Consider the following 72,089-nt stretch of genomic DNA (forward strand, 5'->3'; position numbering starts at 1 on the left):
TGTCCAAAGAGTTTATTCTATTAATTTTAATTTTAATATTTGCAAAAGCACTCGATAGAGCGTTTTGATGAGTGAGCTTAAACCTAACAATGTTTCAGACTGAAATCTTGTAATCTAAGTTTCAATTAGCAAGTCTTTAAACTCCCCTGGCCCATTCATTCAGTGCTGGGAGCTAAATCTTTCCATTTTGAAACTATACATTTTCCTATCGGCCTTCTTCCGATTCAAAACTCAAAACCCCAAAATGAGAATATCATTTGCTTATATATCCAATATCTAAACATTGAATCATTTTTTCACATCTTGCCGTAAACTTAGCAACTTCACGATCAGCTTTTCTCTTTAAATTGCCAAATTCTCGCTCGGTCTTTCTTCGCATTTTTTCTTCATCTGATATTATTAAATGCCCCATTATTATTAAAAAAAAGCAAGATTAACACGCATTCAGACGATCGCTAGTCGTGTGACTAAGAGAGGAAGAGCTTAAAATTCAAAAAAAAAAAAAAATCCCTCTTAGGGAATTTTTTTGAATTTTAAGATAACGTAACACAGAAATATTTTTATTAATTAATAGTTTTAAAAAGTACGAATAACTCTTTCCATAAACAAGTCATCATCAATGATCCAAGTGACGGCGTTTAAACCTATCTTCCCACTCGATCGAACTACTTCATCTTCTTTTTATCATCTTGACAATTTGTTTTAGATTCTTTCTTGTAATTGAATGGAGTGTTTGATAAAAGATAACTAAACCCAGAAATTATAATTATATTTTGCAGTTCCATTAATCATTTAAGTTAAATGTTGAATTAAGTGCAGCTGTAAAAGCTTTCAATGAAGTGGTCAGTCTGAAACTTTTGGTAAGGCTCTTTGTTTACAATGTTTAAGGCGGCTTGTTTATATTGTAATAACCATTCTACAAACTGTAATAAGAGCGATTTCTGAGTCACGTAGGTGAGTGCTTTATACATAGACTTGTTATGAATTGTGTCGATAAAAGAAATCGAGAGAATTTCATTCTGACGTCAACCATTGTATGCAAAGAGGTAATGTAAATTGTATATGAGTTTACATCAGTAAACCACCTCAGCTATTTAACGAATGCATTTTGCTGAGCATTTAAATTCAACGATTCAAAAACAAAAAAAAATAATTGAATGAGCGAGAAATTCGTAGTCTCTTGGTTATACATTAAAATTCGTAACAAAAAAGTATATAATTTCTTTGCACCACTTGACATAACATATTGTGTGCTTTCAAATGAATTTTTAAGGAGTTCATGTAAACAATTTTGTTCAGCGGGAAATTTGAGATTTGTCAACAATAACAAAGGAAAAAGAAAGCCAGGAAAGGCACATGGTGATAAAGTTTGCTATTGAAGAAAAAAAGACGTATCACGAACAGATAAATTCGTATATGTAGAATCAGACCTTATATTGAAAAATAGAAATATAATAAAAATGAGATAATGATAAGATAATCAATTCATATTAAATCCATTCAGTCACTTGAGATATCCACCATAAAATGTATACTGATCGCGCATATTCCCGTCATTTTTTAGAACGAGACAGTGTTTCGATATTTATTGATCTATCAATAAACAATAAACGCAAATTGCATTTCAATAGTTGTGATGTTCTGTATCTAAACAGGAAACATAAATGAAAGGCAAAATGCTTGAAAATATGCTAGAAGATACTTGCTGTTTGGCAAATATATCCGCATTAACTTTTAAAAGCACATGGTAGGCTGAAATGTGTTGATTTGAAGTTTATTATCCTTATAACTTTTACCTCAAAGGTTTACTTTCACATTGAAGAGTCAGCTCTCGAAGCGAAGACTTCTTGTGACCTCATTTTATTCATCAATTCTTTACCCTACAATCTTCTTTATTTCTTTCTTTAGTGGAAATTCGGCTTAAGATCGCGCCTAATCGGCTTACGCGAATGGCGATGAGCACTGTCAAGGGCGAATTAACGGTGGAAAAAAAACCGTTTGATGACAATAATCGAAAGCTGCAAGTAGGTCAAATACCAGCAGAGTTCATCGAAAGTGAAATCAATTAGGAACACGGCTTGTATCCCGATTAGTTGCTTCTTAATTTCTCCAGCCTTGGCAAATGATTTTATTTTCACCAAAATATTTATTCAATAGAGATGACATACGAATTCATTCAATTAACAAATTTTCTGAAGAAAGGAAAGAATAAAAAATAAGAAATTTCTTCTTTTAATTTTCTTGAATTTAATTTTTACATAGTTACTTAATTTTCCATATGAAAGATCTTTTGTAATTACTGGTACAAAGTGATGCCGCCAGTTCGTTATGCACGAAGTAAATAAAATGATCATAAACTTTCTCCGAAACCTAATAAATAATTTCACAATGATCTTTTTCAGTATCAATACTGCTATGATTTCACCATTTTGTCCAGATCGATGTGTTCAAACGATTTGTTATTAAAATTAACGAAACTAAACAAAAATATACTCCCTAGTATCCGGTTCACGGCTATCCGGGTTCCGTACTATCTGACCTAGTTTTCTTTATCATAATTAATTGATGAAGGCAAGGCATTGCATTGGTCAAGGCATTGGAAACGGGCATCTGCTACGATTCTCCTACGTGTCGTGTGCAAAATACAAGTTGTGACAGGAAAAATAGCAGTGTTCTCATTATTCATTGTTTTGTTGATGTGAAACGAATCTCAATTGTTGTCACTGTTCCTGATTGTAACTCCACTATACTCACATGATTCGTAAATTGTTCTTGGGGGAATGTTTAATGTTTCCTTAAGTATACTACAATGGAGTGTAAAGAATTCATGTTAGTATATGAACAGTTTATATCCTTTCACTTACAACAGTTTCTATGATTCACCGTTCAGCGGCCGCGTTCACATTCTACGTGGCTAGAGATAAATAAAGTGAAAAACTACGCATTGTAGCAGTGAGTTCTGATATAAAATCTTTGTCTTCTGACATTGATGAACAAGATATGCATTCATAGAACTCCGGCTAATCCGACGATTTATTTTATTTGCCTGTCCTTCGGCCACATTAAGCCAGATACTCGGGAGAATACTATATTTTTGTTTCATCTTAATCTTTGTCTTCTGACATTGATGAACAAGATATGCATTCATAGAACTCCGGCTAATCCGACGATTTATTTTATTTGCCTGTCCTACTGCCACGTTAAGCCAGATACTCGGAAGAATACTATATTTTTGTTTCATCTTAATCTGAATACGAAATATAATTAACTATTACTAGTTTAATTAGTTACCTTTTTCTTAACAGATTTACATTTAAATTTTACTTTTCATTGCAGACCGCTTCAATTTGAAGAAAAAAACATTTTGCTGGAATTTTCGCAAAATGGAGTAACATTATTTTTCTTTTTATTAAACGAGTATGAGCAATCTCTTTGTATCTCTTACTTATTTTCAGCAACATAGCACTAAAAATCGCATATGTTTCTATTAGTGTCGGGGGAATGGCAATGCACGCGTTATGTATGCGTTTATTTAATTGAGCCTTTTGAAATTTTATAAAACAGTTAAAAAAAGATATTTGGTTTATAAAAGCAATTTTCCTCGTTGAAAGAAGTGATAATACAGATCTGATTCGAAATATTACAGCTCTGAAAAATTAAATAAATATTAATTATTATTATTATTAATAATAATACTAATAATAAATATAAATTTGAAATTCAAAACAGAAAATTACAATGAAGCGGTTTTAAAATTTCAATATATTTTTTTCTGCCTTATCAAATTACGAATCAGTTTTGCTGGTATTAAACCTTTTTTTATAGATCATGTAAGCAATTTTGAATTTCACTGATTAACCTTGTGTTTTTTTTTATTTCATACACTATGAAAAAAAAATAAGAATAAAATCTTGATCAAATTCTGTGAAGAAAAGTAAGAAGTTAACAATTTTTTTTAAAAAAACAGAGCAACTAACTTATGTTTATGTTTACCTTTTATTATATTATGTAACCTTTTATTAATAAATGATTGAATAAGGATGATGCCAAAATATTATGATAAAATATCAAACTGGATATGAAATTTTTTAAATAAATATCTATCCATAACTCTTTTGGTTCTTTTTTGTGTCATCTTTCACCGTAATTAGATCTTAGTGCTAAAGCAAAAAATATTTTTTAGTGTTAGAGATTCTTTTGGCAGCCGAGATAAACTTTTATAAACTCATCATGAAAATTTTCATTTCCATAGTAGGATTAATAGTTATTTTTAGGATAAAACATTCTTACGATTCGCTGCTCCTCACTTTCCATTTAACCACAGCTGTAATTACGCCAATTCCATCATTTTGTCTACTAATTTGATAACTTCCTGCTTCTGTTTCCACCCCTGTCAATCAACATCAACCACCTGTTAATCGGTTGCTGAACTATTTCAGGCGAACTACTAAGAACTGTTCCGCTCACTTTCCTTCTCCCCCTCAGGTTACTTTCAACAAGGGAAAGGTCTAATCGGATTTTGAAACCACTTCTACTGAAAAACTTAAGATGAAAAATAACATTTATTAATTGCTGTAATCACGAAGAATGGATTATAACTTTTCAAAAGGAAAAGTGAAAAAAAGAAAAGGAGAGTTGAAGAACTATGATTTCGTGTCTTCCTCCTGCCAGAATTGTTGACGGCAGATTCATAATATCAAAATTCTGTCGAAAACGAATTGGTAAGGAGAGGAAAGAAACATTTAATTTTTCCTTATGGATATTGCAAATGTGTATCAGCGGATTCATCCACCTTATAGATGAACTGGTAGAAATGTCCTGCTAAGTGATTTGAGTCACTCTCCCTCTAGCTAAATCAGAAGGCAGTTATCAGTTCACTCTCCTGTCTATTGTGTCGTCACAAATTTGTTATCTGGACTGATGCAAGATGGCAGGTCTGTAGCATATAGGCTCATTCCAGACTTGATGTTCAATTTTTCAGAAGAGGTGGGAAAAACACAATTACAAATCAAAATCATATGTACTTATTAGATACTTCCGAAAAGGCACAAATCGAAGTAGTTGTGTCGTATTGGTAAGAACTTAAGCTAATTAAGGTATGAAACTGCTAATTAAGATATGAGCACGAATTAAATTTTTGAAGATCTTCAGATAAAGAGACATCACCTAACATTCGCTTCTCATTTCTGTATCTTCATGTACATTCAAAGAAACAAGAGTGATATTTTCACTTATGTATTTTCTTATGGCTTTAATTATTTTATTGCTTATTGCTTTTAATCTCTCCTAAGCAGTGGCGGATTTCAGCACAGGCGTTGGAAGCGGTTGCCACGTGATTTGAGACCTGGGGGGGAGGACTCAAAATCTGTATTGTAGTACTGAATCGGAGGTATTTTTTTCATTACAGACTTGTACACACATTTTTTCCCTCCTTTACTCAGAAAAGAAAAGAAAACTACAGAAAAAAGAAACTAAATGAAAATGAAGTCAAACGAAAACATAGATAAAAATTTGGAAATTAAATTAGATTTTAAAATATCATTACATACATATATTACATTAATAAAATAAGCATAAATATGAATTTAAAAACGCAAATAAGTTTAGTTCAAGTTACTTTCTAATCATCAATACAATTTATCTAGGCTGGGAACTCAGAATAATTTAGCGCCTGTAGCCTAAGTTATCAAAATCCGCCACTGCTCCTAAGACATTTTTATTTAAATTTTAAATCATATTGTTCAGCGTGCGTAGCGCAATATCTCATCCACACTATTACAGCTTTTAGTGAATGATGAAATTTTATGAAGTTGAAAAATATAGTCTTAAAGATCCCCCCCCCCTTTTTTTTTTACACAGCAACACTATCACTGACGATGTAATCTTTTTCAATTAATATACATACAGTTTGAAAATTTCATAAACCAACAATCGAAACCTCTCATGTAAATGCTTCCACTGATTTTTTTTCTTCAATTGATTTTTCCTTCGTTTATCTTTGAATTCTTTTAAATACAAGGGATTGATACATTTGACAATATAATCACCCTCTTTAATTGCAAACAAGTAATTATTTCAAATATTGTCTATCAACATATTTTTAATAGGATTTAATTAAGAGTCGGAAGTTGTTTTTCCTTCTAGGGACTTTGCTTTTGTTATTAGGATCTTCATATCATTTCCCTTGGAAGTGAAGGCCTTCAATTTCGCACAGCATGAATGCGAACAAAGCAAGCGGTAAACAGTACTGAATGTTGCGGAAATGCTTTCACTGGTTTTTTGGAATCATTCTGATGTTGACAACTAAATTGACCGTGATAGATTCTCGTGTTACACATCTTACACAACAGGGGTCGTTTTAATCCTCTTGTTCCCAGCATAACTTTAATTCAAGCATCTCAGCCTACTGGACTGAATTATCCGTGTTTCTCATTCAAAAGTCAGAAAAATTCCTCAACTTACTCAAAAGCCGCAGTGACAGCCGAGTTCTTAAGGATTTATGTACAAAAGATATCTCCATTCAATTGGTAGAAATTAGGCAATTGTATGCTCTACCATTCTTTGAGTGTTCTCAGAAATCCACCCTGGTCTTCAAATCCATCTGAGAGAGCATATCTAACAAACAAAGCATGCGCCTCAAGTATCAATCAGTTTCGTTTATCGGATCGCGGGCGGATTTCGGCACTATCCAAACGAGTCGGGTGGTGTGCAAAACTTTGCTGATTTTTTTTTTTAATTTTTGTGTTAGATTTATAGCAGTGTGTACTTTTATTTCATTATATCTATCAATTTTTTTCACCGTCAATAGTAGTACATTCGTGTTAGTTTATGTATCACTTGTATGTGGCGCGTACCACAATGTGGCTTAGCGAAAGTTCGCCACAATGTGGCGGCTGTCAGATGTTGGCGTTCGCCAAGTGCTGGATGAATAGCTGTTAGTTTCTGTATCATTCCTTATGTTTACTAGTGCTTGTATCAAGTCGTGAAGCGTTCCTAGGAATTATGTTTATAAGTAGTCAGTTGAAATAAAAATGCATTAGGAGTGAGACAGAAACTAGCAGCTATTCATCCAGCAATTGGCGATCGCCAACACGTGGCAGCCACCACATTGTGGCGAACTTTCGCTCAGTCACATTGTGGCAAGCGCCACATACAAGTGATACAGAAACTAACATAAATGTATTACTATCAATTCAAACAATTTTCACGATAGAGAAAAATTTCTATTATTGAAAAATTTCTATTATTGAAAAGATAATTTGTTGAATTTTAAGACAATGTAAAAATGAGTCATATGTTATTATATATTTGGAAATTATCGCTGAAAAATAAACAAATTTCGCTTACATTTTTATTATTTAAAATTCTTATTAAAATTTAAAGAAAATCACTTCAATGTGTACATTTTCATCTTCTACCACCTTGTACCAAATTTGGTAGTTCTTGATTTGACTGTCTATATGTAGAATGCCAACACAAAGACAGACATGTAACACACACACACACACACACACACACACACACACACACACACACACACACACACACACACACACACTTATCTTTATTATAAGTAAGTCAAATTTTTATACATTTTATTAAAAACTTTTATTTAGGTGATATTGTATTTGCTACTGAACACTGCATAAAGTGTTTAAGAGCAATTTGAAAGCAATCTTCGTATTATCTCTATGATCATAAAATGATGATTATTTAATTTTAATCTACAAATGAATGAAATCTGGAAAATATGATATCGCAAGAGAACACTTAAGTGGCAAAATTTGTCAAAATTCCTCTAAATTTATTTCAGGTAGATTGTTGATCGTTTTCTGTGTGAGAAGAACGTGGTTTGATCTCTTCAGCCGAAGGTTGCTTCTCAAAAGACTTCTTTTTTTCTCTCAGGCTATCGATGAAAAGTTTCGTCGTTCTGTCAGCTCCCGTCGCGTAGATCTGGAACAGCCCGTCGGTCTTGGCGACGACGGCCTTCCAGTGGCCTATCATGAACCGGTGCACTTCTTTCTCAATATCCAGTCTGAAGAAAGAAACATCAATCATAAGATTTGTTGGATTAACGCGAATTGATCTTAGTTCTATTTGCAATATTGAACCATGGTTAAAAAACGAGTTTGGTACCAAACAAATGTGAAGTATGTGGCTTTATGAAAATCACTTTATTTTCAAACATAATTCAATTAAACTGACATTTTAAAACGAAAAGTTTCACTTTTTTAAATATCAGTTTTAATCATATTGTTTTCAATATTTATTTATTTTTTATTATTTTCTTCATTTCTTTCTAGTGAACTTGGAATTTTATATATTTAATATTTATGCATTTTTTTTATTATTATTTTCATTACTGTCCTTTTCCTGAATAACTATTAATTACTTTCTACCCTACGAAACAATAGAAACTAAAGTATTACAATTGTCCATCCTAAAATCGCCTTTATTATTCGCTTTTTAAACACCGTTATTGAAAGAGCATTGACTTAGAGCAATGAAATTTGATATAAATTCTAAACTCATCAAATTCATACATTTATATGAAATTCTATTAATATCTGCAGAAGGAAAGTCTGTCTGAACGTGTATTCATGATAATTTAAAAATGCTAAATTATAAATTTAAATTTTTTTGTATGCGGATTTTTGAGAACAATTTTATTCTTAAATTTCGGATCAAATATGTCGTAAATGAGTGAAATTTGTTGATTTGAGTATTCGTGTGTATGTGAATTTGATAAATTAAAAATAAAACGATTCACAATAAAAAAAAATTTAAAGCACCCTTGCTGCCAAAGTTATAAATCTACGTCACGTTTTCGATAGGATTATTTGAAAGGAAAATATTCAAAACGCACACTCAATATTTTTCAGTACATTACGAAGCACGAAACTGCTAGACTACATCGTATCACAAAAATTGGAAGGAAGAAATTCAGGCTTACGGATTGCAAAGATCTTTGACTGTTATCCGCCTCCCTACCTGCAACACCTCCACAACACCGTTAAGTTCGGAGGCTGCAGAGGAGGATCGGATGAGAACCGAAAAAAAAGACATATTGTTTATGTATATGGGAAAGTCTGTTGATCTCATCTCCAGCAGATCTTTGTACTGTCATTATGTATTTTTATTTTCTAATATTGACTTAGTTATTATATTTCCATTGTTTGTGCATGATTTATTCATTCTTTATAATCATGCTAACTATAAAAAACATCGTCTGTTAACAGAATATATTATTTACTCTACATCGAAGGTATTTCCAATAGAAGAAAAAGAATCGAAGAAAAAGAATAAGAGTTTCAATTTTTGAGAAAGTTAACATTTTAATTTTTTCTTCTTTTTTTCGACATTGATTTTTAGTCTATAAATGGTTCTCGCCCCCGAACATAGAATAAAAGTGGAAAAAGAATTCTTTATTATGGATAAATAAACAAAATCATTTTTAAAAGTTATTTGTTATTCGTTGTTTAATGTTTTCAATTAATTTTTTGAAAAACAGGGAAAACACTCGATGGCATATCAACGTTTTCCGTTGATTTAGAGTTGTTCTACAACTAGGCTAAACTTAGATAAAGATATATTAAATGCACCTTACTTGATCAAAAGTTCATCCAAAGTGCTTGAAGAATCTTCTTTGCCAGCCTCGAGTTTTGCACCTTTGGAAGCTGCCAGACCTTCTAGGGTTTTGATGGATTCTTGCAGGTCACGAATCTCAGCTTTCTTCTGCGCAGACGTCGCCTTCGATTGACGAAGCTGCTCTTGCCACTCGTTTAGTCTAAAAAAAGAATCTTTCTGTCAGATGAACAACGACATAATGTTTATCCTGGTGTAAACTATATACTAATTCAACTTCAAAATTTCTATATTGAAGAAACAAAAGCAATGTATGTAATGGATTTGGCAGTAAAGCCAATCAAATATAAAGGGGCATGATTGTATAACAAATGACTTTTAATCAGTTTCATTTCTTGCTTTCAAACCTCGAGAAAAAATTCAAACCATTTCTCGGAGTTTTATGTGTAGAAATAGAAGAAAAAATATTTGTAAAAATCTAATTATTATTAATAATGACATTATTTAATATTAATTTTAAAAATGGAAAGCATTTACAAAAAATGAATGGAAGCATTGCCAAAAATGCAGGGAAATGCACTAAAAGTACAGAATATTTCCAAAGTTTTTCATAATGTTCTAGGGATATTTTATTTGATATTCATTTATAGCATAGAAATATATTAATTTAAACCTCAAAGAATTTTCTCTCAGAATTAATTGGTCAAAAAGTCTGCTCTTTCTAAAATTAATTTTCATCTTTCTAATGAATCCAAATGCATTACCCCAAAGTCAAAGGACAAAACAAAGTAACAAATTAAAAAAAAATTATTTTAAATCATTCCGCAGATATATTTGAGTATTTCTTCTTGTGAATACATGTAAATATTCGCTACTGCACTGCTACTTTTTCATGTACCATTGAATGTTTTTCATAGACTTCATAAAGGAAAGAGACCAAAAACGCAAAGTTTTCTTGAAATAAGATATTTCAGTATCTGTCCTATATTGATCAAGACATCGTGTACATTACTGGCTGTAGACCTGCTGATTTCAGGAAAATTTGGAGTTAACTGCCATAGGTTAAAAGCTACAATATCATCTTAGGAAAGTATTTTATATTCAGTATTTTTCATATATATTTCACAAGCAAAGTCTTTAAAAATGCCAGAAAAGAAAGAAAGCTCACCAGAAAAGAATATTTTTTTTAGCCGAATAACAATTTCTGTTCATCATTATTTTAATACTCGTCTTGCGACATGAAATGGAACAACCGATGAAATCAGTGGCAGAATATGATGATTGAGCGAAATAAAAATTAAACAGATTAAAAAAAATAGAAGAATAAAAAATTGATTAAATTAAATTTATCTTTCATTCATTTCCCTTGATCATTTATCATTAAAAAGAGATATTGAAATATGCACTCTCAATTTCTAAATTTTTGTTATCTTCTCGCATACGGCTGTATCATTTGTCAGTATATCCAATGGGATTCAAATCGTCTTGTACTATGCATGCGCATAATTGGTCTTAATTTTCTTCCATGCCGATAGAATCTTTCACCTCTTCCCTATAATGAGGTATCGAGACAGAAATTCATGAAATAATTTCCGAGCACTTATGAAAAAAAAGTTTTTGTGGGTGTCCATACGTGCAAATGAGTTCGTGTCCACATTGTTTAAACAAATCTATCATAATTAAACCCAAGAAATTTACTTTATCACGAAAGTAGTAGTAATATTGACACAATGTATCTTGAAGTAAGACTTTTAAAAATTTCATATAGAAAAATTTTATTTAACATTTTGTATATCTTTAGGAAGATGTTCCACATATATTCTCACGTTATGATTACAAATTAAAAAAATCAATAATCAATGCATTATTAGTGAGCAAACAATTTATATATATATATATATATATATATATATATATATATACAGGGTGTTGTTGAATTTGACCGACAAATTCAGAGGGGTGATAACGAATCACCATACAACATGGGGTCCCAAACGACGTTTAGTAGGTGAAAATTGCAAAAATATTGAAAGTCGGTGAACTGTTGGAAACTGTAAAAAATTAATAAAAAAATAAGAAATGATGTTTCAACTATGAATTTTTTTAAGTGAAAGCACATTCTTAAAAGTTTTTTATATCATGTAGGTAGCATGCCAGTTTGATGATCCAAGAGATCGTAAATTACTGAAAACGAAAAAGTAGTTTAGAACCCTTATTTGCAAAAATATTAAAACTTAAAAAATAAAAGCTTGAAATTATAAAATTTTATATTCTTTATTTTGATATAAATGTGTAGTCTAAAAACTGAAGAATTTTTAAGATATTCAAAAAAAAAAAAAAAAAAAAACTAAAAACTAAAATGGGTTTAAGGAAACATCGCTGCAACATCAGTACCGATGTTTGCAGAGGGTTTTTTTCAAATTCGAAAGATAAATTTAGAGAGTGAATAGTAGTCATTAAGGAGATGAAAAATAACCATAAAACATAGGGTCGCAGTTAATGATTTTCAGTGAAAATAGGGTGGAGTTCGCAAGCTGTGTGTTTGATACCACACAGGAAGGTGCACACTTTTCTGCAAGAGTTTTATTCTCAGATGAAACCTGCTTTACAAGAGAAGGCGTCTTCAACTAACACAATGAGCATATTTGGTCATTCGAAAATCCCCACATCAGTGTCTCGTCGAACGCAAGTTTAATATTAATATCTGGATAGGGTCATCTATTGGGGCCGTGTCTTCTGCCGTACCTTGTTTTCTAGCACGTTCCTCTGCACTTACTGCATCGAACGCCGACAATCGTACGCAAAAACATGGTTACCAGAACATTTTAGATGTATTTATGAAATATGACATGTTGTTTCAGAATGAAGTTTAACGACCATCAATTCTGCAATGCTCATTAATGACGATTTGCTGGCCGATTTTATTTTCTTTGAACGAATGAAATATTTACATTATAGTAGGATCTTTCTTTTCGATAACCTTGTTCTTAATTCTATCATTCACAAGACCATTCTCTTCGACAGACACATTATTTTTTTGTCGTCTGTTTGTGTGATTTTGACTGAAAAACGTTAACTGCGATCCTATGTTTTATGGTAAATTTTTATCTCCTTAATGACTACAATTCCCTCTCTGAATTTATCTTTCGAATTTGACAACACCTTCTTCAAACATCGGTACTGATGTTGCAGCGATGTTTTCTGATGCCCATTTTGGTTTTTCTTGAATATCTTAAAAACTCCTCAGTTTTCACACTACACGCTGATATCAAAACAAAGAATATGGAATTCCTTATATTTTAAAACTTTTAATTTTCTTCAAGTGTTAATATTTTTACAAACAAGGGTTCTAAACTACGTTTTCGTTTTCAGTAATTTACGGCCCCCTGGATCATCAAATTGGCATGTTACCTGCATGAAAAACAGTTTTAAGAATGTGCTTTCACTTAAAACAAATTCATAGCAGAAACATCATTTGTTATTTTTTTTAATTAATTTTTTACAGCTTACCAACAATTCCCCGATTCCCTATATTTTTGAGTTTTTAAACAACTAAACTTCGTTTCTGACCCTATGTTATATCATGATTCTTTATCCTCTTGATACCTACTAGCATCTCTATGAATTTGTCGGTCGAATTCGGCAACACCCTGTGCATATTGCAACGAAGCTAGCCACATGTCTCCGTGGCTCGTTGATAAGACATCGGACTGCGGGCAAAGAGATTGCAGGTTCAATCCTCACCAAATAAATTTGTTATTTATTTTCCTTTCAGTTCTTTCAGAAGTTTCTGGAATATTCCATTATTATAATTTCCTCAATCTTTGTACGTCATTTCCTCTTCAGTTAGTTCTAGGAATGTTCTAGAACAACCTATATCTGTATATAAGAGCTTGCTTTATAGTAACCGAGGTCTTTGGTTTAATTTAAATAAGCTGATATTATTCTACGTTCTCTTCCTTAAGCCTATAAACGTGACAAATATATATATATATATATATATATATATATATATATATTAAGCCTATAAACGTGACAATATATATATATATAATTTGCATAAATTAAAAAAAATGATGTCTTTTTCCAGAAAAATGCTAAGAATTAAAAGCAAAATTTCTATTTCCAACATAATATTTCCATAATCTTTTAAAAAAATTTTGATGTGATTACTTGAGCATTTCTTTTCTAATATAGAAAAGTTAATTATCAAAATGTTTATTTTCTTTGATTTTATATTAACTGTTGTCTTCATGAATTGAAAGTATATCATGCACTGTTTCTTAGCAGAATGCATTTATCCATTGGGAAAATTTACATTTCGTCGCCGATTTGACAAATAAGATATCGAAACTCAAGAAAATAATTTGAATGTAAATTAAATCCTGATGATATCTTTGGCGGGAATTCTTATTTTTTTTAAATCTCTCTTCTTTTCTTTAGAATGTCCTAAATTTCAGCTATTAATTTCAATTGTTCTGTCTGCAGTTTACTGGTCACTTTGCCATAAAAAGACCACCCATTTTACACTTTTTTTTTTACTTAATTTTTCATATTTTTATTTTATGTTATTGTGATTTTGATTTCAATGACATTAAAAACAGTAAAAACGTTATTATGTACAAAACATTGCGACTAAAGGAGAAATTATCTAATTTTTGTTAAACTAGAAATTAATTTCCTTCATTCATAAAAAAAAAGTTGATCGCCAAACTAGCCGAGTTTGGTGACCGATTTGTTCTCCCACATTATTTACTTTTTATGCCATTAAACGTTGAATTTGGAGTCTGTTTTTCTACCTTGATATGCAATACTAAAATATGAATTTCATGAAATCAATATGTTACAAATTACTGCCGGAGCAAATTAAAAATGTATATAATACAAAATAAAAGCAGAAGTGAAAATTCTGTTTTGGATTCAACTCCAAAGAAAACAAATTTATTTAATCTTAATTTTCACATTGGAAAACGCACAACACAGATTTTTTGATGGATGAGTTTAAATTTAATCATAATATTATAATGTTGTTAGATTGTGTATTAAATAAAAATTAAAATCAAAAAAGTCTATTTAAAGAAGGTAAAAAAAAAGTACAGAAATTGAATCTATATTATTAAAATAGTAACTTCTTGAGCTTTAAAAGTAATGTAAACATCAGTTTTGTGAGATGATAGTTTTGGAAGATATACTCTCATCAATTACCAGAAGGAAGTCTTTTGGGATTCCTCATTTGGCTATGGTTAAGTCTACTTTTGCCCTCGCTCAAGTTTTTTTTTTCCAACACTTTTTTCTTGATTTCTTTTATGTCTCGGGTCCTTTTACTGAATGACGTTTTGGAATTCTCTCAAGAGTTTTTATAACAGTAATTTCAGCTCCATTGTTTTGCGAAACGTTGAATTTAATACAGTTGTTAAAACGTTCAATAAAACCATCTGAAACTTTAGTATAACGACTTGTTTATATTTCACAAATGCCCTTCGGTAATAAGTAACAAAAGCAATTTCTTCTATACGTACGTTTGTGTTATATACATATAAACAACATGAAAAAGTTTTCAATAATCAGTTCGTTTTCCTTTTCTCTAAAATTTCTAATGTTAATATACTTGACCTACTAGCTCTTGTTAGCGAAAAACATTGGTCGTGCTGCCATCTATACGACACTTGAAGAGTGAATTATTTTGAATTATTTTCCATATTCATTTGATTTGAATCTATTTATAAAGAAAGAAAAATTCGGAAAACATGTTTATTATCAAATTCAAGTTGCTCTTAACATTACGATGCTAATAGATCATACATACATCATAACTGGATTCAAAGTTATCATGTTTGACGTGTTGTTTCTTCTTCTGAAAATGTGTTGGCTAAAAAATTCTTAATTATTCGGATAACATTCAAATTAAAAATTGATCAAAATTTTAAAATTTTCCATATTAAGTTCATATTACAAAGTAAGTTAAAGAGTAATTTATGCTCTACAGATTTAAGTAATTAAGAGTTAAAAATTATTATCTTTTGCATTACTTCAAAAAATAAACATATTTTTCTTTGTTATTAGTTTTGTTTTGTTATTAGTTAGTTATTAGCTAATGCATCTTTCAAAATATTTTTAATCATATTTTACAATGATTCTTATTAAAGTTTAATTAATCGTTTTATGACTAAGCAAGTTGTGACGATATAAAATAATTTTATTATTGGTACACTATTGCTGCTTTATAATTAAGAGGGTATGTTAAAAATAAAATAAATGTTCCTGTAACTTAGTTATCGTGATGGTAAACTTCGAATTAAAGGTTTCTTTCCTACAAGACCAGAAAACCTAATGTTATTCACTTTTAGTAAAAACTGATTCTATTCATGTTTCAGAACAATCATATTAAATTTTTTTGCAAAGTTGAAATAATTAAATTACTTGTTATTCCGATTTTCAAATTATAAAAAACGCCCTCTCAGAAAGTGAAATTCGTGAGAATCATAACTTTGATTCATTCATTTAACAATGAATTTTTAATTCTTTGGATAATTTAGGTATATACAACTCTAAATTTCAAAAAACCGATGTACGTAATATATATGATAAAAATATGTTACACGAAATGCTAGATAAATACATGATAAATAATCGGAATTATCCATCCATCATCATGATAAAAAAATTATTGATTTAAAAAAGCTAAAATGGTCGTCCCAAAGTTTCTCGCATACTCAATAATAGAGGAATTTTCTTCCTCCAGTTTAACATTCTGGACCTTGGGATTATCCTGAGTGCTCCGATTTTTATTTTTATGCATAAAATATGCGTTTCGTAGCATAAAAAAAGGAAATCGGGACTTGTTTATTAATAGCATGCTTTTGGCAAACAATAGCGGAAAACTCATGGACATTGTGGTCATAAATTTGTATGCTAAATTCTATTTATTTTATTCCTTTTGTTTTTGAGTTATCGCATTTATATGCTTGCTAATGTAGAATATAAAAGGTGATCAAAACTTTTAGAGATTCAATTAAAAAAAAATAATACGAATTCACACATTAGCTTCTAAGACTTTGAACTAAATTCTTCTTACCGAAGTTGCTGCGGTTTTCAATTATCGTGTTCATATGCATGCAAAAGTACAGATTAATAAACGGGCAAATTCTTCAGAGATTTGGTTCTAAATATGGTACCAATTTATGTAATAAATACTAAACTTGTTACAGTCCATCAAAAAAGTATCTGGGTATTGCATCTTTTTCTGAAACTGTTTACTGCATAATAAAATTATAAATGCCTATCACTGCAAAAAATATTTCTTTTTGTGTATGAAGTGTTTCTTTTTTAAAGGGCTCCTCCATATTTAGATTTACTCAAACTCAATTTTTTTTCCTATTGCAGCATCTGATTTCGAAGAAATTTCTGAATTCTACAGATTAAAATAGCTCAAAAGCGTATAACATTTTGCAATTTTTAGTAAATCGTTGATGAGGAAAAAGCAAATGAAAATTTGAATCAATAATGTCGAAGGAGAGTTTTTTTTCTTCATGATATAGTAAATTTTTGAAAATGATTTTTATTATCCATTAAAATATTCAATAAGGAAAATAAATTTTTAAATACATGAAAATATATTTTATATTTTTAATTAATTTATAAATATTTTTTTGAATAAAATGTCATGACGATAACGCAACCAATATTCGTACCAATTAAGGGAGCCAAACCTAAAATATCATTATATTAGATGTTATGACCTTTAATCAGATAGTTTTTAATATATATAGTAATAACCACAGTCTTTCAATTGAGCAAGATTTTCGCATTTCTAAGGTGCGCATCTCAATTTAAAAGGTCATTGATTCAAAATAGAACAGAACAAAACTTCATTAAAACGGAACGAAAAATGAAACATGCTTTTTAACGTAGTTTTAGATGAAAATATTTTTGTGCAAGATGAGGGAAAACATCGATGCATCCGTTACAACACTAGTAACTTCAATTTTTAAATTTTAAGCGGCGTTTCAAGACCCTCACTATACAGTTATAAACACAGATTCAAGTTACTCTACTCTAGGTCTATTGTGCCAATTGTTTTAGAAGTTTTCTAGCTTTACTGCTTTCTGGAATGACAAAAGCTCAAATTAATTATTATAATATGTTCTTAATAGATGGTTTCGTAAATATTTGTCCCATCATTTAATATGAGTAAGAAAATGGGGAGAAATATTATTAAATAGAAGAAAAACTTTTAAAGAAATATTTTAAATTATTATACGAATTTTCTTTTAAATAATGCAACAATTTAGTGGCTTTATATCTTCAAAGGATGAGTCACCACAGTTTGATGAAAAGCTTGTTGAACAATCTCGTTTTTTAGGTATCACAATATATTTCTTTTTGATGAATGAAATGACATTCTTACTTTCTAATATTATTAAGGGCGATTTCTGCTAGATGCTCCACTTCCTCCTGAGCAGATTCAAAGTATCTCAAGTACTTTTCGCATTCGTCCCGAAGTTCAGGATCGAGAGCAGGCATAGGATCGGCTTCTACTCGTTCTGGGTTTTCTGGATCCCTTAAAGCAGAGAAACATTAAGAAAAAGAAAATAAAAAAAAAAGATAAAGAACTTAACCACTACTTTTTATTACCAGATTTTATTATACTAACGCCTTATTTTGAAGAAAGGCAAATGAAAGTTTGGAGTAGATTTTGTAATTGTGAGAGTTGTCAATCGATGAAAATGACTATTGAATCGTTCACCCCCTTTCACCCAAACCCACTAGAATGAGAATATATTATTATTTATTTAACTTGCAACATGCTCACATGAACAGTGCAACTTTAGGGAAAATCCGGTCTCGACTCTGCACCCCTCCAATTCTCAGAAATATGAAGTTTCCATGAGGAGACAAAAATTTTACTTGATATTTAATTTAGTTATGAAATTCAGTATTCAACATTCATTTGACTTTTTAGTTAATTTTTTCATAAAACAACATTTTTGCATTTATCATCAATTGAAGAATATTCAGAATAATGAGTACTAATTCAGAATGAGTACTCATTTTTATTTCAACTATTTAATAAAAGTTACTCTATCGAATACGCAAACTTGGAATCCTGTTTAGGTCTATAGTAAGGTCTTTATAGTTCTTTATTTATTAACTGTCAATTTTGTAGATATACTTTTTTTACTCAAAGCAAGCAGTATGTTAAATTATGCATATTACTTATCTTAATCTTTAAATAACAGGATTGAATATGTCCTATGAATCAGATCAATTTATCAGGCTCAATATATATATATTTTAAAAATTTTAGATTATTTTTACGTTTACAAAGATGTTCTTTCCAGTAAAATAGATGACAAATTAAAATGCAAAATTTTTCATCGCTCGTGCTTTGATAGAATTTGTTTTCCCATAATGTCACCGACTGTCAAAATAGCAGTTAATTCTTTTTGTTTCTGTATTGAAAATCAGCTTTCTTCAGTAGGTAGATTTTACTGAAGAGGAACGCGTCGTTTATGGATAATTTAATTATGACACATTAAAATATTCCTTTGAAGTCACATCTAATACAAGTTTGATATGGTGTTTTCAGAATTGTCAAGTTTTTCTTTAAAAATACCTACTCAGGATTCTCTGTTCCTGTCGCTGGTGAGTTTGGAACAGTGTTTTCTGTATTTTCGTCTCTTGCATAGCTCTGAGGGGAAAAAATGAAATGTTTTTTTTTAAAAACTTACTGATATTATTTTTAAAGTAAAAAAAAGAAAGTTATTTTATATAATAGTAATCAATGTAATTAAGCAACTAATGAAATGAGTTAGTGCATAAAATTCACTTATGCACCATGATAATAGTTTTTGGATAATAAATAAGAGTTCCAAAGAATAACGAGACTACACCTTGTCAGAGCTTAAAGTAGCAAGCAGAAAGTCAAACAGCAAGTTAACTTTACTACTTTACATTGATTTAATTGAGTATTTTATAGTAAATTACAAAATAAAAATTATAAATTCGATTGAGTGTAAAATTATTTAAAATGTTTCAGCAGACAGTTGAGTCTCATTTCTTTTTCTAAGTTAGCATGATGTGAAAGAAAAGCTGTTTGTATTTGTTTTTTCTTAAATTTTTACCTTTTGACTGCTTTACACAAATACGGTTACAGATTAATGTGACTTTTTTGAACATTTAAATTTAATAATTGAACAGGAATTTTCGTACTTGTCTGTGTGGAGTTACTTTCAAGATATCCAAACAAACAAACAAAAGTTTAATAATTTCAACTCTTATTTTAGTTAATCGTTCAAACACACACAAACAGAATTACTTTCCTTTAGATTGTATTGTTTACAGAATTTATTTTTGCTAATATTAGTATTATTTTTCTTGATATTTCTGGGTAAATTGATCCACCTTTACTGATGGAAATATTCGAGAGACTACAAAGAGCTCTAAAGTCCAAAGAGTCCAAAGTTCATTTATTAATATTGTTTATTTAAAAGGGTTTTTTTTTTTTTTTTTTTTTTTTTTTTACTTTAAAAGACAATTCATTATTAGTAACTCAAAGTCTCAGCACTTCAATTTATAATCAGAATTCCGACCATTCTTCCAGTTTTTCAATTAAAATAAGGGTCATATTCCCTTTAAAGATCCATGCTTTATAGAATATGAAGCAAAATGAATTACGAATGTACCACAATGACCTTCTCAGTCTTATATAATGGGTATGGAGGATTTTACTTTTGCAACCTAAGTTACTAATTTACAAAACTGACCCACCAAAAGGTGCTGGTAATCTTGTAGATCTTGTAGAATGGAATCTTTTGAAGCTGTAACTTCTTCAAGCTGCTCAAGCACGTTGCAGCTGGTCGTATATTTTACGTGCACCTCTCTCAGGTCTTCCCTGAAGTGTCGGTGGTCGCTCTCTCCAAGCATTTTCTGCCGATCGATTAAGTCCTGGAAGTTGCCACGTTGGCTCTGCGGAATTCATCAAAAGTGATAATATGATATTAAAAACGATCTCGATCTTAAAAACAATAAATTAATATATTAAAAAATCTGAAAAAGAAGCCACATTTTTAATCTATATTTACTGCTAAAATATTTGGAATTGATTAATTATTTTTATTTCGTAATTTCAGGAGTTTACTAGTAAATTAGATATGAAGACTAAAACTAAAATAAATTTTCTCTCTCTTCTAAAGGGGGCCGAGATGGTTTGGTGGTAAGGTCTTGGCTTCGAAACAGGAGGACTTCAGGCTCGAGACCAGATTCCACCGAAGAAGCACCGTGTAAGCAAGCCTGGTGCACGCTAAACCCGTCCAGACCAAATCTCTCTCGCTAGTGCGGCGCGAAAGCCTGGGGATGCGGGTGCCAGCCCAGATGCTGTCCTCGCCATCTGACCGAGGCTCACAATTACTGAGTCCGTCTCACAATAGCCCTAGTATTGCTCTAAAAACAAGACATTAATATAATTAAACTAATCCGAAACTCTCCTTCAAAGGAAATGCACTTTTTTATAATTTCATTTTTTCCCCTTTTTTCTTATCTGTTCTTATAAAAAAAACCACGCCTTTTTTAGAATTAAAAAATGAAACTTTTAATTTTTCTTGTTATTTTAAGTTGAAATTTCTTTTTACTTAATTTTACAAATTCTATAATAATTGCTTCTGTAAGCCATTATCATTCTTTGAAATACTTTTCAATTGTGTTGAAAATATTTTTAACTAAAATAATAAAAAGGATGCTCCGAAATAAAAACATAGATAATTAAATACTTAAAGAAATTGGTGAATAACTTAAAAACAATTCAGCAATTTATTAAGAAATGAAGAAACAGGAAAATGGATCGCAAATTTCAGTAACTAAGATGATGAGCCAATCAAAATTTAAGAATTAATGGCAACTTTTGAGGAGAATGAATGAATCATGCTTAATATTGCAAGTTTCTTCACTTATTGCGATACTTCTTAAATTAAAATGTATTCGATTCTTTACATATTTGTTTCAAAATGTTTCCGATCAATTTCTGTTGAGCGTCCAACAAATATCATCAGAGTATTATACTTCCAATGAAAGTGACTCTCAAATTGGAATGGTAAACAATGGCCTCTGTCTGAACTCTATTTTAGGTTACAATATCACACCAATAAAAGGAATTTTATCTACACGAAATGATTTTTGTTGAAATTGAATTCGGAATTCCGGCGTTGTGTTTTAAATCCTAAATTCTACTATCATCCAAATGCAGAATAAAGCGTCAGGTAGTGATCAAATTCTTTTGAATATAAAAGGAAAGCTATTATTGTTAATTTCACTTTTTTTGTTTCTTAAATGTGACATTGAATAAAGTATCGTTTGCGGATTCAAAACTGGGCGGATACAATAATGTTTCCTTCTTTATGAAAGAAGTTGTAATATCATACAGACTGCAAATTTTGATTTAACATTATATTTTTTTATTGGAAAGAAACAAGTAATAATCTTCGGAGAAGTTAGATTTTTTACAATGAAACGAAAATATTAGAGTACATCTTGCATACAGAAAAGGGACTACAAATTTAATCCTATGATTAGAAATAAAAACGTCTTTTCAACGCATTTTAGAGTAAAGAAAAACAATGTTTATAAGATACTAAAATACACAACTTGTTGGCACATACGAAAAGCATACACCAGTTGCCATCCTTGATAGAAGTGCCTCAGTTTCAGACGTTTTTAAGGTGAGTAAAAAAAAATTGGCTAATTAATTAGTACTTTAAGGCATATTATGTGGGGTTGTAAATGGAAATAATTCCGATGAAGCAATGAGAAGGTGCGTTTGATAATAGAATGGTCTTTTGTATTACTTAATTTCATTCGAATAAGGAAAAATAAAAATTTCCCAATTAAATTCGAGTTTTTTTAACGAAAGAGACTTTGAAAATGATTCAGCATTAAACGGAGAGCGGTATATTTGTAAATTAATTTGGTAGGAAAATACGGTACTTTTAGTTGGATTGAATTATGAAGCTGCAAAAAGCCTCTTGCTAGCAGTAAATTAAACAAAATTTACAAAACATTTTACCAATGCAAACAGATAATTAAGGATCAATAAAAATTAAAATATAATATTTGGAAAATATGATAATGAAGATACTGATTCCAGATATAAATCTCGCAGAGCGATAATAAAATTACTTTTACAATTCTAATTCAACAGTAGTAAAGTAAAATAAAGATTTTAAAAAAAATTATGAACCTTTTGCATTAATAAATCTGCATGCAAATTTATATAATGTGATATTTTTTAAATTTTTGGAGAATCAAATTGCATTTTACGGAGAATGAGCAAAGACATTTCTTATGATAGAAATTGCGAAGCAAGATACAAAGTATCTAAAATTTTTAGGGTATGCGAGATATAAGTAATTTAACACGAAACGTTACATCTTAATTGTCTTCCCTTTGGGTTGATTATCTCTACCTTTATTTTCACATGTGTATCTGATATTTCATGTAAAGAAATTTAGAGATGATTATCCAAAATGTTAACAAATACTAAATATGTCAAGGATTTGTGCTATGAAGCAAACATTTCTCAGGGTGCCTATTAGTTATTTTCTTTATCCATAGAAATATTATGCTCCGCTGGATCTAATTTGAGGTAATTAAGAATTAAATGTGTTGCGCTAACTATAAATCTAACCGCGTTCTATTTATGGCTATACATTATTTTTAAAAACTCAGAATTGATTTTTTTCATTGAATGAATTCATTTTCATTAAATAAAATATTACTTTTTTGTAGATTATCAAAGGATTTTAAGATGTTTTAATTATCTTGTAATCTAACTGATATTTGAATGCTTGAATTAATCGTTATTATGTATTGCATAACTACAGTTCTTATTATTTGTAATTGCTATAAATTGGGATTATGATTCTATTGTTATTGTTTGTTTCTTATGGAACTTGCCACTGACAAGCCCGCTGTTACGAAGACAGCGATTTAAGCCTGAGGGGGAACGTCTCTTATTTTTTATAGCAGCGCCAACTAGGGCCAAGGGTACGACTTTGCTACTCACGCATCACTCATTCGCTTGCACAACCCCTTTTTACAGGAGGGCACATTCACACATCTCACAGATAGAACAACAGAAGAACAACCATGCCCAAACCGTGACTCGAACCCGGGACGCCCAGATCACGGGGAAGACGCGCTACCCCTATGCCAGGACGCCGGCATTCTATTGTTATACGAAACTCAACTGTTCTAATATTATTAATTATTCGCCTACCTTTCAACGTTTTTCTATTCAAGTTTGTAACTTTTCTCTATGTCTAGTTTCTTCATATTCTGAAACACAAACTGTAGAAATTTGTCTAATTTATTACATTTTTTTTTCTCTGTTGCTCTCTGAATAGGTATACTTTAATTATAACTAGCCTTTATGAAAATATGTTTTTCTTATGAGTGCAAGAATATAAAACACGAATCGGAAACGTAGAACTAACTGACCGTAAGAGCCTCCAGCAGCATATTGTCGTCTTCTGTCTTGTTCCGAATCCTCTCAACATCTTCTCTGATCAGGGACAACTCATCGGACAACTGACAGTTCCTGGTCTTGGCGTTGTCCAACTTACATCGCATCTCTAATTTCTCGGCCTGACGAGCTCGCAGCTCCCGCTCTAGACCCTGTGGACGACAAATTTCAATACATAAAAGATCTTAGTGGCAAGCGATCCTATCCTCCATAATGGCAGGGAAAGTATCTTTAAATGCCATGAAAATGAATTTTGATAAGGTAGATGTTTAGAGTCGATTTTACCAGATTTCTCACGGGATGATCCAATGTTACTAAAAGTTTCTGTTTCGAATTTTCATATTATCAAAAGAAATTAAACATGTTTCAAATTATGATATTTATATTTTACAATGCATTCCGGAGTATCTGATTCATGACTATCTGGCTTCATTACTATCCGGCTTAGTTTTCTTTTTTCTTAATCAAATGATGAAGGCAAAAAGTTACATTGGCAACATTGCCAAAGGATTGAAAGCGGACGTCTGCTTCGAGCTAAAATGGAAAGAGTTAAAATACAGAAGTAGTAATCTAAAAAGGTCGTATTCAAAAACTAAAAACTGGAAGTTTTAACTCTTAACTTAGAGTTACCTCTTCATATCTCTTTAATCATTTATCATAAAAAATAAAATCAGTTTGAATCAATTTTCTTAAGAAGTAGTCCTACTATTTACGTTAACATTTTGTTTATGTTTTCTGCATTTAAGTTAGCCATTTCAGAACTTATGTTAAAATGTTAGCAATTTATATCCTTTAACTTACTTTTTCTCTAATAAGTTCTTGAAACGTGCAGTGCAGTATATAAACATATATAAACTGTCAATACAGAGCCTTCTACTTTAACTCGACACGTTACCGGCATTGCTTCTATGATTCACCGGGCCGTGGCCGTGTTCACATTCTGAGTGGCTTGAGATAAATGGAGGGCTTAGTATTCAGTAAGGAGTGAAAAAATACGTAATTTAACAGTGAGTTTTGGAACAAAAATTTGGTTTTCTGGTATTGGTAGACAAAGAAAAGAGTTCATAGAACTCCAACCTATCCGACTTCTTTATTTTCCCGCATGCTTTTCCGCCATACTAGGCTTGATATTCGAGAGTGTACTGTATAAAATAAATATCTTTATATCACCTTTACATTTATTATACACTAGTCGCCTTTGGACACCAGCCGGTTCGCCAATCTTAATGCTCGTTAAAATTTTAATAATGAAATATTTATGTAACTCCTATTTTAATAGATTCTTTATCAAAATATTTTACAGCTTCAAATTTTGATAGTCATATAATTCATTCATAATATTTAAAAGGGCCTTCAGCCATAACGTAATACGTATCTCACTAATTTTCTGTTAGCTCCCGTAGAATTTATGTTTTAAATTAAAGTGGAAAGGGTTAAATTGCAATTAATATAAGAACATTTTTTACTGAGCCGAAGCGTTTTTTTTTTAATATGAGTACTGAAAATGGAGTCGCTGAGTATTTAAACCTTATGGGAACTAAAGAATATCTTTCTTAATTTATGTACTATCTCAAGAAGTTTTCTACAAAATTTTCTCAGATTCATCATGAAAAGATAAATTAATTAACAATGTTTAGCTTTAATGTATGAAACTCTAAGAAAATAAACAGAATCGTTTGAAATAATCATTCGCAAACATGTTAAGCCTTCAAATCCAAGTCCGTATCCACTTAAAATAGAGTTGTCAACAATCAGAACACAATGCTCATGTGTGAATTTTCAACGCCAATTATGGTAACGCAAAGGCGTGAATTTCGAGTTGGGGTAACGCTACAGAGAATAAAAATTTTTAATTTCCTTTATTCTATTTTATTTTAATTCAAAAGTACTTTAGAATGAATCTGAAAGATCGATTCATTAACAATGTTTAGTTTTAAATGCATCAAACACTAAAAAAATATGCAGAATCGTCTGAAATAATCGGCGGAAAATATGTTAAGCCTATCCTCGTTAGCCTGGGAAGAAAACTAAAGCCTTACTCATTTGGCAGTGGGGAAATGAAAAGATTTTTTGGCGGAGAAGTTAGTTTTTAATTAATAATTAAAATTCTAATTAAAAATTCAAAAAAAAGTGACCCCAGGGGCTCATTCCCGACCTCCACGGTATACATGTACCAAATTTGGTAGCTGTATGTCAAACGGAATGGCCTGTAGAGCGCCAACACACACTCACACACATGGATAGGATGGTTCCGAATGGAAGACGAAATTCACTTAAGTATGGCCTAAATTTTATAAGCATCGGATAATTTTTATGGAAACTTTTGAAACTTGATGTGGGGATTCTAAATTAAAACCAGTGCCAGTGATCTCCTTTAAACTTTCTGGTATACTACCTAATAAAAGTTTATTTCCCTAGAACCAAATAAAATGGTGGACCCTGAACAAGACCGTGAGCACTGTGAGTGCTCAGATTTTTATTTTCGGAATCCCCCATATAAGCATTTTAGCTTCGTATTAATATAATAAAGGAAACCGAGGTTGCATTTTGGACGCTCTTTATACTATAGTCTTAATAGCAAGATTTGACATTTCAGATTTCATTTATTAAAGTCATTGAATTTATGTGCATTCTAAAGAACAGACAGTCGACTCACTGAAAGATTTATTTCAATTCTAGCTGTACTCGGACACGCCTTGCTTTGGCTCAATCTCGTTCGAAGGGAAAGAAAGAAAAAAGAAAGTGAACGTTTCTAATATGTTTAATTTCACAGCGCGTTTGAGTACACAATATTTTTTGTTGTCCCATTGTCTGTGTAAATAAGAAATTATATGGTTTCCCGACCCTTTTAATATATAATTTGTAATGAGAAGTATTCAGATCTAAGCCACACAATTCTATAGATTGACGCTGAGCTATGTTGATGGTGATCGCAAACGTCAGTTTAAGAGGAAATTGCAATATCTTAAATTTAAACAGCGTATTAGTTGGAATGATTAGTATGCTTGAGAACTGAGGATATTTTAATCTTTGAAAAATCCTATCAAAAATTTTGTTTCAACAAAGTTGCTCATTTTTTTTTTTTTTTTTTTTTTTTGTACTGCAAGCCACATCTCTTTTATACAGTTAATCACTTCATTTAGTACTTCTACAACAATGACGACAGACTTGTATGTGACTGCCTCGTTTTGAATTTTAGACTGAACAATATTGTTAAATTTGTTGTAGATGTATTTGTTCTGGGCCACAATAGTAGCTCGTTCACCTAGCCAATCTTAATTCTTAAAGCTAATTTGAATATTGGGAAATGTTTTTTCAACCAATTCTTCTTATGACGTGACCAAATTGTTGAAGTTGTGAGACAATGAAATTTGTCTTGAGGTCGGAGGAATCGAAGCCTTTCCTTTCTCAATTTCCAAAACTGATTTGAAAATATCTCAGCCAATCCATCGTTTCGCAGCTGGACATGCAAATTTGGAATGAATTTTAACGTCTTTACATGTCGTCACAAAGTAGAATATTTCAGGAAAATATTTATTTCCTCCGCTGGTGTCGGTTGAGAATATGTAGGTAATGTTTGCCTATAGTCTCTTACAATCAATATTAATGAGTTCCAAAATGATTTAATATTTCTACGCAAATCCTGCAATGGTCAATCGAAAGCTCGGGAGATTTATTTAGTGCGCCATTGTGCATTACCTCCAAACAATATATTTGCATTTCCTCAATACTTTTACCATGTCAGATGTTCACGAAATATTGAAAGTGGGTATTTCAATGAATTGCATGTTCAAAACGGAATGAACAGTTCTACATGGCAGCAATGTAGCAGCTACTCCAGATGATACGAGATTCAAGGCTATGATCTTTTGGGATCGAATTGATTCCATAATCAATCTATTTTGAAATTATCAATTCCTCCTGGAACATTTAAGAAAGGAAGATTTCTTAGTTGTGTTAAGGGGACTTGGTACCTTAAAAATTTCGGAAAATCGATGAAAATATCGATTTTCTAATTTTTAGTGAATAATGATCCTTAAACTTTGGCTTATTAATCTGAAAATTTCAAAACAATCCGACAAGTATTTTGCAAGATATGGAGTTATTTTGTCTAATGCGATATCAGGTGTCACGCCTACTTCCTGTGTTTACATCAAACATATTTCATATGCGAGTAGCCAAGCCATTTAATTTCTTCTATGAAATAAAAAGTAGGAAAATTGTTTGAAACTGTAACGGTTAAATCCTTGTTTGTTTATGGTTTTACAACTTTCGTTCTTTTTTTTCGAATGAATTTCTCAATGGTTATTATAATCATTTGGAAAACAAAACTGTCGTTTTCAAGACTACAGAATTTATTTATTACTTACCTGCTTTTTAATTTGTTTCGGAAATGCCTCTAAATAAAAGGAAATGGCATTATCTTGCTATGAATAACAAGAGGTGGAAAGGGAATGAATCAAAACCGCTCAATGTAGCTCTGATTGAATCAAATTTGCTAAATGAAACCGATTCAAATTCGAGATTGTCATATTTCTCAATGAAACAGAAATTAGATGATAAAACTGATTTTTATTTGGAAGAAAAATATATTTTTGTTTCGACAGAACACATTTCAAAAAATTTTTTTTGCAATGTAGTTTGCCTAGACTGCCTAAAAAAAGCTGTGAATTTGAAGCTGGGCGCTAAATCTGGTTTTTCATATGACCTGAAAATTATATGCAGCTATTGTTATGAAAAAAATGAACTCGACTCCCTCTTCAAATTATACTGATGATAAATTGAATCCATAATTTAAATTGAATCAGTAACTCATATAAGTTTCACACAGAAAAGTACATTATATTACATATTGCATTGAAAATAATACACTGTATTGCCTTGCTATACAAATATTTGTACACTCGTTTTCTGATAATTTTCAAATATGTCATTACTGCTTAGGTCAATTAATACTTTGATTGCTTCATCTATATACTTCAGATTAACTCAAAACTTTTATAGAATTATGTTTGAATGATAATATATCATTTAAAATATCTTGTATTTATATAAGCTATTTCATATTGAAAATATTTGTACTTATGTTTTTGAAACTGTTTTTCGTCGCATGCATTGCCTAGAAAATTTACCTATTTCAAAATGGCTAATTTCATTTGAATTTCAAAAAAATGGTCAAGAATTTTTGCTGTATATGATTAGTTATTTGATAAGCAGAACTGCAGATCATTTAATAACTATTTTTACTAAAAACATTACTGAGTAAAAAAAGTGAACATATTATAATTCCGCCTTCCCAATTTTTCTAATAATCCCTATTTATAATAATGATCATTAATAAATATGATAATAATGTATAATAATAAAATTGGCATCTTAGCACTTACAAATACCATATTATTGCTCTGAGAAAAAACTAACTTGATATTCCTGTTTTTGTTATAACTTTATTGTGATGAAAACTTTAATGCTGTTCTTCTCAGTTTGCTTTTTTTCAAAATTCTGTCTGCTAGAAAATGTTGAAAGTCAATCACATTTTATTGTAATTACATGAAATTTTCTCTGCTCACTCTTAAATGTATGCTTAATAGAATTAGGGATTGATTTGTTAAATTTTTTTCTAAAAATTTTCAAAGTGAAAAAAGGTTGATATTTTCCAAAAAATTTCACAAAATTTTGTGGAATATTTTTTTTTCTCACAAACTAATATATATATCAAAATCCCAATCTTTAATTTTGTTACATACATTGTGAGGTCCTTTTACAAAAAATTTGGTGAAAATATTTTGAAAATTGTACAAGTAGAAGTATTTTTTAAAAAAAGCTGATTTTTTTTTAAAAAAATAAAATATTTAAATTTGTAACTTTTGAATCTGAAAAATATTTTTAAAATTTAAGTTTCTGTACGATTTGCATCAATCTATTACAAAATTTGAAAATTTTACTAAAAATTGTGGAAAAAAATTTTTGGGTACCGAGTCCCCTTAGTTGAATTTTTACAGATTTCGATTTATTTTCATTTTAGTTTAATTATTTCATATGAAATTGCGGTGGAACAGAGCTGTGTCGTTTACAATAGTGTTCATTTTGGGAGCATAGCTCATTTTTTTAAACATTTTTTTATTGCCATTCATTTTGTTTTTTGAATTAACTTTTTTTTTCAGCACAATTGTCGGTGAAATTGAACTGTTTGATTGCTTTTTCATTTTAATTAAAAATGTATCGTGAAATTCCTGTCTTGATTTGTTCGAACAGATTGAATTATTTCGTTTCCCATTCTTTGGAATTAGCTGTGTTCATTGATTTACGTTTGAATTGAAACTTTTCTTTTCTACTTTTTCATTCATTTTTCTTTGTCCTTTAATTCGCATTTTCCCCCTTTTTTAATGCCTTATAATTTTATATGTAACAATCTAACATATTCAAAGAATATATGACAGGCAGGCTGTATATCCTTCTTTTTTTCGAATGCTTCTTTTTTCGCATGCCGTTAGTAAATGTTCCCGCTCCAACCTCTTCTCAGTCAAACGCCTCATTGAGAAATGACCGATATAGAGATGCGTGCGTTAGTGACGCACACAGCACATCACATCAGAATCAAAATCGTGCATTATTTGCAATCACATTATCCAGCTGCTCTCCTTCCTCCCCAACAGAGTTATGAAAGAAATATAAATCTCCAGTCGGTGAAGATATTCTCCGTTGAATAAGCAAGAAAAATTCAAATAACGAACATAAATTTAACAACAGAAATATACAATGTAGAATTGAATATGACTGAATATTTTCGCTTATAAGTCATTATTAAAAGGTTTTCAGTTGGAAATGTCATCTGCAAATCGATCTGCTGATGCTTCGTTCGATAAAGAATTGCGTTACGAACAAATTACAACACAGGTGATCTTCAGTCGTACTTGAAATCAAATTTTTATAAACTAACGCTTGAGCAAAAATGAATTTATGACCAATAATACTATCAGTAACGGACAATGTAAGTGGAAATATTGAAAGAGAGTTATAAAAATCGAAATTTGGAAATAATGGAAGAATTAGAAATTGGAGACATTTAAAAGCTCTGCACACCTGCTGCTTTTATGTCCTGCAGATGACCCTGTTATTTTTTTAAAGTACGTTTTAACATTTTATATGTATGATATTTATATAACAGATATATAAAAAAATCCGAGTGTATTCATATAAAAATTGTCTCAAAATTTTAAAGCAATCCGTGAACAACTTTCGGTGACTAGAATTTGAACAAACAAACTTTATTTGTATGTATATTGATTTCATAATCATCTATTCATTAGATGCTCAAAGTTCTAAATATAAAGAAATAAGTTCTAAATATCATTTACCTACGCGTCTCATTTTTGAGTTATCGCATTAACATGCATGCTTTGACTGATGCATGACAACCTCTTGACAGATAATACGCATAATCATGACATGAATATGCATAATCATGTTCCAAAAGCCTACATGGGCCCTTTGTGATTTGTAATTTAATGATGAAAACCTGGTACGTGTCTTGAATATATTTTTTTCTGACCACTTAAAAGTAAAATTTGACGCAAGACCACGATGTTAATTAAAAAGTTAAATCAAATATCATTTATTTAACTCATTGTCGATTAATCACTTTCACTCTTTTTTCTAACCTATTTAATCCTGCATCAGAAAAGGTCGAATTTTCATCTAGAAAGAGAATCTGCATTGATTCTTGAAGGTAATGGTTTTGCACTCTCTAAGCTATATATAAGAGGAAATGAGGATAAACCTAATCGGGACACCAATTAGTTGCTTCTTTCTTTAATCTTACCGTTCCCACAGATTAAAATATATATATATTTTTTAATTTACATATTTTATATTTTAATTTGCAAAAGTTCTCTTTAGCACAATATATATTTAAAGAAGTAATCGGAATTTGTTTTTTCGTAATCAAGAAGAATCGTAAATCAACATATCTACTTCTTGACATTTTTCCTCTAGCATTGCGATGTTCTCTGAGTATGATGCATTTTGAATGAGAATGATATGCAAGAAAAAAACGGATTGCTTTTGTAAAATCACGAAAAAAATATAATATGAAAAATAGTTACTAGAATCTTAGATTATTAATAAAAATAATATTTAAGATACTACAGACTTTTAAGCAAGTCTTTGTAGCGTAAGAAGGATCATGGGTTTAGAATAGGCAATCGTAAAAACATTTGAAATACTCATAGCGTATGCGCGTTCCGGAAAATTAAATTACCGCATATTCACTCTGAATCCGCTTGTTCTCAACGCTCTTGTCCAAAAACCTGTCTAGCTCCAGCCGTACTTGTCCCGATAGTTTTTCGAGTTCCTTATTGCGATTCTTCCAGTATTCCAATTTCGCTTTCAGATCCACGCAATCCCTCACCAACTTTTCCGTCGGGTCCTGTCAAGAGATCAAAAATATCAAATGAATCGAATTGTTAAAAATAAATTAACCTGAATATTCTTCATAAGCTTCTTGTATACTAATACTGTAAGTGATGCTTTTGTGTTAAAAAAATCACAGCATACTGAAAAGAATTGAGTATACATTTTGTAGTGTTTTTTATTTGGTGAAAAAAGTTCAAAACATTAGCACAGATTTATGTTTCTAATATGAAGACTACAAACGCGGCTTCATTATCCAGTTAGGTTGTATGTTTTATCCCTCTTATTTAGAAATTACTCAAGAATATTTCTAGATTAGAAGACCTGGCAGATAATTGACCCTTTGACTGATTTATTCTAAAGTCTGAAACCTATCAGAAATTCTGATGTTAAAAAAAAAAAAAAAAAAAAAAAAAAAAAAACGAATTCTATCGCTTCTCGCACGGTGCATTTCCGAACTTTCATTTTCATGCTTAAACAGCCAAACTGACTTCACGATGCTGTATTTCTTCTGAAATTTGAAATGCATTCATATTTATGATGCAGTGACTCTCCATTTCAAATATTTCTAGTTCGTTGAGATTTTTGACTTTTAATGTCTCACAGACAGACAAACACAATACTCGAAATGTTTCGTTCCAGACGGTTATAAATGAATCAAAATATCTCCAACGAATTTTTTAATAGCAATAAAGGTTTACTCATTGTAGACTTTTCATACAAAAAATATAAAAACCTTCTCAAACAACTTTTCCCTTTAATTTTGTGATAGGGATAAATCCTTATAATAATTTTTTACTAGAATAATTGTGGTCTTTTTGTCTCACTTCAGTCAGAGTTGTTTGATTTTAAAATTTGGGGATTTTTTCAATCATAATTTTTAAAAAATGTTACCTCAACAGCATGTCTTTTGGCACACATTAATTTTCAAAATTTATCTGCTCAATTACTTTATATCAAACATTTATTGTTACTTCTACTGGAATTTCAAATTTTTTAACCTAATTTCCCTGCTCAAATAAGGGTATTAACCCGTAAGTACAAATTTAGTGTCTTTTTTACACAGTCATTTCATTTCTGCTAAAGAAAATCTAGGAATTTCTTAACTTTTGTAGCTATTTTCGTCCTTTCATGAAGAATCTAAAAGGATGAAAATAAAAAACATGGTTTCTTGGTAAGGTTCTATTAATATTTTTAAACTAAATATAAATATATCTTTTAGTTTACAAAAAGTACAAATTGTATATGGTCATCAAATATCATCGATACTGTTTGTATTTTCTTCAAACGAAATTTGCCAATTAATAAAAAATAAGTTTTACTTGTTTCTTCGATATATTTGAAGATTTCATTCTTTGTTTACTGCCATCTTGGTAAGTAATCTTCCCGTCTTTTTGCTTGTCAGAAGTTCCTTCGAGTTCCTCTATCTGCTTTTGCAGTTCCATTATTTTGAGTCGAAGGCTGATGGTTTCTTCTTCGTGACCTTTGAAATCTTCACTCCGTAGATTTGGCATCTCTTTCCTAAGCACCTGTGAGGAGAATTTCATAATTTTTTTAAAAAAAGACTTCTTTTATTTCGAAAATATTGGTAATATATTAATTTATTTCCAGTTTAATTTGCTTTTAATTAAGTTCTGAATTTTCTTCAGGGCAAATGGGCAGAAATTAAATTAAATTAATTACTTTGATCAAGACGCATACTGAAAAGTAACAAGGAAAATTGATTTAACTTTTTATATTCTTATTATTTTTATATTGATTGTATTGTATTGTTTTATATTGATTGTATTTTTATATTGATTGATAATATCTATTTATTTTTATATTCTTATTATCATAAGTCTTTCTTGAATTACTTTTCATTATATCAATGAAATTTAAATTTTCAGCTCTGAAAATTGTGGTATGATAATATGTAGTCTTGTTTAGTCTATCTTGTTTTCGCCTGTTTTTTATTTATACGAAATCTTTACTTATCTTTGCTGTCATAAAAATTAGAAACTTTTCAAATGTAATAAAACCCTCATCAAAGAACTAGAATTGGAAAACGGACATCAAAACACTAAGGCATTTCAACTGAACGCATCAAAAATTGAAGTTTTTACAATGAGTGACGTGCAATGGCAGTGAATGCCGTAAACATGAGACAAATTTAAGGATAAAAAAATTAATTTACTCAGTATTAAAAAGCAGTATTTGAAAGTTATTTTACTGCTTAGGACATATGAAAAATTAAGTACAAAGTTATTTTTTGGACTATAATTGAAGGACGCTTTTTATAAAAGGACGCGCAAAACGTTACTAGTTGCTCATTACTTGAAACTCAGAATATCAAGAATAAGAATAAGAATTATCACTGAAGTATGGTTTATATTTTGCCAGGCAAAACTATTTAATTCTTACTCAGGAATATATTAACCAAGAAAAAAAACCCATCGTTAACCAAAAAACCAAGAAAAACAGAAGAGCAAAATGTTTTATTTTCAAAAACAGCATCTATATCTAGCCTTGTCTTTGCTACATTGGACCCTTCACGCAATATTAAAACAAAAACAATTTTTTTGCAGGAAAGCATTGTAAGTTGCTATTAATTTGGAACAGTGATTGATATAATTTCGAAAAATATTATCATGGAGTTTATATTGAAAGTTCTTTCCAATGATTTGTTCATTTTCTTGCATTTGCATTTTCTTTTGTGCATTAATTCTTCCTTTGATGCGATATTTGGGTGAAAGAACCATTGTTTAGGGGTTTATTGTGGAGAAAGGGTGATAATTAAAATCTTGTGACTGGTTATTAGTAATGAATTCTGAAAAAGACATAAACTCTGGGAATTACATAACACACATTTCATAAAACACACACTAATAATAGAAGGATAACGAATTCTAACCGAACTGCTGAACCTAAGTTTAAAACCATCAGCCAGCATGTACAGTGTACATTTGAAGGGTGAATCGTCACTCGATTCCTAAGGCTATACTAAGTGTTAGAACATCGATTTATCTGATAGTCTAATTTCAAGAGTCTTTTTCGTGGTTTCAAATCAAAGCTATTGTAATTTATTCATAGTTTTTGTAAGTTTTATGCCAAATGAAACTATATATTTGAATTTTAAAGTTATTAGAATTTCTAAAGATTTATTTTTAGGTAATACCTTGTATAGGCTTATTACTAGGCATTTTTTCCGCATGCCAACGTTTTAATATCATGGTTTTGACTTTGTTTTAAAATTTCATTTTACTGGTAATTAATTCCTTTTTAATTCTGCCGACAAGTCAAAATTTGGATTTCTAAATATTACAACTGAATGTTAAAATAACAAATGTTATTAATTCAAAATAAAAGAATATATCAATTCTTCATTAAAGAGTCTGCTTTGAAATATTTTAAACCATCACTATCTTGAAAATGTTGCATTTTTCGTGATTTTTTTTTTGGGGGGGGAGGGGGATTTTGTATAAACCAGCTAATATCTAGTACCATCATATATCTTGCTGGCCCTAAATAAAGAAATATATCTTTAGAAATCTCTTATATTTTTGCACATAACTGCGATATTGTAATATAAAATAATGAATTAGTTAATATTTCCTAGACACAACTAAGTTTTTCTCTACTGTCAGATTCCATGTTTTAAGACTCTTTTGGATTTTTTATTCTTCAAAACTAATTTAAAAGTACTTTAAAATCATATATTAAATAAAGGAATTCAATATATTAAATAAAGGCTACCTTCCATCAATGACAGGACGCACTTCCTTAGAGAAGTGTTGTACCGTGGGCGGTGAGGCTTTAGGACTCAACCCCAATTACCGCCATTGTTGCTGTTCCGACGATCTAGTCTTTCAAGTTTTTCCGATTGCTTTCTGGTAGGTCAGATTAGTAAGTCTATTATCTATACTTATATAAAGCTCAATGTGTGTGTGTGTGTGTGTGTGCATGCGTGTGTGTATTGGTGCTCCACAGGCCAGACTGTTTGACCTACAGCTGCCAAATTTGGTACATGTATGCCTTGAAGGTCGGGAATGTACACCTGGGGTCAATTTTTTTGAATTTTGAATTAAAATTTTAATTATTAATTAAAAACTAACTTTCCCGCCAAAAAATTCTTTTCATTTTCCCCACGCCGATGAGGTTAGGTTTAAGAAATTTTTGGCAGATTATTTTAAACGATTCTGTTTATTTTCTTAATGTTTGATGCATTTAAAATTAAACATTGTTAATTAATCAATCTTTCAGGTTTATTCTGAAGTACTTTTGAATTAAAATAAAACCGAATAAAGGCAATTAAAAATTTGTAATCTGTATAGCTTTACCTTAACTGGCATAGAAACATTCACGCATTTGCGTTACCGTAATTGGCGTTGAAAATTCACGCATGCGCATTGTGTTCTGATTGTTGTGACTGATTGCGGACTTGATTTAAATTATTTTTAGGTTAGTTGCATGCTTTTGTAATTAAATTGTATTTATGTTAGTTATATATTTTTTGTATATGCTTATAGTTTTAAGTACATCGTTTTTTAAGTAGTTTTTTTTAACCTGTTTTTAACCGATTATTTTAAACGATTTGTTTTATTTTCTTAGTGTTTGATCCATTTAAAATTGAACATTGTGAATTAATCGATCTGGTCATGATGAATCTGAGAAAATTTTGTTGACAAATTCTTGAAATATTACATAAATTAAGAAAGATAGTCTTTAGTGCCCATAAAGTTTAAACGCTCAGTGACTGTTTTCAGTAATCATATTCCAAAAAAAAAATACTCTGTTTCAGTAAAAAATATTATTATATTGATTGCAGATTAATCCTTTCCACTTTAATTTAAAGTATAAATTCTACGGGAGCTAACAGAAAATTAGAGAGATACATATTACGTTATGACTGCAGGCCTTTATAATATTATGAGTGAATTATATGACTATCAAAATTTGAAGTTTTAAAATATTTTGATGAAGAAGCTATTAAAGTAGGAATTGCATAAAATATGTAATTATTATAATTTTAACGAACATTAAGATTGGCAAACCGGCTGATCGCCAAAGGCGCTTAGCCTTAGCAATAAAACTTAAAATTTTAACTTTATGGCATAATTTTCATTGAGATTCAACAGGCTCACTTCTACATTTATGTCATCTTCTACTTTCCTATTCAGGAGTTTCTATTAACCTGAACTAGTTAATCGATGCTGAATTGGCTAATCGATGCTCTTACTTCACTTACTGAAATAAATATCAAGCTCAACAATTAATTGAAAAAGAAAACAAGAAAAGGAATTCACCTTGTTCGCTACTTTCAATTCTTTCCGGAGCATCTGATTTTGGTTCTGAGTGTCGAGGAGCCTAAATTTTAATTTGTTCCTTTTTTCCTGCAGCTGCTTCACAATTTTGTTCTCATCTTGCTACAAGAAAAGAGAGATGCTATTTAGAGATATAAGAAAAAGGCAATAACATGAGGTAAATTACTAAAGTTAATTTACATGAGAAATATGAAGCAACTGTCTTAATATTTGATATAAAAATGAACTTGTTAATTGGAATATTAATGACTATTATATTAAAATGGATGATAATTCATAAGCATTTTCAGGTCCCCTCCTATTTCAAAAAAAAAGTGAGAAGGTGGGGAAAAAAAGCGAAATTATAAAATATTTTACGTCAGCAGCCTTCCGAGACCAGCTGCTCATTCGCAATCTATATATTTAAAATAATTAACAAAACATAAAAAATTTCTTTAGGCATAAACACTCAAACCAACATCGCCAATTTTTATTTCTTATGAATGATAATGATTTTGAAACACATCATTGATGAACCCGTGTTCTCCAATTTCGAGAGAAATCCGAGAAAAACTAATTAAGATTAATTTAATCATATCAAACAACTTTGATAAACTGTACCTCGTGGCAAAAAAATTATAATGGAATTATAGTTATAGTAAGTAAAAATTGCGAAATAATGGTAGAGAATTATGACTGATTATCTGTACATCAAAGTAGTGAAATTATCCATTTGGCGACGAGAATTGGCGAAATCGCTAAAGGTTAAAGTAGCTAGGAAGGTTGTTGGGATTACGGCAACTAATTCAAAGTTTTATTTTTCAATATCTTTCGAAATTGAACTAAACGATGGTGGGTGAAAGGTAGGCGAAAATGGATGATGTACCGATAAATAATAAGTATTTATATGACAAAAAGTTTTCGAAATTTGCACAGTGTTTGTTTTGTTTCTGGAAACTGTTTTGTTGGTTATTCTCAGAGATAATGTGTAGTGAGACAGTATTTTTTGGACTTTTCTGAAAAATGGATGGTAGAGGACGGTAGGCGACTATTAATGACATATTTAGATGGTATGGAATTTGAAATGGGGCACGTGATTATGGTTGATGAACAATAGCTCAGGATTTCTAAATAAATAATGCACAATGAGACAAAGTTTTTCGGTTGTTCTCAAAAATAGAGAGAGTAGGAAGGCACTCGACCATTGATGATATATGTAGATTTATAAGTTTTCGCATAAAATAAAAACTGGGGAAATCGTACAATCGTTTAGGTTGCTCTGCTGGCTCATTTGATTCCTTAGTATCTGGAATATATAGAATTTTCAAAATCGAATTTAATACTCTTCAGTATAGTGTCTTTTGTGAAATTTCTTTCAATTTTATCGACTTTTGCACACGCTCAGACCATTTTAATGGAATGGATAATGGACAAAAGACAGAATTTCTTCATTCTTTGCATTATGTATTTAATAAACATAATAAAATTGTCATAGTGACACATTCAATATGTTTTTTGTTAGAGTAGAAGCAATTTATCTAGTGTTCATTGTTAATTTTTGCGTATTCAAAAAATGAAAATTAATTAAATAAACTTTTTCCTCAAACAATTATGGCAATATTTCAAACAATATTTTTAAAACTTAAACAGAGATATTAGAAAAGTTAAATAAGTTTGAAAATCTCTTATAAATTTTTGCAGAACACGTTAGAAATATCCTTTTGTACTGTGTTCGCGATTCATCTCAGCAAATCAGACATTATTGAATGTTGCATCTATTCTATCACAATTTTTACTTACACTTATATCACAGACGTTCATGCAATTCAATGGATTTGGCGGCGACGGCAAAGCAGCAACTTTAGCACATATCTTTGCCATGTTTGCTGTTCTCCAAGAAGTCGAAAAGTCTTCACTTAAACAAAAATACTGGAAATAAAAATGTAAAGCTTTGAAAGCAGTGGATAAATCGTATCACGATAATCGAAATTTATCAGTGTGTTCATAATTAATAATTAAAAACAAATTCATTGCACAAACACTAGCAAATCTAGATTTACAATAAGGTATTAGATTTCTTATATTAATTTTACATTCCGCTTTGTTGTGAATTTTCTTTAATTATTCTTATTATGGGATGTAAGCATTCAAAGATGCAATGTAAAAAAAGAAAATTGAATAATTACACAACAGTAACTTTAATTCGATATTTTAATATCCTAAAGTTTCAAACATGTGAAACATAGACACTTTCTCAGTTTCATATTTTGCTCGAAAATAGTTAAATCTTTTATATATTATACACATTTTAAATTTTTGACCTACAAAGATTTCAAGTGAAAGATCACACTTTTTCTTGGAGCTAATTGCAAACCGCCATCCATTTTCTGCTTCGGCCTTAAAAAACTTATATGGATTTGTCTAAACTATCAAAAGATTGAAAAATATTTTGTAGCGGTTGTCAAAATACAAGGCAATTCTCAGTATACAAATGTTTTTCGAATTTTCAGTACTTATAAAAAAATGTTTCACATTGTTCAAAGTATTTAATTTTAAAATAAGTCTGTTGTTGTTTCTGATGGCATTTGTCAAAGGCAAGCCTGCTTTTACTAAGTTAGCGATTTAAGCTGAAATTTTTACATCTCTTGTTTTTACATTAGCGGCAACTAGGGCCAAGAGTACGATTTAGCTACTCAATCGTCACAACCATTTTTACGGGGCGGACTTCATTGATGCAATTCATTCATTCGACCACGTATCGTAATTGAGACATGAACGAGAGAACGATCATCTCTGATCCAGTACCGCCAGTGGTATTACTCTCTACATGGAGGACTTTGTGAGCACGACAGATTTATACGCGCGCCAGCCACTAACGCACACGGAGAGTCTTCGGCTGGCGGGTTCGAACTCACAACCCAAGGATGCAAATCCAATGCCCAACTAGCCAGGCTACTCCGGCCCAAATCGATCTAAAAGACATAAGTCAAATATTTATAATGTAAAGAAAATTATGAGGTGAAAATAACATTTCTAGAGAAAAATAATGTGTAAGTTACTACTGCGATGACGCACCGATATTTAGTTTTAATTTGCCTTAATATTTTCAACTGAGAAAAAAATATTACGTTTCATTAATTCTTGCAGTCCTTCTTTCCTCGATACCTAATGCCATAAGACAGTTATAGAAGTAATTAACCCGTATATGATGAACTCATCATTCATTAAAGTGTTTTTACAATAGTATCACAAATATTCAATTAAACTGAAGCTGAGTTTACACTCAGCCAGTTATAAGATTCCAGTAAATCACACATGTTCAGAAAGAAGATTACGCATGCGCTAAGAAAGTGGATAATAGCAAGTCCTTGTTTGGACAGGACAAGTGCTTGCTACTGTACAACATTTGTTCATGCGTGATTTTACTGGATGGGTGGTAGCTGTGTGAATGTAAGCCCACCTTAAGAAAATAACTATTTCCTGGATTTCTCTGTGAACCGTCATTTGCGTATAAGTGTTGTGAGAAAAAGAGTCAAATCTTTCTGATAAAGAAATGGGCATTATCTGGAAGTAGATCGCTAAGGAAAGGTAGATATTTTGGTTTTCGGATAATGGCAACGTACTTTCTAAAGTTTAGAGTAGAGTCTATGGCGTTGAGGTAGTTTATATACTTAGTATAGTTTTATTTTTAGGTAGTTTATTTTTTTAGTATCTGCCGACATTGCTATCTTGATAAATAAAACTTGAAGGATTCCTTTTTGTCTCTTTAATCAATCTAGATATACTTCTTCTACGAGTCGAAGTTTAACTTATTTCCTCCTACCATTTCGCAACATTGATATTTTAATTCCACCATTTCATATAACTTGTTACCGATATCTTCATTTCATATAACTTATTCATTATCTTCATTCGTGTATTAAATGTGCTTATTTTCTCACTGCATTTTTATCTGTCGTTGCGTTTTATTCAAAAAATTTTTTTTTTGGAAATTATACTTTATTTTCTAATATATTCTTCTCCGTACTTCGCTAGCATTATTAAAAACACAAAACGCGCTTTATTAACATCCTTTTAATCCATGATGTACATTTTTTTTCTATTTTCTTACCATCAATAACATTTTGCATTTTTTCGGGATTTTCCATATTTTTTTATAAATTAAATTTCCTGATAGCTTAAATACAGCTTTCGTACTTCTGATAAAGTCACATTCCGAAAAATTATTTTTGTAATTAGTACATAAGGCACTTTTTATCCACTAAAAAAATATTGTACCTTTTCATGGGTTTACAGTCATTATCTTTCTCCGACATCGTTTTTTAATCTCTTACTAAAGCAAAATAACTACAAATAATACACATAAACTGAAACGGCATTTATACACCAGTAACGACAGAAAACGGCTTTAATCGAACAAGATAAATCTTGGTTATTTTTATCAATCAGAATGAACCTGAGCAGTTTCTGCAACTGCATCGGTTATCAGAACGAATATTAATAATGGTTGCTAATGCACTTATCTACTTCTTCGCTTATATCTGTGTTTTGTCTATCTTAAATTAATCCAATTCTTTAAAATGTTTTATTTTATTTCTGTTTTTAATATCGAATTCAATACTAAATTTATTCTGTATAGATATATGATTCGACACATGTGTATTACTACATGCCAGTGAGAAAGCCCCAAAAGAAACAGCAAAGATGTCATGTTAATTGCAAAAAAGCGATTATTCACATATGTTATTCTCAGTAAAAATTTGAGTATATTCGCCAATGGCAAATATTTTAAATTCGTCAACTGTGTGTGGTTAAGACAAATGTTCACCAATAACAAGCATTAAAGCTTCAAGTTCGCCAATGGCGTATGTTAACCCAGTGACAAGCAGTTAATGTAGAAGTACCTATAATCCATTTAATTACTTGAAATGTGATGTTTCGTTTATAACCGTCGTAATCTTCTTAATGTAATATACTACATTAATGTATGACATGCATTATTCTTTTTTATTGAAAGAAATAACATCTTTTGTTTATTCCTCTCATTTACTGCACTAAGAAAAACTTTGTCATTCATGTAGAAACTTACCTTCAGAGTTAAAAATTAGCTTGAGAGTATTCCTTAAAATTAATAGGGTATTATTTTTACTATATATATTATTTAGGCTTAGTTTTAAAGTGATCTACTTGCAATCTCCTCTCTCATTGTAATCAAACATAAGCTGATATTGTTTTTGAATTGAGTGGATGCTTAGCTGACGGTTAATTTTGGAAAGCTTTTAACTGCTTTTAACAGTATTATGTTTGGAATAACTAAATTCATGCTACCATGGTAAAATGTGCGTTGCTGCTTCAGTCTTACATTTTTATAGAATTGATCACTTACTGTGATGATGCCTTGCAAATACCATGAGATACATCACGGATATTCTGAAATTTTGAATATTCTTCAAGTTTCTGCTATTTTATGAAACATAACGTGCGACATATTGTATTGCTTACGTTAATTACAAAAAGGTTTCAATTAGAAAATTAAGATAAACTCTTATTCATATTTAAATAATAAAAATAATAGTTGGAATTTCCAAAATATTTTTTTGTAAAATTGCATAAATTTCATATAAAAATAATTTTTTTTGCATATACAATAGTCCATAAGAATTTTAGATGAAATCATTTGAAATTCTTCCTATTTCTAGGTTAAACGTCTTTAAGTATTATTTTGTGAAACAATCCAAAGCATCAACATCTAAACTTGCTTCATGATTCTACTTAGCCACGAGATTCAAATTAGCAAATTTCGCTTAAAAATATCAATATCAAAACAAAGATAATCATTTTCAAAATAGCACTTTCCTTTCCCATCTCATTTAATCTTAATTAAAAAAAAACTCAATAGCACAAATTCTTCAATGACAGATTTCAATCAGCAAAGACTAGTCACATTCAAGGAGCTCTTGGACAGCGAGGAGTTGGTGAATTTAACTCTGGTAACAGAGGACGGTGGTCAGTTGAAAGTCCATCTGGAACTCTTGGCTGCTATCAGTCCTTACTTTCGGCGCATGATCGACTCTTGTAAGAATTCGGCTTGGGAAACCATCCACGTGCCCGGAACATCCAAAGACACCCTGAGTGAAATCGTCAATTACATTTACACGGGAAAACTTTGCCTGAGAGAAGACAAAGTGAAAGCTCTGATTGATGCCGCTGAATTGCTGCAGGTCCCGGGGGTCGTCAAGCTCTGCAAACAGTTCCTCGCATCAACCATCACGGTCTCGAACTGCATCAGTAGATACAACTTCGCTAATTGCTATCAATATTCGGATTTGAAAGAGAAAGCGATAACATTCATCCTTGCTAATTTCGAAGATGTGAGTGAATTTAAACACCATACTTTAATCATTTAAGAAAGAATTGTCGACAAGTAGGTGCCATTAAATGAAGTATTAACTGAGGAAGGTTACATCCCACAATAATGAATTACAATGATACTAATAAGAAATTATAAATAAATTCATTATTTAGAGTAAATTTAAATTATTTTTAATTGATGAACTTGTAACATTGACTTTTCATCAGTTGCTAAAAACTAAAATCATCAATTTCTAAATAAAATTTTCTGATAACAGAGATAAATGCATGAAAAATGTTCGAAAAAATATATATAATTCTAAGATTTTTTAGAACTAAAATTGAGTTTACTTCGTTTTCTCTGTTTTGATAAAATGCATTTCATCAAAATTGTTTGACATAATACAAATAATTTTGAATTAATATCAGAAGACGACGAGTATTAATAAGATTCATTTAATAATGTCAATGGACTATGATGAACTACATCCTAGTATAAATGTACCATATTATTTTTACGAAACCGTATTATTTGTATCTTTATTTTTAAATTATACTCGAAAAATAATAATAGAGCTTTGTGAGTGATTAACAAGTCTTCGAACTGACGAAATTATTTGGTGATAACCCTTCATTCAGGAACTTTGTTCCATACATGAAAACGCTTTATATTTCTATTTCGTTCATTTCTGTTGGAACTTATTATAATCTATTTTATTTGCCCTAACTTCTCGATTTCGACTTTCAATCGAAACCACTCGACTTAAATTCAATGAACTATTTCGTATTATTCAAAACCAAAAATGAGCACCACTTTTAGAAGAAAATTTCCATCTTTGTTATGAAAAGTGATAGGTTAATTATTGAATCTAAAAGTGAGTGACTGAAATATAGAGTCCAATGTATTCAGACATAAGGAGAAGAGAAAAGAGCTGCTAATGTAAAAATAATGGTGATGAGGTATGGTTTGACGTTTTAATATTACTTATATGCTGGATTTTATATTTCTTCTTAATGCGTGGTATTCATTCTCAAAGAACATGCAGGAGATTTTTTTTAATTTTATTTTATAGGTAGGGTGAAATTATTCGATGATTGTGATTTGGTTTGATAAATTAATAATTTAAATTGTACTAGAACTATTATGGATGGGTATTATGAGTTTGAGATTTCAAAAACAAAGAGGATGATATTCAAATTCCAAAGTTTCGCGCCTTATTCACATCGTGCTTCAGGATAAACTAGTAACCAGTACAATTAGAAATCAAATGGAGAAAGATTCAAATGGAATATTTAGTTTCCATATAAAAAATTACAACGTAAATAAAACGTAGAAGGATAAAATTAATTCAGAGACTTCATGACTTTACTTCTTTCATCCTGGCTTAAATCATGTTTTGATAACTTTTTGAGTCTTGTGGAACTCGAATAATGATCCATTTATTTCAATTGCTCTTTAATTAATTTCTGTTCCATCGAAGGGAATTTAAAAAATTGAAAACGTATCTCAAACATTTCCATCAAGTAAAGCCAGTCAGTGACATAATAATATATTGAAAAATTTTATACTTTCAAGGACTGATACTTTAGTTATGAATCTTGAAAAAATAAGATACGGTTTAATTTAGAGAACTGTGTATATTCTGGCAGGAGTATTATTATATCATGCTACCTTACTGGATTGTTTTAAAATGTAGGATAGTTAGAACTAAGTCATAGAATTGAAGAGTTTTCTTACGAACATTTAAATCATTATAATTAAAAAAATAATGTATTAGATGTCTTTAAATTTATATTCCCGCTTAACCTAAATTTGTTATAAGCAGTCCTATTACAAAAGGAATCTTTCCGTTTACCATATGTTTGTTCTCTTGGTTATATTTTGATAAGTTCACCTACTGTAAGTTTGATTCCAAACATCAAGTCGATATTTCATTTGGACTGAAATCCAACGCAAAGGCATTTTTAGAACTACTTTTGAATCAAAATTCCTTGATATTTCGGGCAAAAGTGAAAATTTATCAAAACTTTTATTCGATCAAATTTTAAATAGGGATCCTAAAATTTCTTTATCAGTAGCATACGGCTTAGAATGCTTTGTTTGGTTTCCGGGTGATTTTATTTGAAAAAAAAATATTACTGCAGTTATTTTACAGAATTAACATTAGTTTTGTTAAATTCCAAAAAAAACCATGAAAATACCAGGTCTTTACTTTGCTATTCATACCACAAATCATAATGAAAGTGCAGAATATCACTCATCCATCAATGTGAAAGAAATGTGCAAGAAATTCATGATTAACCACGAGAATATTAACATGTTTGTATCCAAAAATAATCAATTCAAATTATGCGGAAGAGACTTAATTGAAAATAAATACAACTAATATTGCAAGCCATTCAATTGATTCTTAAAGTTTCTGGTATACTTATAAAAATTAATTATACATATAACAGTTAAAAATCTTTTACTTCAGCCTAGAAAATTCTTCAGTATTAAAGTTCAAAATTCAAAGAACTTATAAAATAGAGAAGAGCATAGTTATCACATCAGACCTTTTAGCTATTATATTATATGCTTCCTTAATGCCAAAATACAGTGAACACAATGATTTAATTGGCGATATATCATTCAACAATTTTTTTTCGCACGCATTTCACCCAATTTTTTTTATCCGCAATTATCAATTTTTTTGGCACTGATTTCCTTTTCTGTTTGGGGCAATAAAATTCTAGAGTTCATTCGGAAATTTCACAATTAAACAATGCAATGGCGTTATGTCAAGAAAAGTTTTGGAGCATATATTTTCTATTCATGTTTATGTGCTTGGAAAAGAATATATTTTTTCTGAATTTTAGCAATTCTATTATTTTTCAAAAAAAAAAAAAAACATTTTTTTTCTTTCTGTTAGTTGGATTGAAGTCTGTTTAAGTTTTCTGCTGCAGTTCACAATATAAGCGCGAAATCTCACCGTTCTGTTATTCGGTAGAAATTAAGAGGAATATAAAAATAGGTTGCTTGTTCAGGAAGTTGATTAATAAGTGTTGATTAAAAAATAAGGTTGTATTTATTTATAGGTGTTGTATCACTCGCTTCCTCTCTTCTTTTCCAAATTTGAATGACCAGAAGTGTAAGTTCGAGAACTTAGAACTTTCTTAGGAAACTCTAATTAGGCTTTAAGTTAAAATATTCTATGCTAAATTATTAACTGTCGGAAAGTCGAAAGAGTCCAACTATTAGAGAGATATTGATTTTATTATGCCAAATAAAATTTAGCTATTGTATAAAAAAATAAAAAATAAATTAAAAAACTGAAAATATTTATGTGAAATAATATTCAGTTCACTCTAAGCAACTGAAATCGATTAAAAGAAAAATAATTCTTATTCCTTAGGTGTATAAAACAAATACGGAGTATAGCGACCTTCACATAGACGATTTGCTCGCCATTTTGAATTCCGATACATTGAACGTGAAAGAAGAAGAGACCGTGTACTGGGCAATGCTCAAATGGGTGGATGCTGATTCGGACAACAGAATCCTTCATCTCTCCTCCATTCTGCGGTGTTTGCGAATAGGGCTCTGCAACTTTAAGTAAGTTTGGCTTTAATCAGAGTAGGAAATATCGACTCTTTGGGTTTATTTGATACTACCCACTTTTATAAATAAGTTTATTCTCCGAAATTGTTGATTTTTTTTAGGTTTTTAAACGAATAATATAGAACGTATTAAAATCATTTTACCTTGCTATTTGATATGATTGAAAAACCAGAATTAAATCGAATCAGTTTACTGTAAAGTGCATATATTAGGAAGCGGAAAAGAAAATCCTACTACGGAGATTATGAAGGGCAAATTTAAACGATTGAATGTTTTGATAAAAGAGTCTGAAATCCATCGCATCATTTAAAAACATTGTTACAAAGGGTGCATCCATGGAAATGCGATTTATATCATTAAAAAAGTCATTTTTTTAGTCTTTTGATTGACTTATATTTTAAATGACGTTTGTACTTCGAAAAATCAATAGTTTCCTTCATCTTGCCTTAATGAGCACGTGTGCCAAATGTCATCATGAATGGGCAGAAACTAGACTGGAATGTAGATTTGTGTGAAAGGTATGCAAACAAATATTCACCTCTTATATGTATGTGTGTGTGCCTTTATCGATTTTCAATTGACATGAAGATCATCGAGAATCCATTGACATTTCTCAGAAGATATAGATTTTATTTGTGTGAAACATAATGTTGTGTAGAATCTCAATTATATTTTAGCAACTTAAAATTGGATTATGATTTATATTTATTAAATATATTTCATAATTATTAAAGCAGCCTAAAATTGGAGAACGATTTGATATTGGTTTCTAAACTCTTTAAGTATTTTTCATCCTTCTTGCTCGTTACATTCCCGAGCATTCATTCTCGAATAATGCAGACAAATGCACAGAAGTCATTCAAAAGGCTTTCATTCGAGACTTATCGGTATATAAATTTTATTATTTAATTCAAAAATGAAATAGTAATTTTGGCGAAAAAATATTTGAAATTTTTTCACACAAAAAAATAAAAATTGCAGCCGAGTTTATGAAAGAACAGAAACATATATATATATATATATATATATATATATATATATATATATATATATATATATATATATATATATATATATATATATATATATATATATATATATATATATATATATATACAAAGGGACAGAATTAAAAAAAAACTATTCTGAGTTCTGTATATAGCGAACTCCTCAGTGTAAAGGTTCCAAAATTGTTGAACATACTATTCAAGACATGGAGAAACGGGTTTGAGTTTAGTGGAGTTTACTAGCGCTAAAACCATTTCTGATTATGCAGCGCCATCCATAAGATATAAGCAAACATTCAGTTCATAAAAGACGTATTGTCATTTTTTTAAAAGTTAATTAAAAATTCAGTTGATCTTTACAAATATTCCATTTGCTGATAAGCATAAAAAACTGTTGAATAAATTTGATATATTAAAAAAGTACAGTATTCATATAAGACAAAAGGAACCTACATTTTTATAAAGGTAGAAAGTTGAGGATGAGGCATTTTATGAAGAACGCCTTTTAAAATATCGTGATAAGAATGAAAAATTGAATCCGTTACGAATAAAATCGTGGGCATTCTGTAAGAATGTGCAGAACTGTCATTATGCATTGTCATAATATATATATATATAAGTAACCAATCTAAAGTAAGAAATATTTTGAAAACGAAACCAAAATGAAAACGAAACGAAATAGTTCCGGAATCGCAACTAAAAGTTACTTCTTATTCAAACTAAAACCAAAAAGGAACAGGAAAAACTTTATAGTATTTAGAGAGCGCAAATGCAGCTACTTCTAAAACACAGATGAATTGATACAAAAGTATTAAAATCAAGTTAATAGGAAAATCATATAGACGAAATAAAAAAAGAATCCGCATGAAGACTTTTTCAAGGTCACCCTCAGGCAGGGATTCAAAAAAAGGGATTTTTTCTGTGAGGAAATGCAAACAAGAAAGTCTAATAATGATTCCTCGTGACTCGAAAATCCCCTGAAATTAGGCCTAAGAGATATACCATTTTAACAGAAAGGACAATACAAAATAACAATAAACACTAAAAACACTTAAACCACTAAAGCAAAAACAAAAAGGAAAGCACATACCAGCAGAAGCAAGGAAATTTTAAGCTATCGATTGTGATTCCCGCTTTCTAAAAACACAAAGCTAACGTATTAAAGATAAATAATAATTGTAGTCTCCCAGCGCCATCTATTGAGTGATCTAATATGCAAGGAAAGTTCTATTTTTATTTTAGGAAAAGGATTAATCCCAAACCATACCTTGTTTAATTAAAGAGTTGGCGTTACAGTAATTTTTAGAAAATTCATTTTTAATTAAATTTTTATGGAGGTTATTTGATGCTTCAATATAGGAATTTATGTCATTGCAAACCCTTTTGATCCTGTTAACTTGTGAGAAAATTAGATTTTTGAAAATTTTAGTTTTGATTGTAATGATAGTTACATAGTTTTGTAATTTTAAAGTTGAATTCATCCCTTTTATCGTAGACAGCAACTACTGTTTTATCATTAGAAATTTCGATTTTTAAATCCAGAAAGGTAACCTCAAGTTGATTTTTATTTGTTTCTGTTAGAATTAAATCTTTTGGATAGCAATTAGTAACAATATTAGTATTGTCGAATTTTATCAAAAGTAGGTCATCAATATACCTCCATTCGTTTGTTAAATTATATTTAATTATTTTTTTCTCATAGTAATGCATAGTTGCGTTAGAGTTATATTCATTAATTAAAAGTTCTTTATAATAATATTTACAAATTAAACAGAAATTATTTGTTGATTTATCTATTACTGTAAAAACAAATTTTTCTTTTAATTTTTTTATTTGTTTTTTTAATATTTTACTAAAATAAATCCCACGTTTTTTAGATCTGTCAAAATCAGTATTCATTTTAATTTTAATTTCCTTTAAAATTTTCACTTTCCATTCTCCGAAATCTTCCGCAATGGTATTTTCTAGATAATTGAGCAATAAAAACATCCAAATCTTTACCAATAGAAATCAAAATTTTGTTACGGTTTATTTTTTTCTCTTAATCTAAATTTAGTTCCTCTTCCCATTTTTTTATTTGGTTTACTTGTTTTTCCTATTAACTTGATTTTAATACTTTTGTATATATATATATATATATTAGCTTCTAGTTTTTTTTTATAGTTGCGTGCCACACTTTAGTGGAATTAGTCTTTTCCTCTATCGGAAACGTAATTTCAACTTACTTAAATCGAGATGAAAAACATCAATCCTCAAAACCATTGCTTTTCAAACTAGAGAACTCTAGAGACATATCATCAGTAACATTTTTAAAAAATGAGTGGAGTGGCATTTTTAGAGACTTTTTGATCGATTCTATTTTTTAATATGAGTATGCTGAATGATTATTGATTAGTTGGAATGATATTATGTCTGAATTCTATGATCTTTGATAGCACTTCTGCAAATGCATTCACTCTTTCTCGTCAGTTGGGAGTTGGTATCTGGATACTTATGTAATTGAAATGTTGATGATCTTACGAACACCTACTGAATTTCCTCCTGTAGATCACCTGTCTTGACATATATTTACTTTTATTTAAATAACAATTCACGTTATTCAATGCATGACACGTTTCCTGTGGACGGAGCAAATTAACGGAGTGCCTACAAATTAATGAAGCCTGCTTGTCTTGATGTCAGAAGTGGTATACTGTGTAATATGTATACAATACTATTAAAGGAATATTCTTTTAATGAATGTTGGTGTTCATTTCGAACAAGTTTTTAGACATTTCAACTTGTGTATTTTTTACATGTTCAAATTTTAATGAAAATAATACTTTTTTTATTATGCAAATGTATTATGATTTCTTCTTATACTAACTTTCTGGAATGTATATATGTTTTCTTTTGAAAAGACAAACCTCGCTCAATCAATGATCTGAGGTGTGGGAAATAGATGTAAGTCGATGAATGGCATTTTAATATCCTAGCAAACTTTGAAGACAGAAAATAAAGAAACTTTGTGAGTTTATAATTAAATATTAAAAAAAATATTTTATTTATTGGCATTTATTCGCGATAGAGGAAGTGTATACTTTCAGTTTTTGTAATATTTACACTCAACCTCTACAGAAGTCAATGCATTTTCTCACATTTGGTACCTTATTATTAATGAAACTTTTCATTTGAAAGTATAATATATACCTAATTGCAAGTATTAAGGAAATAAACGATTGTCAAACTTTTTAAAGACATCCTGTATAAGTCACACGGAAAGTCATACCTTTTTGCTATTATTATTATTTTTTTATTATTAGAGTTATGATAAGATGAACCAAACGTTTTACAAAGTACAATCTCTTCTGATTTTCAGGTTCTTTGAAGACCACATTTGGAGTAACGAGTTGATATCCCGCAATGAGGACTGCCACGGAATCCTGTATCAGGCATCCCAACTGTTCGCAGACCTTCAGAACGGCGACTCGCCCCAGACCGTCTACGACCTCCACCATCCTTTCTTGAGGCCGAGAGTTCCTAATGAGATCATTTTTGTAATGGGAGGATGGAGTGCCGGCAGCGCCACCAACATCATGGAAACTTACGACTGCAAGACCCAGCGATGGTTCCTCGCTCTCAATTCCGATACGATTCCCAGGTGAGACACACACACACACACACAAACACACACACACACACACACACACACACACTTTCTTGTGTGTGTGTGTGTGTGTGTGTGTGTGTGTGTGTGTGTGTGTGTGTGTGTGTGTGTGTATGTATATATATTGCTTATTTTATTACAAAATCAGTACATATCTAAGCCAAAATAGTTCAATAAACATTTTTGTTACCTAATTTTCAATGCAATCTTTATGGGGGACTTCTAATGGCAGAATTCATTATCTGATTCTATGCAATCAGATGCAAGGAATTTAACTTTAATATCTATTTATTGAGCAATTTTTAAAACTTTGAAACAATACTTAAGAATTTTAAATATAGAAAATAAGCTTATTAAAATTTACAACAACATGGTTATTCAATAAATGCAAATAACCCATGATTTTTCCAGCCCAAGTGAATGAGTCAGTAAGGAAGACATTGAGTAATAGCTCCTTTATGCTTTTAGGCTAGAAATTCAATAGCTGCGCGGGTCAGTTTGATGGCATCATCAATATAAAGTCGCCGCCTACATTACAATATAAATGGGGCATTTTGGGCTCAATTTAATTGTCTGATATTCCAATTATACTAAAATGTCCAGATTTTTTTTTTTTTTTTTTTTTTGTAAGTGAAAGAACTGCTGGATTTCGGCAACACCTGAAAAAAAATAGATGTTCTGTTTTTGTTCTTGGTAAAAGAAAGAAATCCACAAAAGCAGAATATCTGCGTATTATGGATGCAAGATCATAGAATCTTACCGTTTTCCAGATTTTTTTTTTTTTTTTTGGAAGTGAAAGAATTGCTGGATTTCGGCAACATCTGAAAAAAAATAGATGTTCTGTTTTTGTTCTTGGTAAAAGAAAGAAATCCACAAAAGCAGAATATCTGCGTATGATGGATGCAAGATCATAGAATCTTACCGTTTCCAAGGAACTCACGAAAGGCGAGTATCCATTGAGAAGAAGTAGTATAGTTATGAATCCAATCCATTCGAGTTTATCAGTAAGAGAATGTTCCAATTTCCGTTTCAGGGCATACCACGGCATGATTTGGCACCAGCAGAAGATCTATGTGATCGGTGGTTTCGACGGCAATCAGTGCTTCAATAGCGTTCGTTGCTATGACCCCGTCACATATGTTTGGGAGGAGAAGGGCTGCATGTACGTCCAGCGATGTTACGTCAGCGTTGCTGCAGTCGGGGAATACCTGTATGCCCTGGGAGGATATGATGGACACCGCCGAAACAAATCCTGCGAGAGATACGATTCCAATAGGAACCAGTGGAGCTTTATAGCCAACATGCACAACATACGGAGCGATGCCAGTGCTGATTCTTTAGATGGTGAGTTGACACCTTTTTCATTTTCTGTTAATATAGATTATTTCAGAAACATGGGCAAGTATGGCGATGCATTAGATATTTCATGGGCAACTTTAGGGGATAATTAATCCTTATAACATTTCTTTTTTAATAAAGCAATATAGTGGTTAAAAACTCGATCGGCATATATATATATACAGCAGATAGGCATGAAAGAAAACTTTAAAATTTTATTTTCTGCATTGTTGAAAATGCCATATTAAGTATATATATATATTTTTTTTACAATAATAGCTGAAATATGCTTCTATATACACAAAATATATGTAGCAATACCGATGGTGCGACTGGGGTATTTCTAGTACTTACTTTATAGACTTTATTGTATTATTTTATATGCTCTCTATATATAACTTTACTTCATATATTTATTTTTTTTGTTCTATAATAATGTATTTTAGGAACGAAATTTAAAAAGGAAAAAAAAAAGGAAAATATAGTTTAAAATTTTAAATATATAATTTAATTATTCGTCATAGAAAATGAAAGGACTTTCTTTGAATCACTACTCGATTTGAAACTAACGAATAAACCTAAATATTAAATTACTTTCAGTTTGGACACATATTTTTTCTAGAGAAAGTACAATGTAGCAATCTTACAGTCAGACCTGGAGTGAGCTTTCTATATAATTTTAAATAATGGAAAATGTTTGGGCTACTTTTCCCCCTCCTTAACTTCCAAAACTAAATATTTTTTATTAATTTTAATTTAATTTCTATTCAAGTAGTTTTATGCAGGAAATTTTGCTATACTGAAATAGCATAATCTATAAATAAGAGCCACTTTCTGGAGAGTTAATTTCAATATTTGCTTATATGAAGACGCAAAATATAAAATTAAAAGTTTTTTTTATATAAAATTATAAAAAAATACAGCATTTACATTCAATCTAAATTATATTAAATTATAAAGCAATACTTTTAAGTATAATAAAATAACACAATACAAAATTCAAAAAAGCTAATTAATTAGAAATATTGTTTGAATACCGAACCGAAGTTTGAATGATAACTTGATGTTAATTTGAATACGTTTGAGTACAGAGCTTTTAGAATTTAACCGAAAGCATTTCAAAATACCACGAAACGGATATTGAATCATCTAAATTATTGCCTACTTTATCTATTTATTAATACAGCCCTGAATGTGGTGGTTGCTTAAAAACAAATAATGACGTAACATGAAATCTAATGTTAAATGATTGTATGCAATTAAAATACATTAAAAAATACATCCTTTAACGAGCAAACTTTTATATTCTGCTTTGCTTCATAACGATGTTTTCTTTCAATAAACCATTAGTTGCAAATAAAACCTTTTTTTTTCTTTGCATAAGAACTCATCATATTCTTTTTCCTCGTCGATTTTATGAAAGTGAAGTAACATTTCTTGATTTGCAGTTCATTTAAGTTTTAAAATTTTATCTTTGATTTAGTAATCAATTTATTGACAACAGCAAAAATAAGTAAATGAATATGAAAAAACACGTCTTTATAAATGTATCTTTCGACACTTTCCCCAAAACATAAGCAAATTTTAATTACTAATGACAATATATATTTCTTTGTGCAAAATATGCCTCCGTACAAATTTCTATCTAATATTTTACAAATAATTAAAGAATTTAAACATTATTGATAGATAGAAGAAATAATTGCAAATGCAACGACAAAAGGTACAAACCAATTGCAGAAGAGGAAAGGAAAGGTCTGCAAACTGCAAACGCTAGAATGAAAAATTGTCTACAAAGCAATCAAAAATTATCATAGCGAGCCTTCATTTTGGGGCTTCCAGGTTGAATAAGTGTATTTCTACATCTTACATTCAATATTTTATCATACGAAGAGTTTCTTGCCCTTGATGGTTTTCAATAATTTTCGTAAGGTTCTGTTTAATAGGTGTATTTTTTTCTAGGGAAAATCTACATTGCGGGTGGTTTCAACGGTACACAGGTGCTGGACAGTGCGGAGTGCTACGATCCAGAGACGAATGAGTGGACACTTATTCCGAATATGAATACCCCTCGCAGTGGCGTCAAAGTTGTTGCATTCAGAAATTACCTTTTCGTGATTGGCGGATTCAATGGCAGTAACAGACTTTCCACAGGTAAGAGACGATGCCCAAGTCGAATCAGGGACAAAGCGACATACTAATAACCTCGAAGACAGCCAACCGACCATTTTTTTAAAGATTGCTAGTGATTGGGGGCAATCTCTGATTGCCAAGGTATCATATTCTTTTTTTAAAAATGCTGTTTCGAAGGCAAAATTTCTAACCGGAACAGTTCTGGTGCTGGGTTGCGTGTGAATAACTTTCTGCCTAATTCCAAAACCATAATCATTAATCAATAGCTGATTTTCTTTGTTACTAACTGTCGTGTACCTTGACACAAGATGTATCACTTTTCCTAGCAACCCAAGTTTATTAATAGATTATAGATGAAATGATCGAAAACTTTTTACTTATATGCAATTAAATTCCAATTTAAATTTAAACTAATTTTTTGGAGTTCCTACCATACTTCCTACCAAACACATTTTTATCAATATCAACCCACACACTCCAGCGCAACTACTCATCTTTCTTCACTTCATCTCCTTTTAGCCATGGGGCCGCAATAATTATGGGAAGGTTAGAGGCATGGCACTAATCAGTGGTCTTTCACACCCATTTTTTCACAGATTTAAACTGCTAACTTCACCGCATTTCCTTTTATGAGAAATTTGAGGATATTTGACCTTTTTGTTTTACATTTTGGTTTAATATCTTTTATTTATCTATCTTTCCTTGTATTTGCCGACAAGTCTGTATAGTTGAAATCTCTAAGCAAAAATATATTTTTGCTGAGAAAATTAAGTTTTGAAAATAAGTTATCCAAAATTATTTTCAAAACTTAATTTTCAGAATTTTATGGAATAAATTGTACTGATTTATTTATATTTCTGAGGTTACTCTCATAATCAATTTTGGATTTTTTTTAAAAAATTATTCTGTGACAACAGATATTTTTATGCTTATCACTTAGAATGTTTTGTTATTGACTATATCGTGATATGTATTGCATTGTATTGTGCTTTATTTGTGTGAATGTAATAACTTTTATTAATGTTACTAAATCTCGAGAACCCTCTAAGAGCTGGATATAGATTCTTCGCTTTACCTATTATAAACCTCTTCTTACCGTATGAATCATTTGATAGATGTTTTTTAGATTCCAAAACAAAACGATGGCAGTAAAGGGACGGTTAATAATACAAAATATAAAAATAGAATAAATGTAAAAATTTCCTTTTATGATGTCAAATTTGCCAAAGAGAACAAAAAATAAGGTTTCCCATTTGCATGTCTGAATAATGCGTTAAGTGTCCTTTTCTCGTTATAATAAAGATAGAAGGAATCATTTGCACATACTCGAGCTTAAGTAAAAGAGAGTTAGGCATGGATAAAACATTATGTGCATGCTGAAAATGTAAGTAATCAATGAGAATGCAACATTCAATTTCTTCAAATTTTGCCTTATACATTAAAATGACCAATTACCGCAAAGTTTACTTTTATAAGCACTGAACATAAGCAAAATATTCAAGTTATCTAACAATATTTTTATAAATTAATTTTATTAATTATTAATTTTCGAAAATGACGAAAAAGAAATGAAAGAATTGAATTCGAACATAACTTCAGAAAAGTCTTCATGATGACGTTGGATTTATTTCGGGCTTCGTGTCTGGCGGCATTCGGGGTCTATTGCCATTGACACGTTTTGATAAAAGTCAGTAACTAGAGTGGATTATCAACCAAACTGAACTTACTGAAGCGTCCAAGGTTAACACTAAGCTATGTTTTCATCTGAGAGCGGGTAGACTTATCCCGAACATCAGAGTCATGACCTCTCGTTACCACTCTTTTATCTTTTTCAACTGTTGACATTTTTATATGAAATAATCTAAAAATGAAGCACACTACGCATTTCTATAATACAAAATAAATTTACAAAACAATTATTAAACAATTTTTGTGTGCTTTATGAAGATAGCTTGCAATCTTAGATACTTCAACGAATTTGAGATTTTTAAAGTTGCCATGAAATTTTGAAAACTCACTCGAATACGAATTTTAGCAAAAAAAAAAAAAAGTTGAGATTGGAATCAATAGAAAATTTATTAGATGTATAATATTACTTGAATTATTATTATCTTCTTCTTCGTTTACATTTCATGTATTTTTTCCGATGGCATTTTATATAAATCCGTTGATAAAATGTATCAAATATCTGTTGTACTTTTATTTAATTGATTTTAATTAACTTTTAATGGCTCACTTTATAAAAGTTATGCATTTTATTTTGTATTTTCCGTGATTTTAAAATACTTCGAATGAGTCATTTTTAAATTCTATAACGTCGTTTAAAGTTTCTAAAATCACTTCTACGACTGTCAGAACTTTCCTAGATAATATAATAGATCGTATTATCCTCATTATGCCAAATTATAATGATATATGATAACATAAAATAATGTTAAAATGGAGTTTCATTCATTGCGTTGCAGTCGAAAGGTACGACAAAGTGACCAAAATGTGGACATTCGTGGCACCGATGCTCGGGCCCCGCAGTAACTTCGCTACGGCCATTATCAATGACCTGCTCTATGCTATCGGAGGTTTCAACGGTGAGTCAGCTTCTGTTGTTCTCTGTAGTCTCTGAACAGTTTTTTTTTCGGGATATCTTAAAATTCCTTTAAATAGCAGAGATTGGTTTTCGTTTCTTAGCCTGATATTCAACAAAGAACATATGGTGCATCAAATAACAAGATCATGTTCTACCTCGACAATTACAAAACTACCCCTAGAGTATCAACAATTGAAATGAAGTATGCATGTTATTACTAAAATAATAAATTCATTTAGTATATTAGTAAGAACTCAAAGTTGTTCACACTTACACCAATTTTTGTTCATGGCTTGTCTTGAATAGTGAAATACAATTATATAATGGCTTGTCTTGGATAGTGAAATTAATATTTGAAAGTACAAAAAAACAAAAAAACTCTATTATTTATTTATTTCATGTCGAAGTACAATTTAGCAAGACCAAATCTGGGATTTGATTAGTTTTTTTCTTTCACAGGTGGGGTTAAGTCACCAGACAGAAACGAAGAAACACGCTTTTCTATGAAAATGAAAATATGAATTAGCAAATCAAACATAATAGTTGAAACTGATTTTAAAAAATTTTCCAGATAGAGTTTATCTTAAATTTGTCTAGAAAACTTTAGTCCTCTGAGATGGAAATCAAATAAATGGTTTTTAACAATTACAAAATTTGCATTTACTCTAACACTAACTGAAATTTTATTTCCGTGATTATAAATAAATCATTCCTTACGAGGATTTAAATTTATTTTCTTCTTCAGGGCTGTCCACTATAGCCAGCGCTGAGTTGTACGATCCTGTGAGTAATAGCTGGCAACCAGTCACCGATCTGAATCTCAACAGAAGCGCACTAGCAGCTTGCAAGGTCAGCAATATATCCACTGCCCAAGAGTACACATACATAGGTATGTACACACAGGTAGGTTGATCCAGAGACTGTCAGCGATTTTAGTTATTTCTTCATTCTACAGTTCAATACAGTTTGAATAAAAAAGACTTTTGAATGACAAAGTATCTGCAAAATAAGTAAGTGCTAGATAAGAAAATATGTTACAAGGTAATATTGTCATGAAGATGCAAAAAAAAGCAAGTCACAAAGTAACATAATATCAAGTTTATTCGCTTTAAGCTACTCCTAACAAGAAAGTTAAGAAAAACGATCAACCTGCTTGTGGAACACCAAATTTATATAGAAGTTCATAGAAAGTTCTAGAAGCTTCTATTACATTACCCAATGAATAACAATAAATTTAAATTAACAAATGAATAGCAATAAATTTAAATTAAAGTCTAACCTTAAATGTAATGTCGCGTTGCTGAGATTTGAATCACGGACCCCGTGCTTCAAAGCTCGGGCTTTACCTCTCAGCCACGCTAACTGTGTACAGATCTCCCTTTTTGAGACATTACTCCCCTCTTAAAAGAACAGCGACTCTCTGAAAAAAAATCAAACTGTGTTAAAAGCTTTCATTCTTGAACGAGTCATGAGTCCAGTGTGTTATGTTTTCTTTCTCACCAATAGCATCTTCTTGTTTTTGTTTATCCTCAGTTAGAGTTTGCTCGTCTGGATCATAATAGGGCTTCATACGCAAAACATGCACTATTACTTTTTCCTTTCTTCTTCGAGAGGAAGGATCAAAGTCTTGAACTTTATAAATCATATCTGATAACTGGAGAAACACTTGATATGGACCAAAATACTTCCTCAAAAATGTTTCGGAGAGACCGACTTTTCGGACAGCGATATAAATCCACACGAGATCTCCAGGGGTATAGAATACCATTCGATGTTTAGAGTCATAACGACGGCGATCTTTGTCTTGAGATTCCGCAGTCTAGCCAATTGTCTTGATTCTTCGGCTCTAGAAATCATCCTTGAAATATAGCTGTCATCCACATCATCAGGACAGAATGGTAACATTGTGTCTAGCGTTGTCTCCGCTTATCGTCCATGCAATAAATAGAATGGTGTGAAACCAGTGGTTTCTTGCTTGGCAGTATTATGCGCAAACGTTTCAAATGGTAAGGTTTCATCCCAATTTTTATGTTCTGTATCAGCATACATGGATAACATATCAGATAAAGTTTTATTAAAGCGCTCCGTCAATCCGTTTGTCTGTGGGTGATAAGCTGTCGTCTTGCGATGGTTGATGTTACACAATTCAGCGAGGGATGAAACTAGTTTCGGCTGGAAGACTGTCCCACGATCAGTGATAATTTCTAGAGGAGCTCCATGTCTCAATAGAACTTCTTCAAGGAAGAACTTAGCCACTTCTTGGGCTTCAGCTGTTGGCAACGACTTTGTCACTGTAAAACGCGTCAGGTAATCTGTACAGACGACGATCCATTTGTTTCCACTGGTTGATTTTGGAAATCGTCCAAGAATATCGATTCCAATGCGATGAAAGGGTGCCATAGCTGTTGGGATGGCAGCCAAGCGTCCTGAGGTTGTTGACAAGATAAAAATTAAAATGTAATTAATTTCCTGAAGAAATTTAGACAAAGCCCAAGATATATGGAAGTACGTCATTGGATTGCTGGAATAACTCATCATTGTTTGCAAAAACAGGTGTCATGACTTGATTTGAAGAATTATTCATTAGGTTCATGGCAATCAAGGTAATTCCATAGGGCTAAGAGATGGCAATGAAATGTTCCTTAAAAGCAAAACTGAGTGGCCACAAGCATGCAATGTAACTGGTGAATGACTTTGGTGGAACGTTCCCTTTTTACCTCTGTTTATGATTCTTTCATTGATATGATGAGAATAAATCATCTGACCATTAACATGAAATCTTCCATTGTTAAAAGACATCAATGATTTCGCATATCCACAGCAAATGTGAAAATAGATGATGCTATCCAGCACAAGAACATAATTGGATACCTGAATATGTCTGTCTGAATGCATTTCCTGAATTACTTCTAATTTTTCCAGCACTAGTTTAATGAAAGTATATCGAAGTATATCGCTCCAAATTGGATTACGGCTATTTTGTATATGGTTCGGCCCGAAATTCTTATTTATCTCGTCTTAATTACGTACATCATCAAGCTCTGCGTGTATGCTGCGGTGCATTTAGAACATCTCCGATTAACAGTCTATATGTTGAAACTTATGAACCCTCGTTGTCTTTTAGACGAAACATGTTTTCCGCCTGTTACTACAATATTTCCGTGTTTTATCGAACCGATCTCATCCTTTAAGGAGAATGTTTTTAAATTGTAGTCAATCTTCACTATTCAACGTCCGCAGATCCTGCATACCTCCTCTGGGAACATGTATTTTTAGGATATTACCAGAAACTTACCATAATGTTGAAATTCATGACGAAAGTCCTTTTTGTATACCATCTTGGTGTCAATATGATATTGTTTTGCTTCATTCATTTCAAAAATTTTTAAAGTCCAATCCTCCTGATTTCATTTTTAGAGTACTTTTTTCTGCTCACAGACATATCCGTGTATACATTCCTGTATACACGGATGGTTCCAAAGCCGAGTCTCATGTTGGTTATGCTTTTGCTTGTGAGAGTGTAGTTATGTCACAAATTACATGAATTTACTTCAGTTTTTACTTTGGAAGTCACAGCCATATATAGTGCTATACAATATATTGTTCAGAATAAGTTTAGAAAGGTGATAATTTATTCCGATTCTTGGAGTGCAGTTCAAGCCCTCATTGGAAAATCGCACAATCATGCATATATTTCTGATATCAGGAATTTGCTTAAGGACCTATGTCAAAATAGTTTTGAAATTCTATTCTGTTGGATTCCTTCCCATGTGGGTATCCAGGGGAATGAAATAGTGGATATTGCTGCAAAATCAGCAACCGAATCCCACGAACAATTAATTCCTTATGCTGATGTACGTTCTTCCTTTCGGAAATGGTTTTTGCAAAATTGTCAGAACCAATGGAACCTTGAGATAGAAAACAAACTACACATAGTGAAAAATTTTATTGAACTTTGGTGTTCCTCCTTAAATCGCAGATGCGATGTTATTCTGACGCATAGGGCATTCTCGAATAACTCATAAATATATACTTTTAAAGCAGCCACCAATTTGTAATCGTTGTGGTGATAGTTTAACTATCAGACATATATTGATCGAATGTCAGTCACTGGACTCATTGCATCTTAAGTATTTTAATACAGTTGTTCCTTGTCTTCCGCTTTTAATCGGACATAAGCCGCATTTTAATATTTTCCTGCATTTAAAAGAGACTGGTTTTATCAAAGAAATTTGAAATGTTGTTTTTTCCTTGTCGTTGTTCTTAATTTGTAGTTTTCTTTTTTAAAATCAGATTATAAACATTTTAAACAAAGTTTTAAGACGTAGCACCAAAATTATCATCTGGTTGCGGAGCAGTTTATCCAGAGAATGGATCTTACGCTAGTATAATATTCACTCACTCACTCTAATTTTTCCAGAGTTAGGATCTGAGTGAATTGAGCGGTGCAATGAGAACCATAACATTCGATCGACAGTAACAGGTCAGGATGCCGTTTGCCTTGGTTTAAAGATGCCTATCGTTTGTTAACGAATATTACCTTGCTCCTTATAGCTCGTTTCAACGAGTAATCAACTTCTCTGAAAAACGAAACCATCCCAGATGTAAAGCATTTGTGAATTTCAAAGTATAATAATTCCAAAGTAAGGGCTATGTTCCAAACCCATTTGTTTTTTGGTTTTATTTCCTGACAATAACACGAATCATTTCAATGATATGAGTGTTGAGATTTATTCTATAAGCTTGCATATTTTATTTTTTTATGATTTTTTTAATTATCATTTTAAGCTATTTTTATATTTTAATGTGTCAGCTGCTCCATTCTGTAATTAACTGGGAAAGTTATTTCGCAAGGTTTCTTGATGTTTAAAATCATTTAAATTAAAATTTCAAAAATAAACAAATAATTAAAATTATAAAATTCAAGTTTTTATTAGATTAGTGACTTGTTATTATAACATTTTTTTTATGTTATCATATACCATTATAATTTGGAATAATGAGGATAATACGATCTATTATATTATTCAAGTTTTTATTAAATGAGCATACTGGCTATTTTTATTCCACTCATTTTATTTTGATACAAAACTCTTTCGGTATAAATTGATGTTTTTTTCTTTAGAATTCACATTATTATTTAATTTTCTATTTTCTAGGTAGCGTAGCTTTACAAGAATCTATGAATAGTGGCTGAAATCTAATGTGGCAAATCCATGACAATTTACGTTTGATACATCAATAATAGAAAAATATAAAAGACTATAAAATTCTTGTCAATTTTTATTATGTAAATTTCGTATATAAAATTTGGTTCTTTTTATATCATTCATTTCGTATATTTCAATTGCACAATAAATGTTTTAAATAAATCATATTCTTTCTAAGAAAATGCGCGTACATTTCAAGGTTATGCTTTATCAGTTGCAGTTATTCATTTTAGAAAAATAATCATTTGAATTTTCGAATGGGAAAAAATGAACTTATAATGGAAGAAATACGAATTTCATATTCCACCTTTTTTCTTTACTTTCCAAATCAAAAACCAAAGTTTGTAACAGACAGATGTTTCATGAATATATTGAAGTCGTTTTCCTGCTCCTTTGAGATATTTGAAATATATTGCATCATTCTCTACGTTTCGAACAGGAGAATCAAGTTTATGATACTTGATACTGTAGCAAAGTACAGAATGCAGTAGCTCTCATGACAATTATTAAGTCCGCCGCATTTATTTTTTCATCCTTTTGGGTTGATGTAAAAAAAAAATATATTATGACATCGATTATTCAAATGTAAGGTAAGCACTAATGTTTTTTTATAATGTTTACTAAGTCATTATCACAAGGAAAATGCTGAGCAGTTAATCCAACTTCATCTCCAGGCATCCCGGAATTCTTCAAGATGAAGAGGCAAATTCAATTCTTAGTTTGTCAATAGGCCTATGTCAAATATAGGGGACATTTACCTAACGAAGTATTTTCTACACTGTTCAAGAGCACATACCCTGTGCTCCTGTTTACAAAAAAAAATATAAGATTCTATGCAAGAAAAACCAGGAAACAGTTTTCTTGATTAGTTATTCATTTATTCACATCGGCATACTCCTTATTTTATACAATTTTTGATAAGAAATTCCATATCGCGGTTACGAATATTTCTAAAATACAACAAAAATTATTTTCGTTATAAACTATTAATTTCACAAAACACTTTCTGGGTCTCTACGTGATCGTTAAAATAGATTTGCTTTGCTTTACCTGGCGAGCTACTGATCGCTCACACTCCCCGTGAACCTCTACTTTTCTAGAATGTCAAGCAAACAATAAATCTTTTCTGCACAGCTTTCAAGACATTGGAAATGCGCTGCTATCTAGGGTTAGGAAGGGGAATTAATCTCGACACCCTTTGAATGCAATAATTTTAAGGCAAAAAGAGTCATACATATGAAATTGATCATTCAATCTTCAAAGGAAATGCATTGGCTGCAATCCGTGTTCAGTTCATTTGATTGCATAAACATAAAGTCAAATAGAATGATATGAAAATATTTTGGATTTAAACATTATCCGTCATAAAGTTTATTAAATAATAATTAAGAAATTCTTAACTTGATGCCTTTTTGCAAACGGAGACAATTATTTCTCACCCTGTGCTGTCATGTGAGAGAATTTAGGTTTTCCGGGTTTATTTTCCATAAGAATGAAAAAGTGATTTAAGTTCCAACTTTGGAAATAAAGTAATTCAATATTATTTAGTTGTTTTATTTTGTGACTCTATCTATAAGTTTTTAAAAGCACATTCTACTTTTGTACTAGAAACTTGTTATATAATTTATAATTATGTAAAAAAGGATTTAATTTTTTAGAAATAAATTTCGGCATATTTTCTGTCTTATTATAGAATTAGCGAAATTATATAATCGTTGAAGTTAATCTAGTTTAGGTTATTTGAAAAAAAAAAGATAGAAATGCACGAAGAAAATATTCTTAAAGCTGCCATGAGTTTCTCATTAAGTCTAGATTTGAATTAAAAGGTTTAAATCATAGGAAAACGAAATTAGTGAGAGGATATATTAAAAATTAGTGGACCTCCCGGAATTCATGAAAAGTAGTAAATATATTACTTTGTCTTACGCCTAGTAAAATTATGTTTCTCTTCATTACATTTTTTCAACTTCACACTTATATAAATTTACACTACACTAACTACACACTTATATAAATTTATTATATGAAACAAGATCTTTGTTTCATATAATAAATTTATAGGAAGCGAAAAACTGTTTCATATTTTAATTGTCTATACGTTGTAAATTTTGTAGCCTAATTAAGGTAAAAGACATTTAATATCACCATCAGTAAAGACATCTAATGACTTTTTGTGGCAAGGGAAGTATAATCCTCCGGGGATTTTCGTAATCCTTGGAAGATTGCAAAAATTAGAAAGGAAGAAGAAGATTACAAGTGAAAAGCAGCAGGGAGGATTCCTGTTTTCATTTTTATTACTGATTTTGATTCTTCCATAAGAATTCTTCTATCATATAATATTGCGTTTCTGTCTGCCACAGACAGGGCAGATATTGTCGTACTGTATAAACAGTGTTTGTGACTGCTTTTCAAAAATTAAAATAGACTGCTTTTTAGAAATTTTAAGCTCCAGAATTATGTACTTCAGCTAAATTTTAAGAAAAGTCAAGTCAATTTTCAAAAATTGGAGTTTGATTCTACAAAATAATTCTCTTTCAAAAGCCAGTGCCATAAACATAAAGATAAATCAATGAAAGAAAAATTACGAAAATCTCTGGTGCTTCTGCTCGTTTAATTTTTCATTTTTATACAACTTGATTTACTATACAATATTTCAATTTAAAATCAAGTCATATGCTTGGCGCAATTTGGCAAAAAATAGTTCTTGCGCCAATAAATCTAAACATACAAAAAATCATTTCAAAATGAAAAGAAAAACAATGTTCAATGTATAAAATAATTTTATTCACGCTTTCTTATCAATAATGAAACGTTGAAAAAATCTAGATGTGGTATAAAGATCGAACACGGACACTTCAACACTCGAATCTAAATTCTTTCCTTAAAAATGACTAAATTACTTTTATTTACATAAAAATGGCTTTAAATTCATCTCTAAATTTTTAAAATTTACAGTTATAACTTCAAAGAATATTAGTCAAAGTGTGCTGTCTTTCATTAAACTTCTGAATTTTTACTTTCGTATACGACGTACAGATAAAGTATTGGAATCCTCGATAAGTTCGAACTCGACATTTTGACGAATCTCCACGTTTCGGTCCCTTTCGGAAGTTCGAAAACATATTTTTGGAAAATGTCTATCTGTCAGTGACAAAGAAAACTCAGAAGCGCATTGAGCCAGACGGATGAAATTGGGTAATTTTTGGGATGAATTTTTAATTTCCTTTCAAATTTTCAGCGAAGTCCGTCCGGAAGATTTCTATCTGTCTATCTATCAGAATAACTACAACTACATGATGTTATTCTGATAGACAAAGCATTATGTTATAATAACTACAGAGCTCTTTCTATAAAATTCGGTACACAGATTTATCATCTATAGTTTAAGATTTCTCTAGTTAAGAGAAGTTACACAAATGTCAAGCCAAATCCAACAAGGAATGCACCATCTGTTGATCTGTACTTTCAGTAACATGAAAACTTGGTAACTCAAAAACTCAATGATTTAAATATATCAAATTTGGTATGGAATTTTGCTTCTACAAGAATAATTTGTGTCAAATTTGTTGATTCAATCTTTCAGGAAAAACGTGTCTAAAACAGAAATTCGATTTTCGGGTACTATTAACTGCATGCCAAGAATGAATCGCCAAAAAATTCACCAAGGATCACACAATAGATTCAGCAAAAATGCTAAATTCACGCCAAAGACGAATATTTCTTAACAATTGTACGCCAGTGCTATGCAAGGCGCTCTCCAGGATAACACCTTCATTAGAAAGTAGGCAAAAACGCTTTTGGTGAAATCACTCTTGCTGGCTCTACAGATATTACTAAAAACTATAAATGAATTTGAAAATTTACATGATCAAATGCTTAAGAAATTTAAAGAATAGAACGCTTCCCAAGTTCCATTATGTATATATGTATATATCATTTTAATACATATGTAAATGATATATGCATATATCATTTAAATAAAAAAAAGTAAACAGTGAATTTATTACATTTATTTTTTCTTATCTAAAAAATAATAGACAAACATTATATTGTCCTCAAAAACATTTTTTACAAGAAGGAGCTGCATAATTAATATAGACAACAGATATTTTATATACAATGTCTTTTGAGTTAATATTACAGTTACAGTCTTTACAGTTATTATTATTTCAAGAAACTTGTTCTCTTCCAATCAAAAGTTTCCCTTTCGTTTTCAACTCCAGATTTTCTTTTTAACAGACTTGAAGAACTTCGAGAATTTGCTTCTAGGCTTATTTGTTGCTATTATAATTAAAAAGAAAGGAAGTGTGAAAGTAATATTAACCATCAAAAATTTTGTTGAGTATTTTATTTAAATGTACAGTTTTGTAAACACCATTGGTGGATTAAAGGCATAGTTTTAAATTTCATCTTAAAATATGAGACTTATGTTTACTTATCAACCATCGTGAAGTTTGAATTTGTAAATTATGAATCATGTATTCGAATAAATGTTGTTGAAAACTGGATCGCACGTATGCAAATAATCTATACTTATATAGAGCTCAATGTGAATGTGTGTTGGCGCTCTGCAGGCCAGATCGTTCGACCTACAACTACCAAATTTGGCACCTGCATACCTTGGAGGTCGGGAATGTGCACCTGGGGTCCTTTTTTTAAAATTTTTAATTATAATTTTAATTATTAATTAAAAACTTACTTTCCCGCCAAAAAGATTTTTGTTTCCCCAGCGCCAAATGAGTAAGGCTTCAGTTTTTTCCCCCCACGCTAATGAGGTTAGGCTTAGCATATTTTCGGACGATTATTTCAAACGATTCTGTTTATTTTCTTAGAGTTTGATGCATTTAAAATTAAACATTGTTAATTAATCGATCTTCCAGGTTCATTCTGAAGTACTTTTGAATTAAATTAAAACAGAATAAAGGAAATTAAAAATTTCTAATCTGCGTAGCGTTACCCCAACTGGGGTAGAAAATTCCCCCATTTGCGTTACCATAATTGGCGTTGAAAATTCACGCATGAGCATTGTGTTCTGATTGTTGACAACTCTATTTTAAGCAGATACCGACTTGGATTTGAAGGCTTAACATGTTTGGGAATGATTATTTCAAACGATTCTGTTTATTTTCTCAGAGTTTCATGCATTTAAAACTAAACATTTTTAATTAATTGATCCGTTCATGATGAATATGATAGATTTTTGTAGAAAACTTCTTAAGATATTACATAAATTAAGAAAGACATTCTTTAGTGTCCATAAGGTTTAATTACTCAGCGACTTTGTTTTCAGTATTCATATAAAAAAATGTTTCGTTTGTGCAAAATATATTCTTATATTAATTGCAATTTAACCATTTCCACTTAAATAAGAGTTACATGAAATATTTAATTATTAAAATTTTAACGAGCATTAAGATTGGTTAACAGGCTGGTCGCCAAAGGCGGCAAGTGTTAGAATAAAGCGCATGTATATATGTGCCTGAATCTTTTTCGGTGAAAGTTTCTTAAGCATTTCAATTACTGCATTATTTAACCATTCGAAATTTAATGAAGGTTAATAAATGCACCATTCCAAATGACTCCTCTCTTTTAATAACCTCTTCTGATTTCAAATTGTTGCATCCAAGATTTACAAATTCTCAGATTAAAATGATTATTTTTCTTCTTTATATTCGCTTTATCAGGGCCAACTCATGGAGTCTCAATTGTCTGAGGGGATGTAATTTATGCAACAATTCTTAGTGATACTTTTCTGCAAAAATTAAAATTATCCTTTACAATTAATTTTTAATAAATTACTAATTATTTCACACAAATCGAAGATTAAAAAAATTATTACATATTAGTATATTTGAACACAAATTTTACTTAAATAAATATCAAACTCACGACAAATTAACTTTAGTTAACTTACTAACTTATAATAATTAACTTTAAAATAAATGTTTTCATTTTTAACCATTATTATATAAAAGTAACTTTTTTCTAATTTTTTAAATAAAAATTTATACCAGTGACTCAAAAATAAAAAAAAATATATGTAATGCAATTTTTTGTAGTTACTTTTTAATCCATCCTTAATAGTTTATTATTTTGCATTTCTGTTTTAAAGTTTTCTCGCGAAAAATATTCCTTAGTAGGAATGCGTTTAATATTTTTTTTTTCGCATTTATATAATTGCTTTTATACATTCAGTTTTTAATCCATTCTGCGGGTTTGCGAAAAAACTAAATTAGGACTGAGAGAAACTGCAGTTCTGCAAGAAGCTTGTTCGGCTGTTTATTTCTGCATTTCTACGGAAGTCTAAAAATGTTCATAAGTTATTGATATAATTTACATCAATTAATTTTGATATTTATTCATAACGAATTATTGGAAGGGCTGAATTCTCGCAATGTTTTCACAAGATCGTTTTAATCGTATCTCAGCCAGCACTTGTCTGTCGTATGATCTTATTATAATGTCATATCACTGACTCTCCGACCCTCCCGAAGGTACACGGATATAAATGAATGACCGGACCGCTGCTACAGCAACATTGGCGGGAAGTGTGATTGAGTCCTAAGGGCCATCACCAGCTACGATACAACCCTTCCATAAGAAAGTACGTCCCGTCTCCGATGGAAGAAGCACCAACCACCATAGCTTCTCATTTTCAATCACGAGGTTCCCCCGGGGAATTATTATAATCTCATTTTAAACCTTTTCCTTACTTTTTTTCTCCTTGATGGTCGAGTCAAGGAACTCAGAACGTTCCGGAGATTGGCAGGGGCTGACGGACAATGTCATCTTCGACTGCTCATCCCCCTCAAGTGTTTTCAGCTCTTCGTACAATTCCTTCGCAAGTGGACTTCGCCTCCTGGGTCGCGAGAGAGCACACGGCTCTAGCGTGGCATTCAGGGACTCTGACAACATTTCTTCCTCATCTGAAACAATTAAATATGTTTAATAAAAAGCATTATTTAAAAAAACCGCTTTTATTAATGTATTAAAATATTTGAATTTTTTCATTTAATTGCTTTCTATTTTTTTAGTTTATTCATAATTAGTAGAATAACTAATATTTGAATTTGATAATAATTTTTTTCATGTTGTCAAAAAGATTGATTCTGCTTTCTTGGAATCAAATTTTTAAGTTTAGTTATTGATTAACTGATAATTAAATTTTAAAAATATTAAAGGCAATCTATGATCATTGAGAGGGAATTATCATTAGTGAGTAAAATTTAAAAACTTAATAACATTGATTGTGAAATTTGACCTTTAAATATATATGAAATATAAAACTAAATGAAATGTAGAAACTGAATAAAATCAATCAAAATGCATGTATTGCATCTCAAATTTACCCCGCCAATCTAATTATTTATGCTTTTAATTGCAGGGGTATCAAGTCAAGAACAACGTAAAACAGTAGTTAGTAACCCATTCAGTTTTTCTTTCATCGTATGATTTCGGTTTCACTTTCAGTGACTTCATTGAGGATCCAAGAAATCCTATATCATGCTCTTTTAAAATCATAATGCAGTTGCTTAATTTTTTTACAACTTTTTTTACATCTTTACACTGTGTATAATTTAGCTTTTTCTTTGGCACGAAGAATTATTTTAAATATATTAAGCCATTTTTGTGAAGATATTACACCATTCGTCAGCAACCTTTTTCCCTATCGAATTACTTTGATCTTTTATTGTTCTGATAATAAATAGCTTCTATTTTTTTCGTCATAGTCCTCACCCCCACCCGCATACATGATTCTCAGATTCTTGTTAAAATGAGAAAGCAAGAATATATAATTTCAGGGGTGATCAAAGGATCTTCTAATAACTTGTAAAGACACAGATACTCTTCCTGGTTCCTCATTCAGATTAACCGTTTTAATAGAGCCTGTTGTGATTTCGTACATCGGTTTCCAAAATTTAATATTTAATGAAATACAGTTATTTCAAGTGTTTTTGAGATGAGAAGAAAACAACTGAGGAAATCAAGCCGCCATTTTGAATTAAATTTAAAAGAACGAGGGACCTGAATTATTATTTGAACATGCGATCTCTAAGATTGTTGGAGAATGCCATGTTGAAGGGCGACTACGATGAATAAGTAAATCTGAATATCTACATGAAATGCACTCGAAATTATTAACGTGATCATGTTACATAGCTTTTCCAGTCAGTAAATAATCCTTTTAAAGACATCATAAAAAAATGTTAAGTTTGTAGAGAAGGAAAGTGTTGCTATCAAGAAGTCATAAGTCTAACAAATTAGGAAGTTCCGGGAGAAGCAGAAAAAAATGAGTTATTTGAAATGGAACATATTAAATTATAATACACAAGGCGGAAATGGTTTCAGCATGATTTAATGTCTTGCAAATTTATTTGATGGATTTGACTGACCGGGTTCGAATCTTTTTCTAATTCCAATAACT

At 30.6% G+C, this 72,089-nt stretch overlaps 2 protein-coding genes across 2 annotated transcripts; one reads left to right on the forward strand and one right to left on the reverse strand.

Annotated features, from left to right (window-relative positions):
• Nucleotides 1-7,809: 7,809 nt before the first annotated feature.
• LOC129980778 (protein Hook homolog 1-like) lies at nucleotides 7,810-39,675 on the reverse strand. Its single transcript, XM_056091161.1, has 10 exons — nucleotides 39,595-39,675; nucleotides 37,798-37,917; nucleotides 33,835-34,041; nucleotides 32,361-32,528; nucleotides 24,076-24,252; nucleotides 20,356-20,553; nucleotides 19,206-19,276; nucleotides 17,993-18,145; nucleotides 9,608-9,787; nucleotides 7,810-8,035 (listed from the first exon to the last, which is right to left on the reverse strand). Exons 1-10 carry the CDS (start codon nucleotides 39,673-39,675, stop codon nucleotides 7,810-7,812), a joined length of 1,581 nt encoding a protein of 526 aa, XP_055947136.1.
• A 4,031-nt stretch (nucleotides 39,676-43,706) lies between these two features.
• Nucleotides 43,707-59,366, forward strand: LOC129980779 (kelch-like protein 10). Its single transcript, XM_056091163.1, has 7 exons — nucleotides 43,707-44,165; nucleotides 47,541-47,740; nucleotides 52,112-52,393; nucleotides 53,433-53,743; nucleotides 55,700-55,909; nucleotides 58,336-58,455; nucleotides 59,200-59,366. The coding sequence occupies exons 1-7, from the start codon at nucleotides 43,707-43,709 to the stop codon at nucleotides 59,364-59,366; spliced, it is 1,749 nt and encodes a 582-aa protein (XP_055947138.1).
• The last annotated feature ends 12,723 nt before the right edge of the window (nucleotides 59,367-72,089 follow it).

Source organism: Argiope bruennichi, chromosome 8 (assembly GCF_947563725.1).
Source record: "Argiope bruennichi chromosome 8, qqArgBrue1.1, whole genome shotgun sequence".
In the NCBI taxonomy this organism is placed as follows: domain Eukaryota; kingdom Metazoa; phylum Arthropoda; class Arachnida; order Araneae; family Araneidae; genus Argiope; species Argiope bruennichi.

What these genes read in the sequence shown, in the direction of transcription:
- LOC129980778 (XM_056091161.1), bottom strand. Translation starts at nt 39,675, where the DNA reads ATGGCAAAGATATGTGCTAAAGTTGCTGCTTTGCCGTCGCCGCCAAAT. An exon ending in AATTGAAAGTAGCGAACAAG is followed by an intron (nt 34,042 to 37,797) that starts GTGAATTCCTTT and finishes TTCTCCTCACAG; the next exon opens with GTGCTTAGGAAAGAGATGCC. An exon ending in ACAGGAACAGAGAATCCTGA is followed by an intron (nt 18,146 to 19,205) that starts GTAGGTATTTTT and finishes CTCTGCTTTAAG; the next exon opens with GGATCCAGAAAACCCAGAAC.
- LOC129980779 (XM_056091163.1), top strand. Translation starts at nt 43,707, where the DNA reads ATGACAGATTTCAATCAGCAAAGACTAGTCACATTCAAGGAGCTCTTG. An exon ending in ATAGGGCTCTGCAACTTTAA is followed by an intron (nt 47,741 to 52,111) that starts GTAAGTTTGGCT and finishes TCTGATTTTCAG; the next exon opens with GTTCTTTGAAGACCACATTT. An exon ending in AGGTAAGAGACGATGCCCAA is followed by an intron (nt 55,910 to 58,335) that starts GTCGAATCAGGG and finishes ATTGCGTTGCAG; the next exon opens with TCGAAAGGTACGACAAAGTG.